This window comes from Biomphalaria glabrata, chromosome 1, assembly GCF_947242115.1.
Source record: "Biomphalaria glabrata chromosome 1, xgBioGlab47.1, whole genome shotgun sequence".
Lineage (NCBI taxonomy): Eukaryota > Metazoa > Mollusca > Gastropoda > Planorbidae > Biomphalaria > Biomphalaria glabrata.
The window spans coordinates 26,739,894-26,811,982 of record NC_074711.1 but is presented as its reverse complement, the minus strand read 5'-3'; the positions used below and the strand labels follow the sequence as shown (position 1 = coordinate 26,811,982).

At 34.5% G+C, this 72,089-nt stretch overlaps 2 protein-coding genes across 2 annotated transcripts; both read left to right on the top strand.

Annotated features, from left to right (window-relative positions):
* Positions 1-45,520: 45,520 nt before the first annotated feature.
* LOC129928105 (uncharacterized) lies at positions 45,521-65,756 on the top strand. The gene is made up of 4 exons (XM_056041079.1): positions 45,521-46,044; positions 61,377-61,410; positions 62,094-62,328; positions 65,567-65,756. Exons 1-4 carry the CDS (start codon positions 45,601-45,603, stop codon positions 65,754-65,756), a joined length of 903 nt encoding a protein of 300 aa, XP_055897054.1. The 5' UTR covers positions 45,521-45,600.
* Positions 50,246-51,389, top strand: LOC129926761 (FMRFamide receptor-like). The gene has a single exon (XM_056032642.1). It carries the CDS (start codon positions 50,297-50,299, stop codon positions 51,317-51,319), a length of 1,023 nt encoding a protein of 340 aa, XP_055888617.1. The 5' UTR covers positions 50,246-50,296; the 3' UTR covers positions 51,320-51,389.
* Positions 65,757-72,089: the final 6,333 nt, after the last annotated feature.

The following is a 72,089-nucleotide window of genomic DNA, read 5'->3' as shown; positions in this document are numbered from 1 at the left end:
TATAAATGAATCAGATTTGTGAGCTAGAAATTTACTACGAATACTAGATCTACTATTAAATTTCTTATTTAATAAGTAGATCTATCGTCTACGAAACTTCAAATTCCAACTTTTTAACTTTTGACCTTGGGGGTGTGTCTCGCCGGCTGAGCCAGCCTCAAGCTCTCTCATCACTTTTTCCATGTCAACCAATGTTAGGTCAAAACAGCACAAAAAAAATCATAATTTTCTTACGGTCAAACATACAGTCATAATTTATACACCATTAGAAATTTCTTTTAAAGTATTTTAATGATGTAATAACGAAAATTTTTTTTTATCAAAGATAATTTCTTTTTCGCCTCCCTATCTATAGGATTTGAGTGCACACTCGTGACGTCACATAGAAATTCAGTGAAAATCTGACCGTTTTGGATGCGCAGAAAAATTATGTCACAAAAAACATCAATTACTAAGTTATTCTTGCAAATAAAAAAAAAAAGAATAATATATTCATTATCTATAAATCAAAACACATATTATATCAAAAATTGTCAAAACCATCGGAGTTACCCTTTAATGTGATACTACTGGTTACTTAATAAATAAATCTGCACCCCTAAATTGTAAGAAGATAAACTATTTCCTTAATAATTTATAGATGTAAATTTTGTTCAAATTGTTTAATACGTTTAAATCTAAATCTAGATCTACATATGGCCTCTATTGAGTCTAATTTAGACTGTTTTCAAGTGTATCATAAAGATATGACAAAACCACGCGCTATAAAAGTAGTTCGTTTTTTTTTTTTCTCAACTTTTAACTAAAACGAAGTTCGTATTAAAATTATTTTTAAAAACAACATTTAAATCAATATTCTATTCCATGAGTTTGTTAATAAATGGAAAATCTATTTTATAATGACCCATTGATATTTTTTCCATTGTGACATTAGACGCAAATTTTTTGTACCAATGCCCGAATGAAGCTTGATTTACTAATGAAGAAGTCTGTGACCTTTTTAAAAGACTTGCCTATCCTGACGTTTTTCATTTAAAAGTGGTGCATTTTTTTTGAAACGTCTGCTTGCATAGATATATTTAAAAATTAGATGTTTCACATTCGGAAAATAAAAAAGTAGCCGTTGCATCAGAACTTTGAATGATCTAAAATATCATGATGTCCGATTTTAATTTTCTCTTCTAGTTACTGAGATTTTTAGTTTGTGTCTCCAATCAAACTGTCTTTGTAACCTTGTTTAAATCTTATACTTATATTTCAATATCAATTAGAATACACTCCATAACAGACGTAAATGGAACAACGTCTACTTTATAAATAGTAGTTCAAATGTAGGTACAAGATGTACATTTGACTAATCGGTCAACTATCATATTTAGCAGGATCCGAATATGGCCGGATAGTGAAAATTACCGAATATACGGCAGTAGCCAGAGGTACGATGCGGTGCCTCCCTATTATATATAAACCTTATATAGGATAACCTAGTGGGGTTGTTGTAGAGTCTGTGTAATAGTTTTTAATAATATTTACTCTTTTATCGGTAGTTACAATTTAGAGTTATGTTATAGAAGGTGACTATGATGTGTTGAAGCCGTTGTGCTACCAAATACAGTTTCGACTCTACTTTTATAATATAGAAACTACATCTACTCATTTTATATGAGGGCTAAGTTTGTGGTGTATTTTACTCTAGTGCACTCACTTTAAGTAGTATTTTGTTCGAGGTATTGATGATAAGTTGTATTTACTCTTTTCTTGGTTTCAGTGGTTGATGTTTGTAATTGTCTTGGGTTGATGTTTGTAATTGTCTTGGGTTGATGTTTGTAATTGTCTTGGGTTGAAATAACTAGAGCATGTAAAAGTCAATTATCATTCACTCTATAAACTTGTATTGTCATTAACATTTCTCTGCAAAGTTTAGTCGTTCAATAATTATAAAGATAAAATATTAGTCTTTAACAATCTCCGCAAGACACACACAATAATAAGTATCACAGTTTAAAAACAAAAATAAGACCTCATTTCCACTATTTATTCTTCACATATTTATTCAGGAAACAATTTTTAAAAATCAAATAAGTCATGGAAAGTTTATAAAGTGTTACCAATGTAAAGTCATGGAAAGTTTATAAAGTGTTACCAATGTACATAATGCAATCTATACGATTGGTATACAAGTAAAAAAAATAATATTACCAAGTACGTTTTAATCCTAAATCCATGTACTATTTTGTTTATAGTCGAGTGTATCAGCAAACGATATAACGCTTTGCACGTTAGAATGAACAGAAGGTAATTACGTTCTACGCCGCGTGGCTTATCTGTAACTTTAGTCAGTCATGTTAAAAAGAGATTAAAGTTCTGCTTATTGTTTTCTTGTCTGATTCAAGCAACATTCATTTATGATGATGGAAGAAAAGGTTTTTTTTTTTAAACAACTAGACTGATGTGTGTTTATAGTCTCTTATCTTATCTTACATGATTCAGACGTTACTTCAAAAAAGATAATTTCGCATCATTTGTCTCGACAGTTATACTTAGGACTTCTCATTCCGTGTAAATCATTCTCACAAAATAATTAGGTGTGAAGGAAGTTTCACATTTCTGATCATTGAATAGATATGCAAAGGCGGTGCGTAATGAGGCAACTACAAGGAGGGCGGCACATTCAAGAAGGTGAAGTAAAAAACAAAACAAAAGAAGAAAAAAGATACGAAACGATCAATCTATTGAAAAAAAAAAAAGAAATAAATAAAAGAAATTAAAAAAAATGTCACTTAAGATTGAACATTATTTTAAATAATTTAGTCTACTTTTTTTTCTACTTCCGAGACTTCAAAGAAAGAACACAATCACAATTTTAATAAGAAGAACTTCCTGGTTTTATACAAAACATACCAATGAAAGTCTTTTTAAACTTGGGACTGCTGGTGACATAAATGATAAAATTGAATGAAGAGTTGATTTGAAATAGAACATTGACAATGCAATACATCAGAATGTGCAAACGAGCAGGTATTTCATAGTTAAATGCTAAATAAACAAAGTTGTACACACACAATGGAATCAAATCAACCACTAAGACTAGAATACATATAATTAAAACAGTTCGGACTGATCCCAATTCTTTCTTTCTTTTAATGGCGGCATTTTTTGAGGACAGGGAGACTTTAGTTTTTGAAGTCATGGAAAGTTTATAAAGTGTTGCCAAAGTACTTAATGAAATCAATACGATTGGTATACATATAGGAAAGATTATATTACAGAGTACGTTATAGTCATAAATCCTTTTACCATTTTGCTTATAGTAGAGTGTATTAGCAAAATAAATAACGCTCTTGCCTTTATATTGAATAGTTACAAATGTGTAAACATTAAAAAGTGGAGACTGTAAAATCACATTAAACAAAACCAATCCAAAAATACATATTATGATTCGAGACTTTGTAATAATATTTGACGCTTGAAATGGAAAACAGACAGCTATCATTCTTTCTAGAGACACTAAAGTTAATAAATGTATACTAGTTGAAGCTGAGATGTTATTCACTTTATCAAGTACCACGTTATACAAGGCAACTATGAATGATTGCACTACGACATCGAACTCTTGGTTTGCCGGGTTGTAAATCAAATTAAAAAATACCTCTGTCACTGAATAAACTACATCACATATGGACAGAGCCAATAGAACTATATTTGTCGTTTCTCTCAGTTCATGCCTTGAGAGAATAATAAGATTTAGAGTATTTCCGATGACACCAAATATACACAAAATATTCCCAATACCAGCGTTTAAAACTAGGAGTCCTTTAAAATATCCTTCAACGCTGATATCAAAAGGCGTTATAGGCGTGCCTTGGGTCTTAGGGATATTGGAATTATTCATTATAACTGCAGAAAAACAAAAGAAGGCTGAATCCGTTAGTTTATTAATGCATTAATATATGATAGTACGAACAAACTTGTACACAACGTTTCTAATATTCTTTATAAACAATCGGGAATTTAACTGTTATACAGTGTTGGCAATTAATAATTTTTTCGAAAAAAAAATGTCCTTATAAAATCTGTATAAAAAGCTCTAATCAACATTAACATTTGCGAGGTTTTCTATTTAATTTCAAATGTGTAAATGCAACAGTTGTGCTTGAAATTATCTGTTAGCTCTAGTGTATTTTATCCTAACAATGTCAATGTCTTGGCTTCCAAAGATTAAGGTTGAGTGCAGTGTTTCACATGGCTACTCAAACCTAATTGCGACTTGCTTATTTTTCCACACCCTCGTAAATGACGAATTTGTGAAAAATAGAGTTATATTTATCATTTGTGTGGAAATGACTTTCTTATCTGTTGCCGCTTTGACTTATATGTAACAGTGTGCTGTTAAAGGACCATCTATGACAGAGTAATAATTTTTTCAATAGTATTTCTTTGGTTACTTTATACTGTGTCTATTCTTTAAAAGTATAGTGTTATCATTGTGTAGAGAAGATTTTGTCTTATACACATTTTGAACTCGTTATTTTTCACACTTGTCATTTTCGGATCAAGTTTAAATTGTGCACAGTTATTCATTGAACCTTGAAAACCATGAATAATGAATCTATTCAAAAGCTAACCAATTAATTAATGGATTATTAGTCATTAATTAATTTTGTTTGATACAGAAAACAATGAAAAATCTTAATGTGTTGAGAGATGTTGATGACAATGTCAAGATGTTTCTTTTATATATAAGCTTTGGGTTTTTTTTTAAGTATTTTTGATTTCTCTTTTGAGTCGATTCGTATTTATTAGCTGAGGTCTAGAGGTTTGGTATTGTTGTCTTTTAATATGTGTTAGTACAGAGACTGATGAGCTAACTCTGAGACTACTATTGTAATACAGAACCTGATGTTCTAGTGTTCAGGCGAGTGTTATAGAAGGTGACTATGATGTGTTGAAGCCGTTGTGCTACCAAATACAGTTTTGACTCTACTTTTATAATATAGAAACTACATCTACTCATTTTAAGGTAAAGTGAACAAAGCATTGAGACAATCTAAAAAATATAACAGAAACATTATATATATGACACAATCACAAACTATAAAAACGTCTTATAATATATTAGATCTAAGATATTTATAATAAAAGAAAACTTTGAAACAAAATTGTGTATAAAGCACATACCTTTTAAAAAAAAAAAGCTGTGAGACCTACTTAAGCTTATCAGACACCAGTACACTGTCTTTATATAAAGTACTGAAAATCAAAACAACTTGAAATTTTATAACTGACAAACAAAAATTTTAATGTGAAATGTAAGTAAACAAGTTAAATAGAAAAGATTAATCTAGATGCGAAAGGAATAGAGGAATTAAACAGAAATACCGACAAACTAAGCTTAGGACTATATGAAGTGTAATGATATAAATTAGCTTCAGTCACGTAATAAATTTTTGTAATAGATCTAGACTTACAATGAATCTTGGCCATTAGAAATATTTTTACAAATTGTTTTTGTTTACTAAAATGTCATGCTTTTATATTTCTTAGTAACTGTATTCAATGGGCGCAGCCAGGATTTTTTTCGGGGGATGAATTTTGTTTTACTTCCTTCCATGTGCGTGTATATGCGCCCATGAGTGTGTGTGTACGTCATTAATCATTACATTCAGTCCCCCTTTTTTTCGGACGTCTTTTGTGCCCTTGAATAATATCTTTCAGGAACAACAGTAGACAACCTCCCTTGCTAGGAGTTTTTTGGGGAGTGCTGTGAACTCCTCCAGTGAGGTTCGGGGTAGAGCCCAGGGGCCAAGCATAAGTTGTATTTTCTTTTAGTTGTAAAAAAAAGTCATGTTGTGAGGTGTCTAAATTGCATTATGCTGCTACTCTTCTGTTAAAAAATCTTACGTCAGATATCAAATCTGATATTCATAGCACTTTATTAATGGAAGTCAGCAGCTGGTAGAAATTGGTGACTATAGTTTTGCTTTAGTTTTTTATTGCAGAAGGGCGTTTAACCACAAATCCCTTTTCGCTACGCTCATAGAATTAACTTATAATATATTTGCTTTTTTATTTAATTGGAAGGGGGCTTCAACCACAAATGCCCCCCCCCCCTACCTCTTGACTATACTCATGAAATTTGAAGTTTTCCTTTATTTGTTTTTTATTTAGACCCCCCTTTGGCTATATTATAGAATTAAGTGACTAGTTATCTTTCAATGTTTATTTGAAAAAAAAGAGTGCGGGGTTAAACTGAAAACACTTTTGTAGCTAATCTTATGCAATTTAGTTGCTTCAGATTTGTTTTTTTATTGAAAAGGCTTATTCTCAAAACCCCCTTGGCTACATTTATGGAAATTAGAGACTATAGTTTTCTTCAGGTTTATCTTAGCATTTTTTAAAACTAACCTCCTCACCATATGCATACGCTAAGGAAATTTTGTGACTGAAGTTTGTTAATGATTTGTTTTGAAGAGAGTGGTTTTAAGATCTAAACCCCCTCTTTAAGGGTTTTAAACTCAAAATCCCCCATTCACTACGCTCTTGGTCGATTTTTTTTTCTTATTGAAGAAGGGAGATATAGAACCAAAACCCTTTGGAGGAGAGTTTTAAGCTTAAAAGCCTCTGGAGGGTAGTTTTAAACTCAAATCATATAAGAATTTGCGATTTGTTGACTGTAGTTTGCTTGATGGAATGAATTGTAATGTCAAAACAACCTATATGGTAGTTTTAAACTCAAAACGCTCTGGAAAGGATTCTAAGCTAACCCCATCCCCGCTTATTGAATTCGGTTACTGTAAGTTACATTAGTTTTTTATTTATCGATAAGGTGATTTTTTAAATCTTCAACCCCTTTTGGCAACGCTGAGGTATGTGATGGTTTAACATTATTATCTCCCCTCCAATAAAAAAAAAATAAAACAAAAGAAATGTCACAAAATTTCCTCCGGCTACGCCTATGGTGAATTCTAAATGATCACTTTTCATTCTGTTCCTCCATACAAGCTAAATTAAATTCTTCTGTCTCAATAATTTACTCGTCACAAAAATAAAACGGTACACCAGAAAAACCATACACATAATTAAAAAACAAAACAACTTAAGACTTTTACAGCATGGAATGGGTTGCCTGAGCTAGCCAGGAAAACCAGTGACACGGCAGAATATATGTCATTGCTTAACATGCATGACTAAATGCATGACGCGTAGGATGTAATCATCTTCGTTTTTGAAGTAACGTCTGTATTATATAAGATATCTAAAATAATACATTCACATAGATTTTTATAAGTAATCATTTAGTATATATTCTTATCTTTTGTCGTAATACAGAGTATTTAGCACCTAGACATTCTCACTCATAATAGTATATCAATAATAACCTTACACATTCCATTATATAGAAAACTTCTATGTCATTCTTGGGGAGATGACAAAGTGTACACGGTTATTATCAGGCGAACTAGCAAAAGGCACTAACTTATTTAGCTGAAAGTGTGAGAAAAAAATGCCCCTGGTATGTTTGAATTGCTTAGATAACAATAATAAGTACGTTAAAACAATGACTTTTGACTTCTTGATACATCTATAGATATTTTTCTTATGTGGCCCCGCTAAATACTGTAGCTTGTTTTATTTCTTACGCTTTTACAGCTAAACATTTAAACAATCTTTCTTCTGATATATCAGATGCTGTCGATCTTATCTGTATTGTATTTACGAATATATTTGTGATAAATGTCAGTGCTTATCAATTTGTGAAACAATCATCATCTTATCTAATTATTGGTGACCTTCTGTGTGAGGTTGTCGGTATTGATCGCAGAGTAAGCAAGATTGTTTGTTTGCTAGCTTCAAAGTTTAACCCAAACTACTCGCAATCATTTATTTAAGTGTCTAGAAACAATCACAATCATCTTGCTATCTGTTACTGAGAGAAACGACTATACCCCTGATAAGATGATTGTCTATAAATGTCTAAAAACGTTTTCTTTCAGAGACTATACAGACAAGGTCAAGAATTGCATTTTAATTAAATGTATTTTACAGTAAAAAAAAATTGGGGGGGGGGGGAGAATGATTCATCGTCATGTGATTATGTTTAATTTTACTAAAAACAAAAGAAAAAAAAAACAAAACAAACAAAAAAAAAAAAAAAAACGAAAAGCAAAATAAAAAAACCCATCCTCCTAAAAGTGCATTACATTTTTATCCAGTGATTTTGTTTCTTTATCTCATTTTAATTTAGAAGTTAGGGCGATCGAAATGTTAATAAATTTAGTTCTTAATATTCTAGTTTGACAATTTTAATATAGAGATAACTTTTAAAACATATTTTTAATGTTAAAATAGCAATGCTAGAGCTACGATACTGTAACAAAGTGAGTGACCAGTCAAGCACAAGAATTATGTATCTAAAAGTTAGCTAACTGAACAAGTCGTTCTCAGTCTGGAGTTTTATTTCCCAAATTCTTTAGAGCATAGTGAAATATATATCACTTTACACAATAACATTTTGTTCTAAAGCTTTTCTATTGATTGTGGTATATAAATATAAATAAGCTGTCATGTTCTTGAACTATCTCGTCTTTTGATTACCAATGTTTCCAATGTTTCATAAATATATATATATATATAAGGAAATATAGAATTATTACGTACTTTATCCGAAAACGCCTGGCATTCTATAGAATGCAAGCATTTCGCACTTTGCAGTTGAGCTACGGATGGACGGCAAGATTCTGGCATGGGACAAAAAGTACCTCTGGGTCATCCTTGATCAGAAATTGACCTTGTGCGACCATATCCAGCATTTACGCGAAACAGCCTCCGAGAGGTTGAACATAGTAAAAAAGCTAGCTGGAACGAATTGGGGAGCGAAGGCGGGTGTGCTGAGAGCACTGTACATGGGTGCAGTTCGGTTTCATATGGATTACAGTCTAGCGAGCTAGACGCTGTTCAGAATCAAGCCATCTCATCTGTGGTACGTTTCGCACGACACCAATTGCCGCCGGCGAAATTATGTCCAACGTGACGCCGTTGAAGTCGCGCAGAGAGCGAGCAGTCCAGCTAGCTCACGAGAGATACAGACGGCTGGAGGAGGGATGTCCGCTCAGAAGTCTGGTCGACAACTTGGAGGGCAAGAGACTTCTCAAAAACCGGCCCTGCTTCATGCATGTGGCGCGTGGACTGGTTAGAGAGATGAATCTACCGGTGGAGCGCGCTGCTCTTTCCCCGTCCAGTTCCTCCCGCCCCCCCCCCCTAAAGCTTTCGGCGTGTCGACGGTACAGAAGAGCATACTTGACCCGTAGGTGACAAAGCGGTGCGATCCTACATGGCCACTACATGCAGCCAGAGAGAATATCGCTTCGTATCGGGCTGGAGTGTCTACGATCTACACGGACGGATCTGTGCAGACGATCGAGGGCGCTGTGAGAGTTGGATATGGGGCGGTGGTTCGACTCTCTGGCACCGAAAGTGTGGAGCTGAGTGGACCCTGCCATGGGAAAAGCAGCACGGAAGCTGAGCTGGAAGCAATGCTCGTAGCATTGGAGTGGGTAGCGGAAAGAGTCGGAAATGGATCCGCGGACCCAGCGGACGTGGTCATTTTCACCGATTCAATCTCTGCCCTCGATGCTCTTGCAGGGCAACATGCAGGCGTCGGGAAGGTAGAAGCGTTCCTCGCGGTGATGGAGCGCCTTCTCAAGCTCAATGTAAATAGTTTTATACAGTGGTTTCCATCCCATTGTGGTATGGTCAGTCATCAGAAGGCCGACTTTTTAGCGAAGTCCGAGGCGGCAGTGAGCATCATAGATGATGAACCGTGCACTCTCGCGAGTATACGATCCCTAGCTGATAAGGGCCGAGAGCTACATAAGCAGTTGAATAGACCAGATCTAAAAGAAGCATTGTTGGAGCTTTGCTGTGCGGAACAGGCCGTCCTAGCCCAGTTCCGAGTCGGGAAATGTCCAACAGGTGCGTACTTTGGACGGTGGAAGGAGAACTATGACACACGGTGCCGCCATTGCGTCGAGGACGACGAAACAGCAAACTACATTCTTTATGAATGTCGCGTTCTGCATAAGGGACGATTGGGACAAGGAAATGAGAAAGAGAATACTGGTCCATGTGCGGCCTTAGGTCTCTCCTTTAACGGGGACAAGGCGACCCTACAACTCACTGCCCGCTTCCTCTTCCGTGTTCTAAGTGAGAAATTCTCAGCATGGCTCGTTACTAATGGGGCTTATAATTGGGTAGTTAGGTAGACTAGATAGATAGATGAGATAGACAGACAGACATATAGATAGATAGATAGATAGATAGATAGATAGATAGATAGATAGATAGACAGACAGACATATAGATAGATAGATAGATAGATAGATAGATAGATAGATAGATAGATAGATAGATAGATAGATAGATAGGTAGGTAGGTAGGTAGGTAGGTAGGTAGGTAGATAGATAGGTAGATAGATAGATAGATAGATAGATAGATAGATAGATAGATAGATAGATAGATAGATAGATAGATAGATAGACAGACAGACATATAGATAGATAGATAGATAGATAGATAGATAGATAGGTAGGTAGGTAGATAGATAGGTAGATAGATAGATAGATAGATAGATAGATAGATAGATAGATAGATAGATAGATAGATAGATAGATAGATAGATAGATAGATAGGTAGGTAGGTAGGTAGATAGATAGATAGGTAGATAGATAGATAGATAGATAGATAGATAGATAGATAGATAGATAGATAGATAGATAGATAGATAGATAGATAGATAGATAGATAGATAGATAGGTAGGTAGGTAGATAGATAGATAGATAGGTTCTTAATTTCAAACTATTTGCTGTTGTTGTGACAGTTCCAAATATTTTTCAGCCAATTTATGAACAGTCAGTCTTGAAACTGGGAAGTTTAAAAAGAACTAATGTTGAAATACTATTTAAACATTTTATTTACAATACTAATTGTCCAAGGATGATTATCTTTTTGAAACAGCAATACTTCGACGTTTTCGTCATTATTATAGTTGTTTGGGGTCGTCTCCGTGTCTGGATAGTGTTCTCTGTGCGAAATGTGATAAATCTTCAAATATTTCGTTGGATTTGATGAACTAAGTTAAAAATGATTTGAATAAGTGTTTAAGTATTTTGGCTGAACTCTATCATCCACGCGTCTCTGTCATTCAAAGATATATATATATATATATATAATGGTTTTGAGACACTTTCATTAAAGATGATAAGTTGAGCCACTTTGGTAACATTTACTTCGCTAACAGTATAGTTTGTTTTTTCTTAAACCGAAATTTTTATTGCTTTTACGGTGATGAGCCTGTGTGCCTTTGAACGATCTGCTTTTCAGGCTGCAAAGGACAACAAAGGCTGAGGTCAAACTTGCTAAGATAGCAAATATGTTTATTTGTCATTTTTATTTTATTCAAATACGTGAATTTTTTAATAAGCTGATTCAATGTCATGAGGTTGACAAAATGTTTAAATAAAGAGCATGCAATAGGTTGCCTGAGTCAGCCAGGAAAACCAGTGACTTGGCAGAATTTAAGTCATTGGTTAATATGTATGACTAAATGCATGACGTGTAGGACGTTATGATCTTCTTCTTTGAAGTAATATCTGTATTATATAAGATAAGATAAGTTAGACTGTAAACTTACACTAAGGTTAGAAAAAAACAACAACTGCAAAATGAAATTATTGTAGGGTGTAAATGTGACATTTTATAGAAACTCGTAAATTATTGTATATCTCTTCCCATACATTTCTCATGTTCTTGAATGATCTTGTCTTTTGATTAGTAATGTTTCCAATGTTTGCAAATTATCTTTCTCGGTTTCATTTCGCTTTTGTTAAGTAGATGCATTAACAATAATTTCCAGCTTTGTGTTTGTAAAATTGTTATCCTGAAATATCTGTATACAAAACAAAATCATATTTTCTAAATGGTCAATAAATGTCTCAGAGATAGTGTTTTATGTGTTTCTCAAAATCTGATACGGCAATATTTTTGTTTCGCTGACAAAGACATTTGAGTATTGAGTGTACTGCGATTAGCCTGTAACGACTAACGACCACTAGAAAATGTACAGTAAGGTAATGGGCATCAAATATTTCTTGAGTTTATGTTTGAAATGAAATACCACCTAATAATAAAATTCAATAAGATTCGGGTTGTCGTTCTTATTTCTTATAACGTTCCCCTTCAAAAATAGTCAATAAGATAATTGAGTTGTCTGCCTTGTCACGAGAGGTGCTACAGCAAAAGTCGTTCCTTGCCGACTTAATCACGCTCAAACAAAAAAAAAATGCAGCTTTTTCTTGAACAGTTCAATTCAATTGCGAAATCATGTCTTTCAACATACGCGAAAAGTCTTCGTGTGACCGAGAGACAAAAACTGCTTGGAAACTGAAAGGTTTCGAATGCGACAAATTATTTTAAAGTTCGAGAATGCACCCATGACTTTTGTTGATAGACTCAATGGAACACTGAAATATCCTTTTAGAGTTATTTCCCTCACATGTCTACAAAAGACATTGAACAAGGCAGTAAAACAGAATGAGGACACTTTAGACACAAGTAATGATAATTAATATCTAAATGAACACAGTATAAAGCACTTGCTTATGCACATTATAAGAGAAACGCGTTATTTAAAATTGAAAACTCTCTCACAAAAGTCGTAACAGTAAGTAGCTATGTGGCCATCGGTTTGCCGTCACTTTTTGAGGGCATAAATAAAAAGTGATAAAAAGAAAACAGCACACAGACCAAAAAAAAAGTACTTTAAAAAAATGACGAAATAAGCGTATTTGTATCAGTTTAGAAGTCATGTAATTAAATTTGTAATAGATCTTGACTAAAAATAATATATCTGTGCGATTGCAAATAATTTTACCGATCGTTTATGTTTAGTGCAATTTCATGTTATTAGCTTTTTTTCAATTCGCTAAAATCCTATCACTCGCCTAGGTTAGTTAGAGAGTGATGGGGAGAGAAAGAATGGAGTGTGTGATCGCTTTTCAAAGTGCATTTATACAAAAAAACAACAACTACTGGCCTTAGTTTAGATCTATTTCAAACATGGCGAATGTTTCCTTATAAAGTTTTTTTTTTTTTATTTTGCCATGAAAATGAAAGTATTGTGTGAAAATGGGTTTACTAATTGGCCGATATATTGGTATTAAACATAAAACACAGTGAAAACGGGTTTACCTTCAATAAAGTTCAGTAGGGAATCGGCGCCAATGGTGCAGTTATCCCATTGATCGTTAGAATGGCTTTTATCTAACAAACAGGACTGGGCATGGGGTTCTTCACCCCTGTCCTGTCTGAGGGCTCCCAGCAGTAGCGGTCACAATGACTGGGCCAGAAAAAAGACCGTACCACTTACACGACCAACCGCCCCTGGTCCTAAGTCCCCTCGCTATAAGGGGCCTAGAGCAGCACTTACCATGGGGAGCCTGTCTCATATTCCTATACTGTAACCGCCACAATTCCGTGCAAGGGCCGCCACTTCAATGCTCTCTTATGACGGCTCCCTTTGTGGAACAGCATGGCGGTTTTTTGGACTGGAACGCTGGCAATTTGTTCCATCCCCACCCCGATCGAGATTTTAAAAAAAAGTTCACCCAGCGAATCCTGCTGAAAGCTACTCGTACTTAGTCTATCTAGTTCCACAACTAGACATTCATTTACACTTTAACTGCTGTCTAGGCATATTTAGGCATATATTTAGAGATTTTATTATTATCTTTTCCGATGTGTCTGTTTTTACCAATATATAGTTTTCCCAACTTAGTTGTCGTCCCCAAAATGGTGTCAACCGGTGCGGACCGCACCCATCGCACCCCCCCCCATAGTGACGCCACTGCTCCAAGATATATCTTGAGATTTTTAAATGATCTTTTCTAATGTGTCTGTTTTTTGCCAAGATAAATTTTTTTCAAATTGGTTGTCACCCCCAAAAATGGTGTCAACCGGTGCAGACCGCACATCTAGCACCCTCCCTACCCCCAGTGACGCCACTGCTCCAAGATACCTACCTCTTCCCAACAACTTTGATTAATACATTGGAGTAGACTAGCTAGGAAATTTAAAAAAAAATGAGCCCTCACAACTAAACAGGTTTCCCATGCGAACAGCACTTTTAGGCCTATCCACTAGGCCTACTAATCCTAATCATAATCGCTGTATCTATATCTACTTTTAAGGTCTAGACTATATCCAGAATATAGATGTAGAATATATCTAAAATCTAGAACTAGACAGGATCTAGATTTCTAGACTAGTTCTTAATCTAGATCTAGACTAGATCTAGAACCTAGAACTAGAATCTAGACTTGATTTAGAATTGGAATCTAGACTAGAACTAGATTTCTAGACTAGTTCAAAATCTAGATTTCGAGACTAGTTCTAGATCTAGATCTAGTCTATCTAAATCTGGATCTAGATCTAAAATAGATGTCAATCTAGAATCTAGACTAGGTCGAGATCTACACTTGATAGTCTTTAGATCAAATTCTAGAGCTAAATTTAGAATTCAGACTAGAGCTAGATCTATAATCTAAATATAGAATCTAGATCTAGATTAGAATTCTTATGACTTTAGGCCTAGACGTTTAATCTTAAAATTACTAGGTCTAGTCCTATGCCAATATTATGATTAGGATTAGCATCCACTACAAATATGGAATAAATCGCTCCCCCTGCCTATTGTGACAGGTGGGGAAATGTGATGTGTGTTTGGCGCGTTTAATGTCTAGGGGATGATTATTTTTAAGGCTATCACACACCAACCTATCAGCATATGAATCGGGAGCAGACACGCAACGAGACAAGCAATGAAAGATAGATACAAAAGTTAAAAATGAAGAATATTTATTTACATAAATATACATATAAGAATAAAAGGGGGAGGGTTTGCAACTATCTCTGAATAATATTAGATTTAATCATCACTCTTGCACCTAATAAGAGCGTATGTCACTTTGTCCTCTGACTTAGCTGGTATTCCTGTTGATGTCGCAGCTGACTGTCCTGGCTTGAGGTTCTGCAGCTGGAGGTGGCGCTCTAGCGGATAGAGGGACGCCTGTGATATAGTTCTTGTGGAGTCTTAATCCCCAAAATCTAATATCTGTAGTGGGCACAGTAGGGCGGGTGGCCGGCTACCGTGGGCACAAGGTTACTGCGGGCAGAGCGGATCTGCCGTGGGCAGCGTAGTTGACAGGATATGTCCAGTGAGTTGCAGAGGGTTGGCGTAGCTATGACGTCTCGCACAGATCTGAATCTATAGGGACGTCGCACCTAATAGCTCGGCGGGTGGGCTGTCGAATAGGCGGGCAATGCCGATAGCGCCAAGTAATAGAGTTGAGTAGATCTCAGTAGGCAAAGGCAGTGCTGAATAGCACTAAGCACATACATAGGGAGGTCAGTGAGCTAGTGCAGTGCTGAATAGCACTAAGCACAAAGATAGTAGTTGATTCTTGATATCAAACAAATAGGCAGGTAAATAGGCAGACACCTGAGGGAGGCTGCGGATAAATAAAGACAAGTTAGGACATGTCTCTCATGCATCTTATCGATGCCCTCGACTGAGGTGCATTCGTCAGATTGGTAAAGTTGCTTTAGAGCACAAAGGGGAGATGATGACAAATGGGATTTGGAAAATAGATGGCAGATAGTAGCATTATATAAATGTACATAAAAGGGGAAATACTAATATAAATGTACATAGAAGGGGAAATAATAATCTGAAATAAACAACACAGGTGGATAGAGAAAGAAAAAGGGGGGGGGGGGTGAATTGGGCGGTGGTCGGCGACCAAGACGGTTTGTTTACTTATGACCGTAGGTCGAGAACAATGGAGCGCTTGAATGGAGAGGGTGTCCGTTCAAGAGGCGCAACTCTCGTTAGATTGAAATGGCTACAGGGGAGATAATTCAATACAGGGGAGATAACTCATATCTCCTTTCTAAGCGCAGTATTAGTGCGATAGTAGAATTATCAAGGCTGTCAACCGAGATAAAGGAAATAAAATAAGGTGTACAAATATATACATGGTTGCATCAATGATCAATTGATGCAACGTAGCATTAATAGATTAATGCAATACGTAAAATATACATTAGCCATGTTCATGTTTTCTACTTACGACAGTGAGAAATACACAATGCACTAATTAAATATAAATGAAATAATAAACTACACATGATAATATCCAATGGAAATATACACAGAGTAATTAAGATGGAACTTGTGATTAAGTTCGGCTTACCACCAGGTATTCCTCTAGGAGGGAGAATAAATGATATAGTCTAGACTCGATAGCTCAGCTCGAATGAGAAAGAGAGAGTCTGACTTGATTTAATTTACTTTATATATGCCTGGGAAATGTGAGCGGAAACAGGAAAAGTCCTAGGCTTAAGGATTATCTTACACGTGGGTGAAGTTCGACAAGAGTCTCACCTTGGAGTATCACGCGGTGTGTGGACCAGCGTGATCTCCTAGATCAAAGAGAGACGTGGGATAAAGGGGGGGGAGTGACTTGCATTCCACACAAGGTGGTGTCCACTGCGGCTGTCAGACATCCTGCCGATAAGATCAAAGTCTGTGCGTATCTTTGCCCCGGTCAAGGGAAGATAAATTGAAAGACGTGGCCTAGCTATCTCCAATGTGGTCAACTAAGTCTAGCCTGGAGCGGAAAAAGGTGGTGCGGGTAAAGAATTTGGGGGTAGGATGGGGAAATAATTAAAATAAAATAAATAAATAAGGAAAAAAAATAATTAATGCTGTGATAAATTTGAGTGACTCTGACAGCGAGTTTTTGACTTGTCACACCTATAAAAATCAATGTCTTTTAAGCTATAGTTTATTAGGGCATGGAATGGGTTGCCTAAGCTAGCCAGGAAAACCAGTGACTTGGCAGAATTTAAGTCATTGGTCAATATCATGGGCGTAGCCAGGGGGGGGGGGGTTCAAACCCCCACCCCCGAAATGAATTCGGACTTTAGTGACTGATTTTTTGCTTTCATTTTCTTTATTTTAGGTGAGATTGTAATACTAAACCATCACTTGCCCCAGCGTAACCAAGGGGGTTTTGAGTTTAAAACCCCTACAATGGGGTTTTGAGTTTGAGACCCCCTGCCACGGGGGATGGGGGGCGAGGGGGAAACGGACTTTAGTGACTGATTTTTTGCTTTGATTTTCTTTATTTTAGGTGAGATTTTAATACTAAACCATCACTTGCCCCAGCACAGCTAAAGGGGTTTTGAGTTTAAAACCCCCTACCAGAGGTTTTGAGTTTGAAACCCCCCTACCAGGGATTTTTGCAGTTAAATCCCCCTCTTCTATAAAACAAAACACACACAAAAATGCAAACGATAATCCCCAAATTCCAAGTGCACAGTTAAGGAAGATTTTGATTTTAAAACTCCCTCCAAAATTTACGATAGACCCCCTCTTCAATTTGAAAAAAAAAAAAGCAAATCATGCACTCAAAATGTTATGAGCGTAGCTAAATGGGTTTTGACTCAGTTTTTAGAGGCTAAAAAATACATATTCAATTGAAAAAAAACAAAAAAAAAACAAATTACACACTCTAAAATCTAAGAGCATAGCCATATGGGTTTTGAGTTTAAACCCTCCGCCAGCGGGGTTTGAAGCTAAAAAATACATCTTTAAAGTACAAAAAAATAGCAAATTACGCACTCAAAATGCTATGAGCGTTGCCAAAAGGGGTTTTGAGTTTATATCCCCTTTCAAAGGGGTTTGATGCTAAAAAATACCTCTTCACTATAAAAAAAGCAAATTACACACCTTTCCTCCAGTTGGTTTTGAGTTTAAAATTCCCCTACAGAGCGTTTTGAGGTGGAAAACCTCTATCTTCAATATTACTCTAAAGCAAACTACAGTTACCAAATTCTATCGTAGCTAAATGGGGTTTTGAATTAAAAAAACAACAACAAAGTCCTGAGATTTTTAGTTTAAAACCACTAACAGATGATTTTGACGATAAAACCTCACTTTTCGATATAAAATCTAAAGCAAACTACAGTCACCTAATTCCAAGAGCGTATCCAAGTGAGGTTACACATTTCTACCAGTGGCTGGACTCCATTAATAAAGTGCAGTGAATAGTCATCTGCCGAAATTGAAAAACACTAAATGTGGCTCAACAAAGATGGCTAAGACAGATCTTAGGAGTCAGTTATTGAAATCGGGTCTAAATCAAGGAAATCCTATGCCGAACTGGGAGTCGACTCCTTAGTAAAATTTTGACAGAGCGTCGCGTGAGGTTTGAGGGACATGTTCTCCGACAAAATAAATTACGCATAATAGGAGTTGCGATGACATCCTAGCACAACTTGGCGGCACACATTCATGGAGGTCCTCGGAGCAGGTGAAAGAGGCTTTAGAAATTACCAATGACAGATTTTTGTGGCAACAGCTTGACGGCACATGCACCGAACGGCGCGGCAGGGGCTTAGTCAGTAAAAAATAGCACATAAATTTTTTAAATGACTTTTTAATAGCAGGAAAATGCACTGTAGATATCTCAGAATATGCATTTTGTTGGCTTTCTATGCCAGAAAGGGGAGACAATTAGCTCTTTAACAAAACTTAATAGAAGTTAACTTAAACACATACACACAGCCGCGAAATTGCAAACCACCCAACTTATTCATAGCTCAATATAGGTATAACCGTATAAAGTTCTAGTTTCTGCGATTTGAAAAGAAAAAAGTAAGTTTCTTGTTGTTTATTTGTAATAACATAGATCTAAAAATACTACATTTAAGGCTTACAAAAAAAAATGTATTTAATTAAAACATAAATCTAGATCGAAACTAATACCAATGCCGCTATGATTAATGGCAAACTTATGCATAGTATGAGTCATTAATAATGAAAATTATTACAATAATTACAATAATTTATATAGCGCTGTCACATCCGATATTTAATGAAAGGAGATTTTGAATCATTTATATTTTAAATAATATATTCATATACAAATCGCGTTTTTTGAGAATGTACTAGGACGAAGCAAAAGCTTTTCACATTTAGAAGTACCTCTCTAACCGTTCTGCTTTCTATATATATATATAGTTCGTCCATCGTAGTTCGATTATAACCACTTTGTCATCCAGGGGGCTGAGGGCTTTGCACTGAATTTTTATGTCTCCTCGTGTGGCTGGTGACACCTATGTGAGCCCGGAATGTTCGGCCGCACACTAGACAGGTTATTCCAGCTGGAGCTAGTGTCATTGGCCTTGCTTTTCTTCTCTGGTGTTTTTCTTCTGCCAGCAACCTGTGCGCCAGTTTTCACAGCGCGACGCCATGATGCTCAGTCATGTGCCTGTGTCTCCCAGGTGGCTGGATCTATGCTGAACGTCTTCAGAGAAGCTTTGAGGGTGTCCCTGAAGCGCTTTCTTTGACCACCTTGTGAACGCTTTCCTTCGCTTAATTGGCCATACAAGAGTCGTTTAGGGATGCGGTGGTCTTCCATTCTGCATATGTGTCCTGCCCATCGCAGCTGGGACTGCATCAGGATTGTGTGGATGCTTTGCAGACCCGCTCTTTAAAAAACTTCATTATATGGTATTTTGTCTTGCCATTTGACATTCAGTATTTTTCACAGGCATGTCGTGGTAGTGATTCAGTTTCTTTGCATGTTAACTGTACACTATCCATGTTTCTGAGTCATAGAGCAATGTAGGGAAGATGACGGCTCGATAGACCCCTAGTTTTGTATTTGTGGTGATACCACTTTAAAGGAATGGTTTGCCTGAGTCAGCCAGGAAAACCAATTACTTAGCATATTTTAAGTCACAGATCGACATGCATGACTAGATTGACACGTGAAATGCGTAGGACCTAATTAATTTTATTCTTTTGAAGAATCGTCTGTAATCTATAAGTAATACCAAAAAGTTTGAAAATCATTAAGGCTGCTATTGTAGTGTTAATAGTTTTCAGATTACATACATGTATAAATAGAATACATTATGGAAGCCTACGAAAGCATACATCCAGTTTTCGATGCATTATCAAACTTTATATATTTTGAATAGAATTAGGCTTACACATATGATAAAACACATGGGCGTAGCCGAGAGGGGAGGAGTTCAAACCATCACCGGCGTCAGATCTCATTGTCTGAAAGGGAAACTTTACTTACTTCCCCAGTGCAACCAAATTAAGCAAACTACAGTCATCAAATTTCATTAGCGTAGCCAAAAGGGGTTTTGTGGTATCCCTTACACCCCCCACCCCCACCTCCAATACAAAAACTAAAGCATTTTACCTTTTTCTACCAGTCGCTGGACTCCACTGAATTGAAAATTTAGTTTTTGATTTTTTTAGCGGAAGAGTAGCAGACTAATTGCACTGTAGATACCTCAAAATATGCATTTTTTAAAGCTTAAAATAACGAAAATAATGCTTGGGTCCGGGGCGAAACTGGGGGAGCTTACAGCGCTCCCCCAGACTTCCTAGCTGTCCCTTGGGGGTGTATACTGCCTTTCACTAATTATAAGAAGAGAGTATTCTATGGTAGAAAAAACTTTAAAAGAATGAAAGATAAGAATGTAGTGAAGATTAATTACATATAGACAAACACTAATACATATATATATAAATTGCGGAGGGGTTTAAAATCCCCCCCACACACACACCGAAAATATATGACATGACATTTGTGGGCCGGTTTATATGGTAATGCCCGGGCCGATTTTGATACCCAGTCCGGCCCTGATCTGGGACATGGGTACAATACAGAAAGTAACTAAGACTATTTAATTGCTTTCACCCAAGTTGCTTTCGCTCCATCATTGACATACGGTGGCAAGACCGCACTTCAAACAGTTACGCTGGGCAGGGCACGTAACCCGTATCGGAGACGAACATAAGCCAAAGGAAGTCTTTTTTGGTGAACTAAAAGGTGGTCGATGTAACCGAGTTGCCCCACGAAAACTCTTCAAAGACCAGGTTAGACGCCATCTTGCCTGGCTGATATAGAAGAGATGGCTTGGTTGCATGTGGCCTCAGAACGAGACAGCTGGATGTCACTCAAAAAGGCCGCGGGGTACACAATTGAGATTTTTAAAAAATCCGCTGCCGAGGACAGACGCTGACGGCGAAAAGAAAATCTAAATCGACCACGAGCGGACAATGGTTATGCTTGCCATGGGTATGGCAAAATATGTAGGTCACAGCTGGGGATGCTCAGCCACGGAAAATACTGCATTCCTAACTAATCTTTGGACTCTAAGACAAATGTTATTATTCTATTGATGTAAATTTTGCTCAATTTTTTAAATACATTTAAATCTAGATATAGCTTCTATTTAGTTTAATTGAGATTATTGACAAGAGTTTAATTATAATATGTCACAGTTGCATATTACTCAGTCCGTTGAATTTTTAGACGCTTTAAACTAAAACGAAGTTCCTATCGAAATTCTTTTTGAAAAACAACTTTTAAATCAATATTCAATTCATTCACAAATTAATTAATAAATGGAAAATATATTTTATAATGATCCATTGACACTTTTTGTATTGTGACCTTAGATACATTTTTTTTTACCATTGCGCAAATCTATGAATGAAGCTTGAGTTATTAATTATGAAGTCTGTGACCTTTTTAAAAAAAATAAATCCCCTGAAGTTTTTCATTTAAAAGTGTTTGTTTTTTTATTTGCTTGCTTATATATTTTTAAAAATTAAATGGTTCACTTACGGAAAAGAAAAAAGTATCGGTTGCATCAAAACTTTAAATGATCTAAAATATCATGATGTCCGATTTTCATTTTCTCTTCTAGTTTCTGAGATCTAAACGGGACGGAAGGACGAACGGACGGACAGACGGACAAACAGATAGACCACACAAACCTAATAGCGTCAATTCTTGTTTCGGGGGTCGCTAAAAACGCTTTTCGTTGATAGCATTTGACCTATATCTCAATTCTTAACTAGCACTTGGCCCTAAGTCTAAGTCCAATCCTGCACATGTCCAGTTATGAATTTAAGCCAAATTAAGCAATATTGTATGCTTATTAATGTTCGATATCATATAGATTTAAGATTTGCAAATGACATTCCCTCACCTTTATGTATCACTTAGTCTGTTGGAACGTTGCGTCGCCACACAAGATTTGTCGAACCTCTTTCTCCAGTCCTTTCTGTCTTTTGCCTTGGACAGAACCTCTTTCAACGACGGCCCGTCCATTCTTTGATGTTGTCTATCCATCGCTTTGTCTGACTCTTCTTTTTTCGTGGTACTGTTCCCTGAAGGAAGGTCTTTGCGTGTCATAGAATTTTAGTTTGACATCACAACTTAACAAATAAAATAAACTCAAAAAAATCAGATTAACATTCAACATTACATATATTAACTATTTGTGAAAAGATTTGTTACAAAAACTGCCATTTTATTTAATGCGAAATTGACAGATATTTGTTTTATAAATTTCACTTTAAAGAAAAGAGTCTTTATGTACCTACACTAGATATTCAAAACTACCTACAGAGGACACAAGGGTGAGATATTTACGTTAGTGAGTGACGTGTCAATGTTTCAAATTTCGTACATATTTTAATTTTAGAACCGCCCGCCACCGGGAGTTAACTAACACTAAAATTGCCCGAGTTTAAAAGGTTGCTGACCCATGCTGACGGTCACCACCTTTGCAAATTTTTTCCCCGCGTGAGTCCAGTCTGATTATCTCCACTCTTCTACATTTCTGAACACATGGGCAGCGCAGAAAGGCGGCGAATACTCTAAGCTAAATGTGTTTCGATTCTTGTCTATAAACACTACAGGTACGAAGTAAGGGAGGCATAAGGCGCAGTCTGTTAACTCCGCTAGAAGGGTGAGTACTTGAGTTAAAAGTAATCTCTGATGGTTTTGGTTCTTGTATAACATGTGTTTTAAATTACAGATAAGGAATTTATTTTTCTTTTCATTTTATTCTGAATACTAACTTAGTCATTGATGTATTTTCTGGTGTTATTTTTCTTTTCATTTTATTCTGAATACTAACTTAGTCAATGATGTATTTTCTGATGCTATTTTTCTGCGCATTCAAAACGATCAGATGTTTACTGGGTTTCTATGTGACGTCAGAATAGCCCAAATGCTTAACCTACATATATGTGACAAGGTTTCTTAAGACTAGTCGGACTCCCAGCCAATTTACTTTATCGCCAGGGAGAAGTGTGGATGAAATTAGAATTTGTTATTATTACCCTTTGAGAAAATCTCAATGAATTTAGATGTAGCCCGAAATCTCAGTAGTACTGACTGGTATGATAGTATCAATCATACGTTTCGGAACCACATATCTATGAAAGATGTTTGTTACTGACATTGTGGCACAATAAAAAAAAATCTATTTATTTATATATGCTTATTTTTCCCCTTTCGATTTAGCTCTTCAGAAAAGTGTCTACCTTCATTTTTATCGGACCCCGAAAGGGGAAAAGACGCTATTAGTTTTGTGTGGCCTGTCTGTCCGTCTGTTCGTCCGTCCGTCCTTCCCGTTTAGGTCTCAGAAACTAGAAAAGAAAATGAAAATCGGACATCAGGATATTTAAGATCATTCAAAGTTCTGATGCAAACGGCTACTTTTTTCTTTTCCGAAAGTGAACCATCTAATTTTTTAAATTATATATGCAAGCAGATTTTTCAAAAAATTACACCACTTTTCAATGAAAAACTTCAGGGGAGGTAACGTTTTTGAAAGGTAATGGACTATTTCATTAATAACTGAAGTTTCATTCATAAATTCGCGCATTGGTAAAAACGAAAATGCATGTAAAGTCACAATGGTAAAAGTGTCAATGGTTCATTATAAAATATATTGTTATAACCCTATTGGCGGCGCGATAGGGTTAACTGTAAGTTCAGTTGACACACGTGAACTCAGGCAAATCACTCAGGTCAGCGGCTTTCGATGGACAAGGGACAGTACTGCGATTACATGCAAATATGCGTGTACGAGAGACACAGTGTGTGTAAGGCAGGGCAGTTCAAGACAGGACAGCAAGTAGATCGTAACTGTTAGTCTGCCATGAAGTCGGTCCTGGTGGAGTCCTGAAGTGAATGTACGAGTCCAGGAAGAGATAGAGACAGTAGAGTTTATTAGTTTAGTACGGTGATGTACTGTATAGCATTTTTGGTGTTGATGTATTGCCAATTGTGTCATATTGGCTGTTTTAATTGACCATTATTAAAGCACCAGATTATTTGGAGCCTTGTCGTCAAGTTCTTGATGTGTTAGATGTGCTGTGTTGTGTTAAGCAGGTTTTACAAGAAGGCCTGATTAGGAAGAGATCGTAACAATATTTTCCATTTATTAACTAACTCATTGAATAGAATACTGATTCAAATGTTGTTTTTAAAAAGAATTTTGATACGAACTTGTACCGTTTTAGTTTAAAAAATAAACTACTTTAATAGCGCGCAGTTTTGACATATCCACACTGTAAGGGCCTACACTTGACAATCTAAATAAGACTAAAAAAGTAATGTATTGATAATTAGAAAAAAAATTTAATTATTAAGGCAATAACTTATCTTCTGACAGCTTAGGGGTGCAGATTTATTTATGATGTAAACAAAGATAACGAACTACTTTTATAGCCCGCACTTTTGACATATCCTCACTATAGTGGCCTACATTTGACAATCTAAAGTAGACTAAATAGAGCCCCGTAAAAGAAATAGATCTTAGTCTATGCAGTTAGATCTGGATCTTATAGGCAAAGAGAAATAAATACATGTTAAGAATAGATCTACATGCTTAACTATGTTCGTGTGTATTCTGTTACCTGACAACTCAACATACAACAAACACTGTCGTGTGGTTGTCATGTCATGACCAATTACACGTAGCCCATTTAAGGTCTAGGCTATTCTTACACTGACCAGTCTGTTAGAATCAGTCGGAGACGATCTATTTACTTTTGGGATTGTATTTTCTCGAATTGGTTGTCCTAATAATAAGTTCTACACAACTTTACCAGTGATTATCATCGCTATGGACTAGGACATCACTAGGCAGCCGATACGATTGGTTAGATTTAAATTTGCTTTCAGTATTTTTGACGGAAGTGACTAATGCCGGGCTAAGTGGCATTCGAGAGAGACCCATTATTTCATATGTCAAAAATTTACTGACTAATGTATTAGATATACATGTTTCTAACTATTTAAATATGTAGGAATATATATGCAGTTTAAAATAAAGAAATTATTTATACTCTTTCTTCAGTGATTTATATATGCACCTATAACGTTACAAATTGAAAAATTATATATATTCTCTCTGTAGTGTGTGTATATATCGTTATATTATGTGAAATGGTATGTCAGTATTTTTTTTACTCAAGGGAAACAAAGAAATTTATATAATTTTTATTAAATATAAAATTACTTCCCTTGTACAAAATTATATAAAAACTCCACTACACATACTATACGACATGCTGCTGTGCGAAAGTGAAAAGTGCAGAAAGTTTTTTTTTATTCTCTATGTTTATTTTATTTTCTAAAGTAGTAAATCTTTTGATCTCAAAAAAAAATATTAATTGTGGTGTGTACAGATATAAATATCATATGAACATCAACGGTCGTGTGATGTAGCTTGCGTCTCGAATACCAGTTCAGTTTATACTTGAACGTACAGTTTCTATAACTAAACGAGAAGAAGATAACAATGAGTCAATAAATAAGTGGAGTAAATGCAAGGTAAAATTGGACTGTATCACTGAACGAAATAGAGAATGTGTCGTCTGTCTTCGATTTCATTACAAACATTCACTAAGTACCAAATTTTTATAACAATTTTTTTTTTGATGAACAGAATTACTTGAAAACAAGAGTTCGTCCTCAATCACTTCAGAGTGCAGCTGGAGAGAATGACTTATTCTAGTGGCATTGATTTTCAGTTCAATGTGCTTCACATGATAGCTCTGATGTTAGTGATGAGATTTATTTAGTACTTCTGTTTGTCACAAATGTTGTAATAGCCAATTTACTTTCTTTAGTAGGAATCTTGGGAAGTATACTTAATATACTAATTTTATCCCATCATACAATGCAGGATACAACTAATGTGGTTTTGTTGGCCATTTCTGTTTGTGATTTAATTTATTCTATTACACAAATATTCTTTAATTTTTCCTTCTCTGCATCTTTAATTAACTTGTACATTCTTCGATGGGCTGTTATTTTGTATTCACTATGTTTTGAACATGTTAATACTATTGCAGTTTTTATCAGCATCCATTTAGTGACTTTAGTTTCCATTGAGAGAATGATCGCTGTATGTTTTCCTTTTCGAGTCTCAAGATTGTTAACATTATTTCGTGTCAAAGTTGTTATTATTTCCATAGTATTTTGTAACATTGTTTTTAGAATCCCTGCAATGTTACTTTTTGATTTAGCTTTTGCTGAGTACGATAACGTAACGATGCCGTATATCACGCTTACTGAAGTTTTTATCAGTAATATTCATAGTATTCTAACCTATGACGTCATCACGGTTCTCCTGATATTTTCTATTGGCCCATTTGTTGTTATGTGCCTGTGTAATGGCCTCACAATGTTCCAGGTCTCTGTGACATCTAGAACGAAAGTGATGCTATCAACTAGAGAAGCCATCGCTAAACGTAAGAAAAGAATGCGATCCATTAAGATTGTTTTGTTCTTATGTATTTTCCTTGTGTTTCTTGTTTTGATTCCTGCCTTCATTCACCACTTTATACACACTTATGTCAAAATATCGGAAAGAATGTCCAAAATCATTTACTGGGCTAATAATATACTTGTTCAAATAAACTCTTCATTTAATTTTGTCATTTACATCATAGGAAGTCCCAAATTTAAAGTAACATTAATCAAACTTTTTTCAAAGAAAAAAAGAAACGAAACCTAAACAGTTAATTATATTGTTTTTTTGTATCATGCTTATAATGAGTGAAATTACATCAATTATTTTGAATCAATTATATAATTAATTTTAATTGAGATTAGACTAGCAACTATATATTTGTGAGATTGGAAATCTTTTTATTACTACTGTTTAGCTTATAGTTCATGCTTATAGCATATGCATTTTTCAATGTTCATATATGTCTACAACTCTGTGTATCTAGGTTCAAAGATATTTTTAAAGCGCGTCTACAAAAGATACAGTTTCAGTTTGTTACAAACAAGAAACTTTAGTTTGCACTTGTCATACACAAACACACAAAAAAACAAAAAAAAAAAAACACAAATAGCAACTAAACCGATGTAGGTGCATTGCATTTTTAATTTTCTAATTGTAAATAACAAATTACGTCTTGAAACAAAACAGTAAAATTTTAATTACATGAGATGATATATAGATCTAGTAGTAGCCAAATTAAATAGTTTTATACAAAATCTAACTCACCACAAAGACACTTCTTTCTCGTACGTATTTGATTAGGATATGAAAAGACAACGACAGGTGACCACTATATGTAGATGAAGTGCATAAGTATCGAAAGTATTGTATGAGGAGTTTGGAACAAGGGTCACTAGAAAATTGGCAACTGGTAAAATGGCTACCGAAAGAAAAGGTTAACAAATCGGGAACATAGGCCTAGAGGCCTTCTTAATGTGGACCATGATTTTGAATATAATTTGAATTGTTTTTTACTTATTCTATTTCCTTAAACTAAAGCTAACTTTTGATAGGTCGATGGGTACTAGACCAGGTGGTGTACTTCAAAGAATATAGCTGGGTTCAAATTCTGGCGAAGACTGGAATTTAAATTTCGGGATATTAAGAGCGTTTCCACCCATCAGTAATGGATACCTGACAAGTAAAGGCGGTTGGTCGTAGTGCTAGCCACAATTCACGCTCGTTGACCATGGTCCACAGAAACAGATGAACTTTACATCATCAAGGTAAAAAAAAAAAGAAAAGGGGTAAAAATAACTTTAAACGTCTTACACCCTCTCTCCACAATAAAACCTTTGTTGTCATTTTCTCATTCGGCGTACAATGGCTTCCATTCAGCAGTCAAGGCAATTCTCTACAAGAAAATGCAATTCTATCTAGTACGTATTACCTGTGATGCCAACTCTAAACATTGTTAGGGGATCAGTGATTATAAAAAAAGAAAAAAAAACATGTAAAAATTTTAGTTCTAAATTAAAATAGTGAATACGATGTTAATTTACATTGTATAATTCATTGAAGGCATTGTATTTTATATACACTGAAATAAAACTCCCCGGTATTGTACGTCATTGATGTTGTTATTGAGTAGAGAATAAAACAACAAAATACCAAGTACGTCTTGTGTTTGTCATTGTTCTTTGATGTACCACAGAAAGTCATCTGAAATTAGGAGTGACTAATCCAAGCCATCGATATATTAAGACAAAACATTTTTGTCCTTGTAGTAAATTATTTAATTAGCAGTAACATCGGATACACAGCTTGTAGAATGAACAATATTTTAGTTGTTCATGAACTAGTGTTGCTATTAGATGCATAATAGAGCTCTGGGAGAAGCATTTAATGACATGACTCATTCGGAAAAAAATGTATTTGATATTTTTATGAATGGAACATTCTTATAATTGTGTGTGTGTGTCTATGTGTGCTTTTAAACAATGCTATAGTTGTCTTTACAAGCGCCCACGGGAATTTTTGCAACTGAATTAGTTTTTTTAGTTATATCGAACCATCTCAACTGAGTTTATATATAGAAAGTTAAAGAAGTTCAATTCGTTTTTTTGTAGACAATATGTATACAATTCTGTATAGTAATATACATAGATATAAATATAACTCGTGAGTGAAAGTACTTGAAAGACGACACTTACAAGAGTTGTCGACTCTTACATCAGCCTATTAGATTTGATCCTATTCTTGTCTGAGTCTAGTTCGGACACAAATCTGAAAAGAAAAAAATGTAAATTAGGTTCTGATGTGGAGACATAATGTTTTTGCGGAAACTAAGATATAATTAAAAAAAAAGAATAAAGTTAGTTGCTAGTCACCTGATGGTCATACTGTGAGACTAGATGGAAACGAGAGAAGAAATGTATGCAATAAGAACAGGTCTAAATCAAACATGATAAGTGTAGATCATAAGCAGGTAAATTACAACACCTGTCTCTCTATCTCTCTAAAGATAGCAAATTTTTGTCATCAGAATACTGGACCGTCTGCAGTTAAGTAAATCAACATTGTAAACTATCTGACAGAAGGATGTATGTAGTGACAGCATATTCTGCCCAGTGTTTGATATAGAAATACTGTTAGTAATGCAAACAGATCATTATATTTATACCAAGATAGTTAATAAAAAAAGGGGATAATAGTACTTCTTGTTTTCTTTTAACGATGGTATATTCATAATATTCAAGTGAACTTAATGACAAAAATTTAATTATGTAAGCGCATGAAATACTTTGGACAGTAAAGAACAATGATCACGGGTTTCCCATTTCTCTTTGCTAAAACAGACAAAGATTGAGGGTTAATTTGCAGAATAGAAAAATTCAAGTGAAATGTTTTGGTTGCCAAGCATGAAAACAGTTTCCAAGAATGAACGAAGAGTAAGAGGCTTCTATTTAATGTCGAAGTAGAGTTGTACAATACAGAAACCAATTCACCAGTCAAAGACCTACAATTAAATTTGCTTACTACAAAAATTGCAATTACATATTTTTTTTAAAGCAAAAATGTATATTGTATAAGTGATTACCAACTGTGGCATATATCTATCAATAGCAAGCTCTCTAGTTAACATAATATAATTGTTATTAGCTATTTACAGAGGTCATTTTTAAGGCATTTTCGGCAGTGTAAATTTTTTTTTCACTAAACCCCCCCCCCTTTTTAATCAAAAAAAAAAAAAAAAAAAAAAAAAAAAGAAAAAAAAAATAAATAAATAAAAACTTACATTGAATACGAGAATAATAAAATAAAAAAGAATATTGCAGATGATTCTTATTCTTAAATTCATAAAGCATTCTTCTATTCAATGTATATTATTATATTTGTATTCCAGGTATGATAATGATCTATTTAAAAAGAAACACCTTTTGATTACCTTAGACAAGATTCAATGAACATGACTAATCTCTCTAATGTCGATATTTCTAATGAAACTCAGCTCGTCCCAGTTGACACTTCCGGTATCAGCGAGGATGTTTATTTTATATTACTTTTTGTCACCAATGTTATCATAGCCAATATTCTTTCTCTAGTAGGAATCTTGGGAAGTATACTTAATATAATAATCTTATCTCGACATAAAATGCAGGATACAACGAATGTGGTTTTGTTGGCCATCTCTGTGTGTGACTTGGTTTTCTCATTAACACAAATATCGTTTAATTTGACCTCGTCTGCATTTTTAATTGACACTTTGGTTTATCAATGGGTTGTAATCATACACTTAATCTGTATCAACCATGTAAATTATCTAGCAGTTCTAATTAGTATCCATTTAGTGACTTTAGTTTCTATTGAAAGAATGGTGGCTGTCTGTTTTCCGTTGCATGTTTCTAGAATTTTAACTTTATCTCGCATGAAGATTACTATCATTGCAATATTGAGTTGTAATATTTTAATTATGTCACCAAATTTTGTGACATATGATTTGTATTATATTGAGTACCATAATGTAACATTGCCAGTTTTAAAGTTTGGAGACGCATTTCTACGTAACGGATATATCTTGTATCAATATTCCACAATAACAACTGTTCTGCTCTTCGCTTTCTGCCCTTTTCTTCTTATTTCTCTCTGTACCTGTCTCACTCTGGTCCGTATTTCTTCCACTAACTATACATTGTCTTCAAAAGAAGCTATTGCTAAACGTCAGAGAGAAATGAAATCTGTTAAAATAGTTTTAATTATATGTGTTTTAGTTGTTTTTCTTGTTTTAATTCCTTTCGCTATTCACCAAATGCTTCTTATACTTATACAAGTACAAATATCCATAATATCGTTAAATATAATGTACTGGACTGTCAACATACTGGTTCAAATAAACTCTTCGTTTAATTTTGTCATTTACGTCACAGGGAGTCCCAAATTTAAAAACACATTGATCACTATGTTTTGGACGAAAAAAAGAAAAAAAAAAAAAAGAGGCGAAACAAAGATGAAGTTTGTTGTCAACAAGAACCATTAAATATAACTCAAGTTGGTTGTTTTCTGAGTTGAAAATAACGATGGTTATAATTTTGTTGTTTTAAAACTATATAAAACAAAAGGTCTTAATCGATGAGATTTGTTTACTTACAAAAATGTATTGACTTTATCGCAATGTTATTGATATACTTACAAAGCTTATATTAACTTAATCTGTCTTGGTAAAAGGTTTGCTCATAGTATTTCTCTTATCGCCTTTCTTAGATCAAGTTAAAATTTTACACAAATGTTTATTGTACCTGACAAATCATGAATTAAAAAAGGTTAATTTATTATTTTGTTTGATTTCAAATAATGGGAATAAATGTTACCGTTTGAGATGTATCTGTATATAAAATTATTTCCATTATTACATTTTGTACACGTTTTTTCTTCCACTTCCAAATCTCGAACCAAGTTAAAATTCTGCAAAATTATTTACTTTCGATAACAATGTATGAATCAATTAAAAAAGTTCAATTGATTAATCAATTAGTAATAATTGTGAGATAACACAAACTCTCTATGTAATTATGTTTATATGTTTCTTGTTTTTTTTTAATCATTGTTTACTTTTGTTTTGTACAATATTAAAACCCTAACAAAAATACGATGTTGATGACATATTAATAATGGAATGACATTTTTAAATCCCAAAACTAAATAACAGAAGCAACTGTTGTTCTTTAAATAAAAACGTTTAGAAACGATTTAATTTTTCAAAGACATGCATGTGTAATGTGTCTGGAACATAAAGCGCCAAAAAGTCATTCTCGAAAACAACCACTGCATCAATAATGTTGACTTTTCGAGAAGCCGAGGAATAATACCTACAGTGAAACCGCTGTCAGAATAAGAAATCACATAGGTGACACACAAAGATAACTAAGGCGACACACAGAGGTGATAGAAGCGACACACCACAAAGAAGGGATAGAAGCGACACACAGATGTGATAGAGGCGACACACAAAGGTGATAGAGGTGACACACAAAGGTAACTAAGACGACACACAGGTGATAGAGGCGACACAGACACAGAAGTGTCAGAGGCGACACACCTGTGATGTTGCTTGTTCAGGCTGTCTTGAAGTCAACTATGGATGACTGTTGGATTTCAACCAATTACTCTGCAAGCGTTTGGGTGTAATTGTTCGGGTGTATTCCGTGTAGTTGACCAACAAGTCAGATAAACAAACAAACATCGGTTTTAACTAGTGAAGAGATGTAGTCAACACTGATGAACAACTTCACATATATTTATTCTAATAAAAGGCCACAGTAGAAGTCTCTGCCACTAAACACGTCGTTACCCTGGAGTATTCTATCGCTAACTGATTTTCTGGTCTCTAACCCAACATATCCCAAACGTCACTAGTCCCGTTCAATATACGTCTCCTATGGTGCGTCGCTAAATACCTAAACTATAAATAAGGTGTCTAACAGATTCCTCCCCCCCCCTCTTGAAAAAAAAATATGTCAATATTTTTCCACTACTGTCAAGTCTTACAAGGGCATTTGCAATTTAAGGGGAAGACAACAAACATAAAATCTTGACATCTTCATCTTTGCTTGACAGTTCCTCATATTCATGTCAATGTTCATAACATTCCAGAATCATCTTCATTAGTAAACAGTTCATCATGAAAGAAAATGTGGCATCTTATGGGCACGTCATACACTCACAAATGTTCTTCACTGGCAGTAATGATTAATCTGATAAAATACAATATTTCAAAAACAATTATAGACTTTATTTCCACATTCAATAAGTTTTTCCTTACTACCCTTTTATACGCTTTTGTCCATTTTTCTTTTATACTCACCCTTTTCCATAGAACTAACTTTCGTCAATGATATATGAAATGATTCACACAAAAAAAATATCCATACTTACTTTCAAATGCTTAACATCAAATTTACTTATCTCCCTTTTCCATAATATATAAATTGTGCCAATATATTAATATATATTACATAATCAATATAATCATAGTTTATTTACAAACTTATTTCATTTCAATGTCATTCTAGACAATAGATCAGCTACAATATTCACAGATCCACTAATAGCTTTCACTTCAAATTTATATTCCTGTAGTGCTAAGAATCATCTATAAACACGACTGTTTTTCATGTTCTTTTGCTGTATATACTGAATAGGTTTATGATCAGTTAATAATATGAATTTCCTTCCTATTAGATAACTCTCTAGCTTTGTAATTACCCATATTACAGCTAAGGCTACTCGTTCAATGACACTATATTTTTTCTCTGCCTCTGATAATTTTCTACTTACATATAATATAGGATGTAAGTTATCATAGTTCTGCATTAGACAACCACCAATAGAACTACTAGATGCATCAGTTGTGACATAAAATATTTTGTCTTTATCGGGTAGTCTTAATATTAATTCATGACTAAAAACACCTTTAATTCTGTCAATAGCTTTCACACATTCCTCATTACAGACTACTTTTTGAGGTTTTCCTTTTTTAAGTAAGTCATTTAATGGATTCACTATTTCTGCTAAGTTCTTTATAAACTTTCTGTAATAATTTACTATTCCTAATATGCTTTTAATTTGTCTTTTTGTTGTAGGTATTTCAATATTAAGTACTTTCTTTATGTTATCTTCAATAGGGCTAATCATGTTATTTACTTTATGTCCTAAGAAAATTATTTCCTCCAATCCTATTTCTACTTTTTCTGCCTGAATTGTAAGTCCACTTTCTTTTATTATTTTGAACACTTCTTTTACATCTACCAAATGTTCCTCCCAACTATTATTAAAAATACATATGTCATCCAAATAACAAATAACATTTTCTTTGTTTCCAATTATCATGTTCATCATTCTATTAAATGTGGCAGGTGCATTTACTAATCCAAAACTCATATAATTCCATTGAAAAATACCATATGGTGTTACAAATGCTGTGTAAGGTTTTGCATTTTCTGTTAAAGGTATTTGCCAATAACCTTTAGTTAAATCCAATTTAGTAAAAAATTTTGCTCCATTTAATTTATGTAAAATATCCTCTATATTTGGCATTGGATATGGGTCAAATTCTGTGATGTTGTTAAGTTTCCTATAATCAATACATAACCGTATATCTCCATTCTTCTTTTTGGCTATCACAATTGGTGAAGCATAAGGAGATGTTGATGGTTCAATTATACCTGATTCTAGTAAATTGTCTATTTCTTTCTTTACTTTGTCTTGTAAATGTAGCGGTATTCTATATGGCTTAAGCTTGATAGGTTTTGGGTCTGTTACTTTAATGTCATGTTTAATAATATTAGTTTTTCCTGGTATACTGGAAAAAATTTCTTTGTATTCCTGTATTATTTTAGTTATATCTTTTGACTTTTCCTTAGTTAAATTATGAAGATTAATCTTTTGCCAAGTTTGATTCTCTTTTGTTTCTATTACAGATTTCCTTAATATCATTTTCATTGTGATTTTCATTTGTTATTATCATCAAGCATTCTTCTCTTTCTGAAAATTTATTTTCTATTTCCTCCTGAATGTTTTGTATTAACTCATCTTCTCTATCATGATACAGTTTCAAATTATTTATGTGATATGTTTTAATTTTCCCATTTATTTCAATTTGATAATTCACATCATTAATTTGTTTTATCACCTTAAATGGACCTTTCCATTGTTTACCAATTTTATTTTCCAGGTCATTTATTAATATTAATACATTGTTTCCTACTTCTAGTGTTTTCAATTGTCTTTTCTTATTTAGATTCTCATGAGCACTTTGTTTGTACTTCTTATTGTTGTTATATGCTTGAGTCCATATTTCTTTCAATTCTGTTGTGATTGTTGTTTCACTGTCATTATTTAATTTATTCTCATTGTCTATTAGATTTTCTTTAAAAACATCTAATTCATCTCTAGGTTTTCTTCCATGTATTATTTCATATGGTGAAAATTGTGTTGCTTCATGGATGTTGTTTCTATGAGCAAATAGTACATAGTTAATGATATGATCCCATTTGTTCTGATTATTCTGAATTATTTTTGTTAATGATCTTTTTAATGAACCACCATACCGTTCACATAAACCGTTACTCTCTGGGTGGTAAACCGAAGAGTATATGTGTTGTATATTATATTGTTTAGTCCATTTCTTAAATTGTTCTGATTTAAACTGAGATCCCTGATCACTCAATATAATTTTAGGTATACCATGTCTTGTAATTACTTTTTGAGTTATAGCATTAATGATATTTTCTGCACTTGTATTTGATAATGGGATTGCTTCTGGGTATCTACTAAACATGTCTATTACTGTTAGAATGTATTTGTTATTATTTTCAGTTTGAATTAAAGGTCCTATTAAATCAATAGATACTTTCTGAAATGATTCTGTAGGTTCATCCATTTCTTGAATGGGTGCTTTATTCACTAGGCTTTTGTTAGATCTCTTTTGACATATGTCACATGAGTTTATGTATTTATTGATTGTTGCTTTCATTTTGGGCCAAAATACTTGTTTTGACAAATTCCTATAACATTTCTTTACTCCCCTATGTGCTGCTAAATTATTATCATGTGTCATGATTAAAACATCTTTCCAATATTTCTGTGGTAAGACAAGTTGTTTTATTTTTTTGTTATCATTACTTGTTTGTCTAAATAATATTTTATTCTCTATACAAAATTTCTCCATTGGATTATTATTGTTTTTATCTGATATTCTTGAATACATTTTCCCAATAATATTGTCATTCATTTGTTCTAATGCAAATGTGGGTGTTGTTTCTTTTTCACTTTGAGATATTTGTGTTTCAAGACTATTTTGTGTTTCATTTTCTATCTCTCTTTCCTTAACATCTGTATTTTCTATTTGTATTACTTTACTGGTTTCTTTTTCTTCATCATTACTTATTACATTTATTGTATTTTCTTGTTTCTCATCTTGTTTATCCATTGATCTTGTTATTACCATACTTGTTATATTTTGTGTTTCTATGTTTTCATGATTTTGTCTTATGTTTTTGTATTTGTTTTGCCAGTCTTCTAATTCTTTTCTTGAACATCTTTTAACTCCTTTTATGTTTCCTACTAACATATCATATCTCATTTCTGGTATTGCAATGCCATCACAATAACCAGTGAAAAATGGAGTTTCAATGTATACCCTTATAGCTTTAAATTCCCTTACGGTGCCATCTGCTAATTCTACTTTCCTAGTAAACCCTTTATACCAATGAGGTTTGACAAATTTAGTTTTTACTGCCAAAGTGTTACAACCTGAATCTCTGATTAATTCCACCGGAATTCTATTTACAAACCCTGGGTACACTGCAAATTTGTTCCTATTTCCTTCCATGAAATATACCCTATCTGTACCTTTATTTTTGTATTCCCTACTGTAACTCCTATTTCTATAATTTCCCCTGTCATTCCTATCTCTACTCCTATATCTACTGTTATTTTGTTCATTGTATCTATTTCTACTTCCAGACCTACTATTCCCTCTTCTACAGTTAGCTGCTATATGACCTTTTCCTTGACATTTAAAACAGGTTATTTCACTATATTTTCTATTTCCACTATTTGATCTGTTTCTATTTCTACTTCTATCAACATTTTCTTTGGTGTATCCTATTAAATCTACTTTGCTCTTATCCCTATCAGAAAATGGTTTATTTGGATAGGCATTTTTGTATACTCTCATTATCTCTGTTATTTCATCTATAGTTTTTGGGTTTCTTTCTCTAATAAAAGATTGTAATTGAGGATCACATTTATTTACAAAGTTGTCCACTAGAATAAAATTTTTTAATCCCTCATAAGAGTTTATTACTTTTTCTAATTTTACCCACTTATTGAAAAAATCCTTTTCCATATTAATGGTAGTTTGGGGTTCTATTCCTAATGATGGTATATTGTCAAAGTATTTCTTTCTGAAAGTTGTAGCATTATGACCATAGGCATTCAACAACTCTCTTTTCAAGACTTGATAGCTATCATCAATATGATGGTCATGATTTTGGCATATTGTTAGAGCTTGACCATGAACAAAGTCTATCAGTATTTCAGACCATTCTTCTTCAGGCATATTAAATGTAGACATTTTTGCCTCATATCTTTTCAGAAAATCACCAATGTCATCCTTCTGTTCATCAAAACTTTGTATCTTTCTCTTTAGCCATGTCTGCGAATTAAGGTTGTCTCTTTGTGTGGTATAATTATTTGAGTTATTTGTGTTATTTCCTTGTTCAGTTTGGGCTCTGGCTTGTGCTGCGTCCAATCTCATCTTCTCCATTTTAGCTTCATGCTCTCTCTGCCTTTCTTGGTCCTCTTTTTGCTTCTCATATTCTTCCTTTCTGATCCTATCTTGTCTCTCTATCTCTTGTCTTTGACGTTCTTCTTGTCTTTCTATCTCTTGTCTTTGACGTTCCGTTTCTTCCCTCACAACTTGCTGTACATAAGCTGCTAAGTCCTTTCCTTTTAACTCCATGGCCTTTCCATCCTGCATAGCTGTTTCCTTAACCTCCTTGAGGTCCACATATGATGATGTAGCCATTGTGTTTTATATTTTATATATATTTTTACTTAGCCTATATTGGTTATGGCTATACTTTAAACTTATTTTATATTTAGGTTTTTACACACTTTTATACAAGTTTTAAGTGTTATGTCTCTATAGATTTAGTATATGTGTAAATCTAGTCTGAGTTATATTCAAATCTGTATATTAGATCTAGTATCACACAAATTTAAATCTAGTATATTATAGTATAACGTAATATAGATCTAGTTATAATGGAATCATCTTCTTTTTTGAAGTAACGTCTGTATTATATAAGATAAGATACCATTTAGATCTATAGTTATCAAGAGCACTATGACAATTAGTATGAATAACTATGATCAATTCTAAAATTTGATGTGACTGAGGTGTCTATAGAGTAGACTCTAAAACTGTCTAGAGTCTAGATCAGTGGTTCCCAAACTTTTTTGTCTCGTAGACCCCTTGCCATGTTTTCTGGTTTTCGGTAGACCCCCTGCTGAACTTGCTCAACTTGTACATTTTTACAAATTCATTAACATTTTTTTAACAAATTAATAATTGTAGTGAGTTGAAGAGTGAAAAAGTGATTTAAAACTACACAACTACGGATATTATGTTTCATATACAAATTTGTTGTTCTATGAAGTAGTCTTTCCAACATTAAATATTAATTAATCAATTTATTAATATGCCTGAAGTATCATTGTAAAAGGTTTCGCAAAGTGCAGTTTCTTGTGTATTTCTTGATCTTTCACGTGTGGCTCAAATATTGAATCTGCGGAACGGTTTTCACTAAACCAGTAAGCTTCGAGCATGAAAGACTCATTAACCTTGTCTTGCTACCACCTAGCAGAAGGAAAACTGAATTCAAACCTCTGCTGCTTTGCTACTATACCCAAACACGGGAAAGGTCTCGTGGGTCAACCCTATGGAAATATAAGGAGACGGTGCCATTAGCGCCATGTATTCCTGGGCCGTCCCCTCTTTCTATTTCCTTCGGGGTTCCAGGTTAGGGCTTGCTTTGTTATGTTAGATGCAGGCTTGCAAAGGGTGTGACCTAGCAGATGGGCAAGACGTGGGGACAGTTGGAGAGATTCGCACAGAATCGAGATGCCTGGAGGAAGCTGGTTGGTGGCCTATGTGCAGAAGATGAGATGAGATGGTGACTTTTGACAGTTTGTAGCACACAGCGCTACACCTTGTCAGACCAAACTGTATTTATGTCGTTTGCAAAGATTTACACAAGAAGCTTTTAATTTTATAACTCATGCCACCGAATAAACTTTGAACTTTTGCTTAAAGAAATTCTTTTAATAATATCAGATGTAGGTTTGTGTAAAACGGCTGGTAAATTCAATGTTTGACCTTTGCTGTTTTCCGTATTTTGCTATAAGTAAAGAAATCTTGTAAGACGCTCACAAATCATCATCTTCTCTATATGATGTCGAACAGAGATTTTGTGGGTCTATTTTGAACTTTTGAGTGTTCGAAAGTTGTTCAAATCTTAATTTTTGTCAGAGTGGCATTGTCTCAGATGATCCTCCAGCGTAACTGGTGTCATATCGTCATAAAAGAGTCACTTAGGCAACTGCTTGTTTGACAAGGAAGGAATGAATCCCAATTTTAAATAATTAATGCTGTACTATCAACATTTTTTTTTCTAAATATTAGTTACAAGCAGACATAATTAAGCTATTTAAATAAGTATTGAAATTGATTACAACAATTTTTCGTTTGAATAGCAGATAAATATTTAAAGGATTAACGAAGGTACAAATCATATATTAGTGTATGAAATAATTACATTAATGGAATGTGAAAATTAAGTAACTCAACCTGCTTAAATGAAATCTATTATCGTAGACCCCCGTGGAGATCTCATAGACCCCCAATTTATTTTTTCACTTTCGTAGACCCCTTGGAGGTCTTCGTAGACCCCTGGGGGTCTATATAGACCACTTTGGGAATCACTGGTCTAGATCTTAGTAGAGTAGATAAGATAGATTCAATCCAGAAATTATGGTTCTATTTAACCATACGAAATAAATATGTTTATACAATGTCAAATATATCTTTAACAAGATATATATATCTAGAATGTACTACCTTCATTCATCTTTCAATTAATAATATTCCAAATTAGAGTCTAGATTATTTAATGTACCAACGAGATGTACAAAAATTTGTGGATCTAAATTTAGCCAGACGACAGTGTTTGACTACATAGCCAGTTTCGGCATTATTCTCATGGCAAAATCATATTTGATTTTAACCGCTCAAACTAAAATTATTTTAGTCTGATTCACAATAAAAGAATCCTACCTGTACTTTCTATCATTAAGTGAAAAAAAATACAGATCTAATTAAATTAATAAAAATAAATAATTTAAAATAATATACACAAATGAAATAATTAAATGAGACTATCGCTATGGGTTGGGATATGACAATATGGCACACATTGATAACGTCACGAAGTAACCAAGCAACAACGGATATGACGTTTACACAAACAAAACAATCACAACCCTAAACGTATAATATAGCTTTTCATCTAAATTATGTCTACCATGTCTTCTACCCCGAACGGGTTTTAAGGCTTCACCACCACCTGAATTTTACTCAGGCTAACATACCAAATTTAGACAAAATCTATTTCTAAGGGCAATCTAAACATATACTAATAAGAAAAATGGCACTTAGCTTTTGATAAGAAAGATCCCTTTGTTCGGATTCCCGAATATGCTACATCACAACAAATTCCACTGCCTCTCTTCCAGTTCTGACTCTGTTCTCCGGTGCTACCAGTGGATACAATCCGTGTCGAGTATCCCACGTAATGCCACAGATGTCTTGATATGCCACAGCAAAATGTTTCAGTTTCTTCGACGACTGTTGATGACCGTATGTGTAGTTCCGACGACTTTGTGTACACAGTTACTGACGAATATGTTAACGGTTCTCCTGGCGACGACTTGATTTGCGTAGACGACTACTGACAAATAACAGTCTCTTGACGGCAACTTGATCTGGACGACTGACGAATAACGAATTTCTTGACGATGACTTGATCTGGGCTGACGAATAACGACTTTCTTGACGATGACTTGATCTGGACTGACGAATAACGATTCTCTAAAATAGTTCACTGCTTCTGCTGCTACTCTGGTAGTATGACGAAGTTTGCTGTTGTACGTTGCTTCCCTAGATCAAAATGTCCAATGTAGACTAGGTGAGACCAAGGTCACCTCCGACGACGTTCCGTTATTCGATTAACGGTTTTCAACGAAATTAAGTGGATGTAGCTGTTTCCACGACTTCAATATCAACAAGTCTAGATATGGTCTAGACCAACGAATACTAAATATATCAATGTTCAGCAACGATACATATAACTTCACTAACCTTCCAAAGGTTAAACACAGTGACCGTTATAAAAGTGGCAAGCAACCGGTTCAATGAGCAAACTGCTCTACAAGAATCTCTCAAAGGGTAAGACGACAGAGCGATTTCGATTTAGTTAGCTACCAAACTTGTAGTACTCACAATACTTCTGACAGCGGGCAAACTGTCCTTCTCGAAACTGACGAGGTAAAACTTGATACTCGATGTGGCTCCTACGACTGTTTTCTCAAGCGAAGAAAAAATATGTCCAGCAGGTTCACTAACGATCTCTCACCCGTTATGAATGAACGGTTTCTCTGGTTGTAGGTCGATTCAGCATATGAAGATCAGGTGTTTGAGTAGACCAGACGTTGCGATGATTACGGTCCTGACGAAGGTCACCCTGAGTTAACGGCTCGTTGAACGTACGATCAAACAGGCGACGACTGCATGTAGATCTAGAACAAAGTCACTCTGCGATGATGCTGTGTTCAGCCGTACTCCGATGAAACTTTATATCTTCGAGTGCACGACCCTCACCTGAGTAAACGTTCAGCTTCGATGTCCGGTTCGATGTTCGGCTTCGAGGTTCGGCTTCATCAGGGGTCCGGCTTCGAGGTTCGGGGTCGCCACTGTGATGTTGCTTGTTCAGGCTGTCTTGAAGTCAACTATGGATGACTGTTGGATTTCAACCAATTACTCTGCAAGCGTTTGGGTGTAATTGTTCGGGTGTATTCCGTGTAGTTGACCAACAAGTCAGATAAACAAACAAACATCGGTTTTAACTAGTGAAGAGATGTAGTCAACACTGATGAACAACTTCACATATATTTATTCTAATAAAAGGCCACAGTAGAAGTCTCTGTCACTAAACACGTCGTTACCCTGGAGTATTCTATCGCTAACTGATTTTCCGGTCTCTAACCCAACATATCCCAAACGTCACTAGTCCCGTTCAATATGCGTCTCATATGGTGCGTCGCTAAATACCTAAACTATAAATAAGGTGTCTAACACACCACACAGAAGTGTCAGAGGCGACACACCACACAGAGGTGACAGAAGCAGAACAAGCGTTATAAAGCGGTGCTAAAATTCAAATGTTTTTAAAAAACACGTCTGAAAATAAAATGAATGCGGAGTTGGCAAGAAGGGAGGGGGGCTTGTGGAGGGCTATTTAAAGCTGGCTGTCCCAATTAAACTTAACATATACTAGAATACACTGGCCAAAAAGGAGTTATTGAAATGCTGGCATTTGATTGAAAGTGCAAAAAAAATAAACAAATAAGGGTTGTGGTACAGCTAAAGTATTATGTGAGCATTTAAAGAATGTAATAAGAAAAGGGTCCTAGGCCAAGAAATATTCAATTCAACGTAATATATAATAGAATTCGTTGGACTTTATATTGTCATAACTGAAAAAAAAAATAAGGAGGGAGGGGGGGTCCATGTCAAAATAAACGATATATATAGCTTGGGAACAAACCAACAGGCGAAGCTGGTGGGTATGTATATAAGTAGATCGATCGTTCGATGGATAGATAGATAGATAGATAGATAGATAGATAGATAGATAGATATAGATATAGATAGATACTTCACCTGACACCTTTACATATTCACCTATACTTTAGTACGATGCAAAGTTGGGCACCACTTATGATCTGTCTACCGTCTATCTTTTTTATTTTTTTTTTGCCTTATATACACACATGTTCATAAAAAAATCACAAAGACAGTATCGAAGTTGTTACCAGAGCAGAGAAATCATTTCAAAATACATCTGACCATTCTCTCTTACATAGTACAAGTAAGATACATCCTCCTTACCGGTAGTATTATACCATCGCGATGCAATACTATTGACTATCTTATTGGGGGGGGGGGGTGCTTTAAGTTGGGAGACACTAAAAGAAGTAAAATCTACCAATTTGGGTATAAACAGGGGAATTATATTTTTGAGCAAAGGCCGAATAGGCCAGCGATTAAGACGGGTGATGGCCTGAAAGTTAGACGTGCTACGTCGCCTTACTCTACATCAAACCAAAGAAAAATCTCGCATGAAATTTTCTGAAGGTTGATTGTTTTGTGCTGTGGAAGTAAAGCTCTTATCACCTAGTTACTAATATCGCATTTCATACTTTTTTGTTCTTTTATATATTACATAATAGAACTGACCGGAGGCGACAACTATTGTTCGTTACATTACTAGACTGCCATTAATCATCGGAAATAAGGGATTTTTTAAAAATGCAATAAAGCACTTAAAGAAATAAGATGATTTAGAGAACTTAGAGGATGTTAGGATCTAGAAAATGTTGAGAACTAAAGTTTACTTCTAACGAATAAAGGTAAATATCTACTCTCTTCTACCTCAACAATTTTTTTATCGTCAAAGATAATTTAGCAGTGAGTCATGTCTAACATGACATGTAGCAGGTCTAACAATATGACCAGCTTTTGTCTCTTTACAGTACTGAGGAGTTCCTCCTTTTTTGTTAAACAAACAACATGGTACATCACTGTCAATTAAATACTTTTAAAAAATTAGTTTGTCTTTCAAATGTCGTGTTTATGTATACATGTTATCATAGCGCCTTGAGCCTTCATTACGTTTGTAGACAACTCTATGTAAAAAAATAATATTATTATTATTTTTTATCTCCAATGATGATGTATAGCAATCAAATAGTTATTTCTAGGATTTCTCTTCTGACAAATATGCATTTAAGTAAAACTGTAAGTCATGAGTGTTATGTACTAGTTGTAGAGAGTAGGTTAGTTTTGTTAGACAAATACACTATGTTTTGTTTTTAGCGACGGTAAAGTAGTGACGTAGTCAGACAAGACGAATGACGTAGGAGACTAGGCGAACAAGAAGAGCAACATGGCGAGAGTATAGAAGGAGGTTATTTCGGATGATAGTCAGATAATTAGCGACCTTTATGAAGACTATACGTACTTCCCAGTTATAAATAAATGTATAATTTGTAACAGTAAAAGTCGTTATCAAGTATATTATTAACCTGTAATTTTCTGTGGCTAATTTGGAGTTATTAATGAGATAGAAGTGAAGTCAGATAAAAGATTAGCCCACAACATGAGATATAATGAAGCATTAATAAGAACTGGAAAGTACGGCATTTAGACATTACAGTAATCGCAGTAGTCACCTCCGCAGTGGCGGCGCAAGACTTAAATTTGGTGTGGACGAGTTTTGGGAAGCCATTTTGTGAAACAAACAGATGAATATTTTTAATAATAAAAACTTGCAAAGGTCATAATTTATTTATGAAAATGCAATTAAAAAGAAATTAAAATAAAAAGTTGCTAATTTGATCAAACAGAGGAGGTAGACAAGAGGCAATGTCTTATTCAAGGCCATTGAAACAAGAACTTTCCTTTAGTCAAGAGTGTCATAGGTTTTTGTTGTGTGCTCTAGTAGAACAAAATAAAACAAACATCTCCCATTTAAATCTTGTTTTTAAATATGTGCATTACAATTATACTAGTAATGACCACCACAAGATATCAATGAGTTGATTAGAAGTAGATAATAGACCGGCTCGCGGGGGCGGGAGAAAGCGGGGAATAAAGAGTGAGGAGGAGGGAGAGGAGGGAGGATAGGTTATTTTTATCTTCATTGGCTATAACTAACAAGAAAAATTAGTTTGAGTGTAAAAGATGGTTGAGTGGCAAAAATCGCTTGGTGACCTTTCAAGAAGATTAGAGCTCGAATCCAGACATGAGAAGAATTTTGTTTGCTGAGAGCTTATAGGCAGCACGGAAAACCTTCTCCCAGATACCGTTTCTCCTGGTACATAATGTAGATTAGACTCTAACGTTATGAGCATGACAGTTGCGTTCTATAAAATCTATTCACAAAAATACGAAATCAATGAGACATGTGTTCCATGCCACTACAACTGCAAGCCTTACAACGCTAATATGAGTTCAAAATGTTCATGATATAACACTATACAATTAATATTAAAACTATGAACGTTTTTTTTTTCTTAGAAACTTTTCCTCGACTATAAGCATGAAAGTAGCATGCACTTGTCAGGCCCTTATTAAAGAAATCCAGTCTGGAGCGCATTGTGTTAGCGCTAATTCTTTCTCATCTTGATCAGTACTGTCCCTTGGAAGAATTTCAATAGTATAGGAAGTGCCGTAGCAAACAGACAGCAGTGGTCAGTGTACTAAACGACTTACTTCACAATTCCGACATAGGCCACATATCAATACCGTGCTTGAATAGTCTGCAGCCTTTGATACGCTAGATTCTCTACCACTTTTGGTTTAGCAGGAATCGTCCTAAAGTGGCTTGGATCCTACCTGACTGAACGCACCCAAAGTGTTGTTGGTAACGGAACAGAATCAACAAGCTTACTCTTGATGTACTGGAGTACCCCAGGAATCAGTTCTATGCCCAGTACTGTTCACTATGTATACACACCCGCTCAGCGGTGTCATACAGCCAACCGGCATCCTATACCATTTCTTTGCAGATGACTCACACTTTAACGATTCCTCAGTACCCTCAGAGGTGTCGCATCTGGCAGAGAAAATCAGTGGTACCGTTGCAAGGGTGAGTGATTGGATGGTTGAAAATAAGCTCAAGATGAACGAAGACAAGACAGAAATAATTCAGATTGGCACTCGGAACAACGTCTCAAAAGTCGAGAGCACAGATTCTCTTTTTATCACGAACTGCCAGGTTCTTTATGTCCATGTAGTGCGGAATCTTGAAGTTTTCTTCGACTCAACACTATTTTTCGACCCACACATAAGTCAGCTCTGCAAGGGTCTTGATTTGCAGCTGCATAGATTAGACCAGATCCGCGCATATTTAACAACGGAGTCAACAAAAAAACTAGCTGTGGCATTCGTACTCTCCCACTTGACTACTGCAACACCGTGCTAGCATAGCAGGTATACCCGATGACAAAATAGCCAAGCTGCAATGGTATCAGAACAACATCGCACGAATAGGCTTAAGAAAAACAAGACGAGATTCTGCTATTACGCTCTTGCGCACGCTCCATTGGCTTCCAGTGTAAGCGAGAATTGACTTCAAGGTGGCTACACTTTGTCATGAGTGTATCTATAACAAAAAAATGCCCTTGTACCTTAGCGAACTGATCCCTCCATGTGTCCCTCAGAGAGCCCTTTGCTCAATGGTGCCACGTTTCTCCCTCAAAAGCTACGGTCTGCAGGCTTTTTCAGTGCAAGGACCAAAGGTTTGGAACTCACTCCCCATTGATCTCAGATAGACAACATGCGACACTACTTTCAAGAATATAAACCTACCTTTTTCAAACTTTTTAAATTAGTTTTTTCATTTTAGCTCTCGTGTTTGTGTTTGTAATGTTATCACAGGGCATGAGCCTACACTTTGTTTGTTAACAGCGCTTTCTAAATAAAATTATTATTATTATTATTATATAGAAAAGCTATAATTTATTTATTTTAGTCCACAGAAGAGATTAGATTATAGCACACTTCCAAGAAGTAATCTAAAAAGATTTCCAACTTCACTCTATTTATCACAATAGATGAATTGTGATTAGATGAAGTAGACGCGAAGGTCAAAGTAGGAGTTTCAAAATGTAGAACACAGTGGTTTGTGCAGTGGCGTGCCTTCCTAGAAGTCTCAAATAATCTCTTTTATTGGCCTTTGTAATATGAAATGCCGTTATTAGTCTTGTGTCGTATGTCTGTTCGTAAGATAGGTCTAGATAAAAAAACAACAACTAGAAAAAGCTATTTAAAATAGCTATTTGGTTAAAAATAAAGAAATAAAAATTATCATTATCGATAACAAGCTTCTTTGCTTGATTTTAACTTATGAGCAATACCAAACAATTATTTAAAATTACTCTTCTGATTTATATTACATTTAATATTCTCGCCCAAATGTCCAGGATTTTTATAAAAATAATAGTTTGTTTAGTTGTTTTTAATTGAAAAATAACGTTAAATGATTATCTAATACTGATCTTCTTACTTATAATGCAATACATTTTCTGACAAAATGAGTCTCAATATCGATAATAGGTTGTTCAATTTGCTTTATTTAGATTATAGAACCAAGACCATGGATAGAACTTTCTTTGACTATGGGTGAAGGGAGCCATCTCTGAGTTTGTGTGATAACATGTTTGATTTGGAAAACTATTTAAACGGATAGACCGAACAGGTGTCAAGACTTAGATAATAATTTTCAATGCACGAGAATAGCAAAGGTCTCAAAAAGATACTTTTGAACGCCCCACCCCATTTTTCATTTCCATGTTTTTCATTCATTTCATTCATATAACGGCTTAGGCTTACGTAGGTCTAAACAAGATCTTACTAAGCTAGACAATAGTTCTTTCATCAAACTATTTCAAGATGTGCGCGAACATATCTAGCATGTGATATGTGTGATGCCATTTAAATCAAATGCTAGGCATTAAATCGAAAACAAAAGAACACAAAAGTATTAGTTAAATTTAAATTAAGATTTAACAGAAACAAAATCTCTACTATTTGTCATTGATGAACAGTATTTCATAACAAGCACTTATGGCATGGACATGTAGTCTATGTGCCTGTCATCTTTCTCATCGATTTTCTTAATGGGTAGCTTTGGAAGGCGTTCTTGAGGGATACAGAGTTATTTTAAAAGATCTCATAATGATATGCAGAATCGACACCCGTGACATGCACAGCATTGCCCTTCCTAGCGTATTGCAGTGCTTGTTGATGTAACAGGCTGAGGCAAAAGAAAAGCGACAGACAAACAAAACAACAAACAATTAGGTCTGCACTAGCCCTGTGCTTCACTAAAGAAGATCTGACTTCGTTATGTTTGACTAGTAGTAGGACGTAGTGCTCATCACATCACTAAAGAGAAGTGTCCATTTCTAGAATAGACTTTTATAGTACAGACGTTATATGTGATATATGTAGACTAGACAGCAAGCGTTGTATGGTGTCCTATTTATGTAACGAGAAGTTTACACAAAAGGATCTTTCATAACGAGTGACTTATTCAAAGTATGGATCTATGGATACAATATGTCATGATGTTTATTGCAAATTATTCAATTAGCAGAAACATAATCACACACAGCTACCTTCGTTGTATTCAAACTCAGAACCATTCATGAACTTGAGAGTTGAGCTCTGGGAGAAAGCAATAAATGAGATTATTGTTAGCGAAGTCATTTTATTGTTTATTTTCTATCAAAGAAACACTTTGATCATTATGTTTAATTATATGTTTGTGTGTATGTATGGGTGTATGAGGGAGAGAGAGAGAGGGGGGGGGGAGAGGGAGTACAATAACTTTTTTGTTAAGATTATCATGCTGAGATTGTGTCAAATAGAAGTAAGACTAAGTGAAAATCTCTTATCAGAGTCTCTATTTAAAAGAGATATAGCAATTAAGCTGTTTACACAACCCCCATTTAGACGATGTATTTAGTAGCTAATGTTAATTTTTCTAAAACAATCTAGAAACGCGGATTGTAAGAAACTTTAAGAAAGTCCTTCTTGATTAGAGATTTATTCAATACATTTATGAATATGCATTTTAGACATAAGTCGACTGTGAGAGTGTTATATTTTTTAAGCTATTTTTAGAGCTTTGGTTTCATCCTTCAATACATTGATACGACACGGAAGTAACAGACAATTAAGAGAAACTAGATTTATTCGGACTCTTCTTTTTAAATATATTTAAATTAATAAAAGTTACAGAACGTGTCAAGACTGAAAAGACAAGTTATTTAGTATTTCATTTGCATATCGTTTTTTGATATTTTATTTTATCTTTCTTGTTGGGAAAAGGTAACATTTTAAAATAAAGATTTTTTGTGTTCAAGATAATATAAAAAGCAGTAGGATGGTTATTTGTAAAGAAACTTGCCTTGAATGAAGTTAACATTGACATATTTTTAGGATTATTTTATTCTGACGACTCTAAACCAAAACAAGAACATAACACAAAGACATACAAAGACGCATCTAGAACAGTTTTAGTGGAGGGCATAATGAAACATAAAACTACATCCCTTTAGGGTCATGGTGTCTGCCAAGTTGTGTTAGGTCGCCTGCAGTTTAGTTAAGTTGCAATATTTTGTCCATGTTTTTATTAGATTTTTTATGTTAGATTACATTTCGATCTTAATTTCGTTGACATCTAACTTTCCATTCAGTTGGTCATTGTGCTGGCCACATGACACCATCGTTAACATCTACATCGAGGTACTTTTTCCCAACAAAAATCTTACATACCAACATTTTGTGACTATGAAGATCTTGTATATGATCATTTTGTCGACTACGAGCCACTTTCTGAAAGAAACAATATACGAGGACAATGTGCAACTCAAATGATGTTCTACGAATCGCTCCGGTGATGAGATTCTACAATTGAAGACCAGTATCTAGAAGTATAAACTGTTGCTGCTTACTTACTACTTCTGATGTGAATACATTTAAATTCCCACGTCCTCATGTTTATTATTTAATGTGAAAATAAACTTTTGTTGGACTAATTATAACTTTAAACGTTGTGTTTTTAAATCTGAGACTGTATAGTCGGTAATGTGAAATATGTTTCTGAGTCTAATAGTGTTTAAATGAAACATAAAAAGGATATACCATCATTGTTTTTTTTTAATGAATATTATATACGTGTAAATTGTAAATGTAAACATAGATCTGCATAATTTATAGCTTGACCCTAAAGTCAATGACATTTATAAAGTAAAAAAGACAACTTTTTGTTTCCTTTCCTCAATCAGAAGAAAATTTTAATTTTTGACGTTTTAAATTTGAAGCTTGATTTCTAAAAGAGGGAAAAAAAAGTTTATCAGTTTGAAATTATCTTTGACTTATCAGTACTATAAATAATTCAGCGAAACGTATTCGTCAGAGAAAAGATTTAGTGTACAGTAAAAAAAAAATGTTATTTATGCGATAATATTAGTTGTCCAAAAAAAAAAAACAACAACTAAAATGCAATTTAATTGAATATTTCTATTTTATAGTCAGCATGAATTATATTTTAATGAAGAAAATTATCATCTCTTTTATAGACGTCAATTTCTTTTAATCTCTTCTTGAATGCTCATGACGTATGTATTATCATGACTAACTTCAGTAATGCTGACAACATTTTAAATCAGACTGAAACATTAGAGAGTTCCGGTATTAGTGATTATGTTTATTTTATGGTACTTTTGGTCACCAATGGTATTATAGCCAACATTCTTTCTTTATTAGGAATCACGGGAAGTATACTTAACATAATAATTTTGTCTCATCATAAAATGCAGGATACAACCAATGTGGTGTTGTTGGCCATTTCTGTTTGTGATCTAATGTATTCACTGACACAGATATCTTTTAATTTGACTTATACGTCGTTTTTACTAAGCCTATACATTTATCAGTGGGTAATAACTCTACACGCCATCTGTTTGGACTATGTCAATTATCTTTCATTTATTCTCAGTATCCATTTAGTGACTTTAGTTTCTATTGAACGAATGGTGGCCATTTGTTTTCCATTTCATGTTTCAAGAATTTTTACAGTCCATCGTATCCAACGTGTTATTATTTCTCTCTTGCTGTTCAACATTATATTTATGTCCCCTTGGTTTGTAACTTACAATATAGATTACATAAACTACAATGACATAACACTGCCAGCTCTGGAGTTCAGTGCAGTGTATTTACATAACTATGTTATCCTCTATAACTATACAGCTGTCATCTTATTTTTGCTAATAGCGGTTTTCCCTTTTTGTATTATACTTCTATGTACGTGTCTAACTCTGTTCAATATTTCATTGTCATCGAAAAGGAAATCAATGATGTCTACATTAGAAGCGATTGCCAAACGTCAAAAAGAAATGAAATCTGTTAAAATGGTTTTAGTTATTTGTGTATTTGTTTTGTTTCTTGTTGTGATTCCTTGGGGCCTTCAACAAATTTTTCTCATACTAATATCGATACCCATAAAACTGTCTAATATAATTGTCTGGATAGTCAACATTCTGGTTCAAATAAACTCTTCATTTAATTTTGTCATCTATGTTACAGGAAGTCCGAAGTTTAAAAAAACATTTATACAACTTTTGTTTAAACAAAAAGGGACAAAACATTGACAGTTGAACGCTAAGGCAAAACCATTATTACATTGAAGAATTTTTAAAATTCTTTTTAAATAACTTTTTATGTTGACACTTTTATGTAATTTTTTTAAAAATTTCTTATGTTTTTTGTTTCATCTGATATTTATAATATTATCGATAAATAACAGTTTACTTAAATAAAAAATAACCAATTTCTGAATATGTGTTTTTATTAATCACAACCTCCCACTTATGTTAATTAGAGCTTAAATGTAGTTGGATGTGTCAAACTCAGCTTTCAACCCATTAAAATGAATGCGTGTATCCTAATTAAGACCAAAATTAGGTTGAATTTTTTCAAAATTAATGTATATTATGTATTAAGAAGATTGAAAAAGAGCAATAACAAATTCAGATGGTAAACAGGTTGGATGTCATGTCTACTCCTAAGAACTGTTTCCCAAACCATTAGGAATGTCTTCTACTCCTAAGAACTGTTTCCCAAACCATAAGGAATGTCTTCCACTCCTAAGAACTGTTTCTCAAACCATTAGGAATGTCTTCCACTCCTAAGAACTGTTTCTCAAACCATTAGGAATGTCTTCTACTCCTAAGAACTGTTTCTCAAACCACTAGGAATGTCTTTCACTCGCAAGAATGACCAACCCAGTTTCTTAGACTAATTCCTGACCAGACAACCGAACAGAGCACCTACACTGCTCCATTTTCAATTGTATTGATTAGTCTATGTACTATTATGTTGTAGAGTCGTGTGCTAACCGACTAGTTTTTTCTCTATTTTGGTCCCCACCGACAATTTCCTTTACTTGTAAATCTAAAAAACATTGAAAAAAATGTTCGAAATGGAAGAAAATCCAAATAATATTTTTTTTAAATGGCATGTGATATGAACCTAAACTCAGGCTCCATTTTCCCTCACTGGCATAGAGCAATGTAGCTGACAGCAAGATGGCTTCTTATAGAGACTGTTGTTGAAATCTCAAGATGACGGAGGGACGCTTATTCGATGCTAAAAGTAAAGCCTTTGACGAAGGCTGATGCAAAGACGAAAAAAAAAAATTAAAAAACCCTTGGCCGACAACGGCTCTGTCTGCATTAGGTGTGGAAAAATATGCAGGTCACAACTGGTTTTGCTTAGTCATGTGAAACATTGCTTTCATCCCATATCATCAGAATTACATACATTACAAGTTGCAGTAGCAATAGAATAGTAAATGGAAAAAAAAAGGAGATAAAAAAGTGTTGAGGACAAGTAGTGATAAAGCATAATTTACATATCTACAAAGTTTGAATCTGTAGCTAGAAGAAAGCATAAGTCAAACGTTAATAATTATAAAATTACGACTTTACAAATTGCTTAATTATTATAAAGCTTATCTTTGAGGTCCGAGGCCTGAGCTTTGAGATACATAATATACTACATCCAGAGCAGACATTACAGTTGTCTGCCTTAGTGGGCTTTCGTTCTCCCTACAGCCGTCTAAGTCTGTCCTCTCCAGTTTTGGCGGTTAGTTATTTTGTAAGCTAGTTATATAAAATATTATATTGCTTAATCAAACACAAATGTTTAACATACACATTAGAATAAGTTTCTACTTGACACGGACAATGGAACTGTAAGTTAAGTCCATGTTGTATTTATAGTGTTTTTGAAATCGTAAACAATTGAGCGTTGAGCGTTGAAGCTGAAATACAAATTCAAGAAAGAGAGCTGTTGGGTATCAGATTTCAAGGAAAGAATATAGGCGATTGTGCACCTTTACAAGAAGACGCTCTGGCTTGCAAATAGGGCAAACTTTAAATGCACAAAAGCTGAACACGTCTGGTCAAATTATAGTACACAACTCAAAAGTAATCCCTCAAGGTACAGTGAATACAAAAGTGAAGCTAAGTGCAGAAGCCATGAATAATGAACACCTATTACATACATAAAGGCATCACTATGCATCAAATTTTCATTGCAAGTAAATCTGGAATTAAATGTAGCAAAACAATGGACATCACTAATAAGGGCACAAACCATGGACATCTGATTGGACTAACTCTATTAGCAGTGACTAAGTGATACAAGAAATAAACAACTGGAACATTCAGAATCCCAAAATAAAGAGTCTTTCTGATATGTAGCATTCACCAGCATAAATAGGCTACCCAGAGGTCGACAATCTTATGATCCACCCATCCCGGCTCTAATTATAAGACTTTAAACAGAGCCGACACACGAATAGCTATTATGGTTATATTACACAAACAAAGGCAATAACAAATCGAACACGTAAATAAACTAGACTTAGAAGCTTCAGTGAGTAGCTAGCAATCAAGTTGAAACGTAGATAATGAATAACTATTCGAACCAAGGCGTAACATGCGCCGCTATTTCGCAGAGCCGGCCTTAGGGCACAGCAACCTATGCGATCGCAGTGGGCCCCGCATTTTCATAGGCCCCACGCTAATCCTAGGTGTAAATTTTAAATTAAACCATTTTATAACTTATAACAGATTTTCCGCGCAGCCTCCTGATTTACCAGGAACTCCTGGAAATCTTTTGAAATTGCAAAATATACGAAAAAGTCATAGAAATTTCCGAATATGATTAAAATCTTTTGAAAACTCATAAAAATCTCCTAAAATATAGTTAAAATTGTCATTTTGAAGTGTCATTCAATATGGAAAACGCCAAACCTACGCGCAACTAAAAAAAAAGGGCATTAGACAAAACCCGTAATTGTGGAATCTAATGAAGAATTACTAGAGGTCAACAATTCTCGAAGATAAATTGAAACATGGTAATTCTTGCTATTGAGCGTGATCTATGTAGGAAATAGTATTTTTATGATATGCTGTATGACTTCGCTACACGCAAGGCTCGTAAAATAATTCTGTACGTAGTAAAGAATGAATAAAATGCAAAGAAGAATTTATTTTCTAATACAAACTCTTAATTTTGACTTATTATCCGTATCCCTACCCAAACTGGGCCCCGCGAAATCCGTATCGTATAGGGCCCCACAATGATTAAGTCCGGCCCTGCTATTTAGTGACGGGCGAATAATACTTGTTCTCCCCTCCTCCTCTTTTTTTCGCCGCTTAAGTTACGTGGGGTAACTCTAGTCCAACTTGCAGAAATAAAAGAGTGATATTTCCATTACTTCTTAGTGCTGTCAGGAATGGTTGAGCCATGAAGAAAATTATATATATATATAAGATGTAGCCATTTACATGAATAAAGGCAGCTAAGAAGGTAGCTTGAAGAATGAGTCGTCCAAAGAAACACTGGTTGGACAACGTGCCGGACCAGCCTCTCCATGTTTTAAGGACAGCTACTTACCGGAAAGAGTGGAGGGAAACGGTTAATAATAAAGCACAATTAAAAACGTTATTCGAGAGACAAATAATGATGCTGATGATAACAAATAAAAGCAATAAACAGTAAAATTGTTCTTTAAAACCTTTTTAATAAGCTAGCAAATTTATTCACCCACTAAAACTGTTTTTTTCATACACTTTTTATTTTGCAAAACCCTTTCCATTTTGTCTTCAGTCTCACATAGCGTAACTTTTTATTGACGCTACACATTTGACAGGCCTTGTCTGGAAACATAAGCGATTGATCAATGTTCTTGACCTCACGTTTCCGACATTAATCGAGAAAAAAAAAGATGCATCAGAGAACCTACAGGATTCAGTAAATCTAGATGACTTAAAAGCTAAATGACTTGGAGGTCATTGATGAATTACATAACCTAGATGACGTAGAAGACCTAGATGACTCAGAAAATCTAAATAAATTAGAGGACCTAGTTTACTCTTAAAGGGCCTAGATGACGCAGTGAACATAGATGACCTAGAGGAACTATATGACTTAGAGATCTGGATGACGGAGGACTAGATGACATAATTATTTGTTGAACTTTAACTATCTAGAAATCTAGATAATATTGAGGTTCAAAAGCAATGAATATCAACCTTTTACTTTGGGATACCTCCCCATCTACACAAAGTCTGATCGAATCATGTAGATTGTAGACTCATCAGCTTGCTACATGATCTCCTAATGTCTCAGTGGCAAACTTTGCTACTCAAGGCACCAATACCACGTATTCTTACACAGTAAACAAAAAAAAAAACAAACTTGATGCACCTATCATAAAACTTTCTCGACCTTGTTCTGTAAGTGGGTGGGTATTAAGAGAGATGTAAATGAGTATGAGAAAATCACTAAATGCTAGAGATACCTTTGGACAGAAGACTAAGTAGTAATAATAGGGTCAGCATAAAACAGTGAATTAGATCTACAGCTTTTACATCTAAAAACACAATGTAATGCAATAATAAGCAAGACAAAAATAAAAGCGCATTTCTTATTCCAAATGAAAGGACGATTTCGAAAAAAAATACCCTTGAGAATGAAACAAGTTGCTTAAATAAAAAATAAAACAAGGTTACAAAAGACAGTTTGTGTGGAAACACAAACTCAAAATCGGCCCCCGAAGAGGTCCACCCAGGCAGGCTTCAATATTTTGAGAAAGAACATCCAAATGAAATTATATCATAAGACAAATGAGAGATAAGAATGGAGAAAGAAGGTTAACAGATTGTGTAGTGCCCCAAAGGTCCCGCAGATCAAAGGATAGGTGTAAGTGAATGTAAAGTTAGATGTGAACCTGGCCTAACTAGTTCCCCTTTTAGACCTTGTGGTCTGTAATGCAGATGATTTAAAGTTCATCTGTTTTTGTGGCCTACGGTTAGCGAGGATGTCATGTAGCCAGCACAACGACCAACCGCCTATACTTTTCCCCAACTAATGTCAGGTACCCAATAAAGCTGAGTGGACTCAGTGAAAATCCCAGTCTTCACCAGGATTCGAACCCGGGACCCCCGGTTCGAAAGCCAAGCGCTTTACCGCTCAGCCACCGCGCCTCCCCTGGCATTACTGATGTCTTCTAGTTGATCTAATTGTTTTAAAAAGGCTCTATCTCTTATTCGAATCCTCAAAAAAAAAAAAAAAAAAAAAAATTCCGCTATAAAAAACAAGTTTAGAAAAATAAAATGTATAAGATTACTATTCATTTTAAATTAGGTCTAGCTTATAATGCATACTAATTAGCTTCTTCTCTTTAAAAAAAACTGCTTGCATAACTGATTTTAAAAATTAGATTTTTCACTTTCAGAAAAAAAAAAAAAGTAGCCGTTGCATCAGAACTTTGAATGGTCTAAAATATTGTGATGTCGGATTTTCAATATCTTTTCTAGTTTACGAGATCTAAACGGGACGGACGGACAGACGGACAGACATTTCGCACAAAACTAATAGCGTCTTTTCCCCTTTCGGGGGCCGCTAAAAACACACATAATTTCGTAGAGATTTATTTACTTTCAGGACTAGATTAAAACATGAATATGCGTAGGGCCAAATGACCTTCTATTTCTAATAAACGTCAGTGAAAAAAAAAGACGATACTTTAAGTTATCGTTCTTGTTGAATATAACATCGAACTAGCTAAATGACAGACATTTAGTTCAAATCAAATGACCGTCCTTTGCATTAACTAGACTACTAGAGGGTTAGTCGAGAATAAGTGTAGTAATTGATGGTAATTTAATATCCTTACGTTCAGTAAAACTAATGCTGACTTTAAAGTGTAAACGATTTTTTAAAATCACGTAGTCTGTAATATAGCATTTAAAGAGAATATAAAATCTTAAAGCATTTAACTGGCATTCATGCGGTCCTTTCGGTAGCCTTACCAGCCCAAAAGGGTACCGGCTCATCGGGCATTCGCATGAATGCCCTTATAGTCAGTCCCCCCCTCTCCTGGTTGACCAACGTTTGTATTACTCATCAATGAACACCTTCTACCAATGCTGTATAGACAACCTTTTCTAATTTACAATATTTTACATTTTAGGAAGCATAAAAAAACAGCTTGCAGAGATTCAGATCAACAAGCAAACCGTAGACCAAGTGTAAGAATATATATACTTTGGTACAACCATCAACAGCAAGCTACATTGGAGTGAACACTGAGAAAATCTGTACACATAAATACATCAAGGACTACTCTATTTCAAAAGGCTGGGAAAATTTCAATTGATAAAACAATATTTTTTATACAGCAACCATCAATAGTCTGACTACTTTTGCCATCACCTGCTGGTATGGTAATGCTTCTCTGGCACAAAGACATAATTAAATGTTCTAAGCGTCTTTTATCACTGGGACACAGCTACCATCTCTCCGAAAACTATTTCACGAAAGAAGCCTTTCCACAAAACAAAAGATCTGAAAAACAATCTGCACCCATCAGCCTACAGTTATATTAGATTTGGACGAGGTGCTTGGCTCCGCTTCATTATTTTTAGAACAGAAATATTTTAAAGCTCAATTATTTCATTTTCAGAAATGGTGTTTCAATGTCACTTGTCCTCATAGAGAAGAACACAGAAGTCTTATACATAAAGCACTGTTTGTGTGTGAGTGAATGCTGTTTTTGTTATAGTAATAATGCTGAGGTGAAAAGTTTTAATCAAATGATTTTTCTTGTGTTTAGACAAATTCAATTACTTTACCTTACCTTACCTTACTTTATTTTACTTTACCTTACTTTATTTTACCTTACTTTACCGTACTGTGCCTTACCTTAATTATCGTATCTAATCAGACCTCACAGATACATTCACAGACCTGCCACATCACCGTAAATTCCTCATTGGACACTTCTAAAGGGACTTTTGTTTCTCTTTAGTGAAACTCGACCCTGGCAGTGCCAGAAATGAGTACTCGTTCGTTTCTAACATAATAATAAAGAGTTTTAATATTGTTAGAGCCAGAATATTGCTTACGGTATTTTGTATAATAATAATTGTAATTAATATTATAATAATTATAATAATATATTTATTTTTCTTGATGAAAACATGTTTTACAATTATAAATTACACATTACTATATTATTATTATTATAGCTTTTATATAGCGCTACTTTCATGCTTATAGCATCTCATTTGTGGACCAGTTGGGGGGGGGGTATCTAGGAGTTGGTTTTCCTTGCTGCCTTTAGGCTCTTAGTAAACACAACTCTGCCCGAGTCGGAACCTCGAGCCCCCTTCTAGGTAGCCAAGCCAAGTTCAAGCGCACTTGGCCTCACGACCACGCTTCCCACCATAGTGCTGTTTAAGATTATCAATGGATAACCTTAAACGAGGGTGTCATGTTGCCAGCACAACGACCACAACGACCATCCGCCTTTAGGTTCTGCAACTGATGTCATGTACTCCTTAGAGTACTTATTTACTTACGTACTTATTACACATAACAAAACATTACAAGAATGACAAACAAACTAGACGTGTACACTTAACACTAATCATTGATTGAGAATACCAAAAGTAGCAAACTTTTGATACCCCTTCCCTTTTTCGTCCTTTAAGTAAACACCACCCCTCAGACATCTATTTGATTTTGGGTACTTATAGACCTATAATATTTCATTACAAAAAATTCAATAAAAAAAAACATTCTTAATTTATAAAATTCGATCTCCAAAGGAGAAAAGGTGTGAATCAAATGACTTGTTTGTCTGCAATTATAAAAGAATTCACTTTCAGTTTGTGTGTACACAATATGAACATCTGGGTAATGATAACCAAGACAGGTGATTAATATACACAGAAACAATCTCTTCATCTGTTTAGATAATTATACAATTTTCATTAAAGTTGTTAAGCAATAATGATTCGTGTATCTCAATGATTCATCTAACTGCTGCTATCTAGTCATAGAGGTTTCAAGGAAAGAAAATAAAACAAGACATTCTTTTCAAAGAGTAATTTGTTGACATTCTTATTCACTGAACATGTGCGTGTCAGAGTACAGTCAGAGCACAATGGTGTTATTGTTTTGAAGCCTATAATGATTCTATTCTAAACACTAATATAATTACATGGAATAATATATTATTTTAGAAGTCAAGATAATTCAGCTGATGAATGTACCATAGTTTTGTTTTGTTGATTTCGTCACGTTGACTTTGATATAGAAAGTAAAATCACAGAGCTCTATGTACCACATAACTTTTAAACAAAACTAAGTAAATAAAACGTAGCTGTCAACAGTTACTCTTGGTAAAGTGAAAGTACAGAGATTAGAATGTCATCAAATTAAAATGTCCTTGGCTTGGTAAGAGGAATCTTCAAGATTACAATCTTTTGATAGATTTTATATAAACGTGACTAAATAAATGATTTAATAATTCGTTATATACTAACTATAACAGTATACGTGTTAGTATCTCTTAAACACACTGTAAATTGTAATGTATATATATATTTAATTATCAAATGCATATTTACAATGGAGCCCTTGAACAATAACTTCCGAGCGATACTACGCTCGTTTATTAAAAATTAATTTAGAGGCTATCCCTGTATTGAGACGAGCCAAGTACCATTGGGGTCCACCTCTAAGTTTGTGTGAAAAACCTACTCTCTTTGTAATTTTATTTATGACTTGTGATTTGAAAACGTAAATGTTAACACAAGTACCACGGCCTTCTTCAGTCATAAAGCACCTATGGATCATAGTATAGAAATAAGATGAATGCTTGGGTATCATTAGCAATGTCGCACATTCAGCTGTTTCCGCATCTCTTTACGCAGCTGTTTCCGCATCTCTTTACGCATCTGATGTAGCCTGATGAATGGAAAGTGCCAATACAGTTTGGGGTCAGCGGCATCGGAAGCTCTTCCAAGGTGTAGCACCGTGTCCTGCAAGCTACCTAAGCGTCGTCGGGGTCTGTTTTCTGCTCAGGGATAACCCTTGAAGCCTCTCCAATGTTTGAGTTTAACTGCTAACAGCAGTGGTTTTAATTACGATTCAGGGCCAGCCTTAGGCATAGTCAAACTAGGCAGCCGCCTAGAGACTCGCAAAGGACTAAACAATTTTTTTTTTAAATTGCGTAACGTATAAAATTTCAAATATGCAGAACTCTAAGACTCGTCTACTAGCCTAGCTCTAAGTCTCTACTGTGATTCAAGATGTCATACTAAACGCTACGGATATTACGCTATATGAGTTTATTTTATTTGTTAATTTAGATCTAGATGAAGACGGTTTAAATTCATGCTATAATCATGAAGTTGAGGCTACACAAAAGTGTTTGTAAAAAAAAAAAGCACAAAATTTATTGTTGTTGGACTAGATGTAATAGAATAGGAGAGATTCATTATTAAAAGTTTATTGCACAGTGCATCGAGTAGTGGCGTGTCTTCCGTGTACACATAGGGCAATGGGAGTTCCGCCAAAAAAAAATAATAATAATCTGTATTTTTTTTAGCTGCTTTATGCCTTAGTAGGACTAAAAGCCGCTTTCAGTTTTGTGTCGTCTACCTGTCGGTCTGTCAGTCATTAGATCGAAAAACTGGATAGGCATATGAAAAGCTGATAGGCATATGAAAAGCTGATAGGCATATGAAAAGCTGATAGGCATATGAAAAGCTGATAGCCATATGAAAAGCTGATAGCCATATGAAAAGCTGATAGGCATATGAAAAGCTGATAGGCATATGAAAAGCTGATAGGCATATGAAAAGCTGATAGCCATATGAAAAGCTGATAGGCATATGAAATGAAAAGCTGATAGGCATATGAAAAGCTGATAGGCATATGAAAAGCTGATAGCCATATGAAAAGCTGATAGCCATATGAAAAGCTGATAGCCATATGAAAAGCTGATAGGCATATGAAAAGCTGATAGCCATATGAAAAGCTGATAGCCATATGAAAAGCTGATAGGCATATGAAAAGCTGATAGCCATATGAAAAGCTGATAGGCATATGAAAAGCTGATAGGCATATGAAAAGCTGATAGCCATATGAAAAGCTGATAGCCATATGAAAAGCTGATAGGCATATGAAAAGCTGATAGGAATACGAAAAACTGATTACATCTTTTGGTCAAAATTAAACGTAATGAAAGTCAGATATTTTGGATGATAGGTCTCAAGTAAAAAAAAAAAAGTCAATTTTTTTTTTATTCGTTCTTCTAACTTGTATTGATATAATTTCTAGCTCAGTTCAAGAAGACTAATATTTATATTAGGTTGTTACAAACTACGAAAAATGATGTTTTGAAATGTGCTTACTTTAGACCTAAAATAACGTGGCTTGAAAATGCATTGTTAATGTCGACTAGCAAAATATAATTAATATATCAACATGTATTAGATCACCTTATACATTACACATTGTAAACATTAATTAGTATAATTATCTGTCTATCAACAGTTTACAACATATCATGAAACAAACTGTGAGCTGTACAAAATAATTTTTGTTTACGGATACAGGAGTACCACAACGTCTTCAACCACTACAATTTCTAGATGGATCAAATGTCTAATTTCAGTGGCACAGATTTGATATTAAATGTGACTCAATGTGTTTCACAAGAATCTTTGGATGTCAGCGACGAAGTGTTTCTTGTTGTACTTTTTGTCACAAATGTTGTTATAGCCAATAGTCTTTCTTTATTAGGAATCATGGGAAGTATACTAAATATACTAATATTATCTCATCATAAAATGCAGGATACAACGAATGTGGTTTTGTTGGCACTTTCTATTTGTGATCTAATTTATTCAATGACCCAAATATCATTTAATTTATCAATATCTTCTCAGTTGCTTGACTTCTCTGTATTTCGATGGGCTCTGGTACTTTATATCGTAGGCTTTGACCAAATAAATGTCATTGCTCAACTTATCAGTATCCATTTGTTGACTTTAGTTTCTATAGAAAGAATGATTGCTGTCTGTTTACCTTTTCATGTCTCTAGAATTGTGACCTTATCTCGTATGAAATGTATCATCATCTCTATAGTCCTGTACAACGTTTTGTTTAAAGTCCCTGCGGTGATGAGATATGATATTGAATTGATTGAGTTTGACGAGTACAACAATGTCACATTGCCGTATATCACATTTACTGACTTTTATAATCTCAATTCTTACGTCATTCTAAGGTTTGATCTTGTCACAAACCTTTTGTTCTTTTCTATTTGTCCATTTGTTGTTATAAGTCTATGTACGTCTATCACTATTTTTCATATCACAATAACATCTAAGACTAAAGCAGCGTTGTCTTCAAAAGAAGCTGTTGCTAAACGCCAGAAAGAAATGAAATCTGTGAAAATTGTTTTAATTTTATGTGTCTTAGTTATGTTTCTAGTTCTAATTCCTATTTTCATCCACGAAGTGGTTTATTTACTTCTTAATCTTCCAATACCTCCAAATATTTCCAATATAATTTTCTGGGTTGTCAATATACTGGCTCAAATCAATTCATCGTTTAATTTTCTCATTTACGTCGCCGGCAGTCCCAAATTTAAGTCAACAGTTATGAAACTTTTTTCAATAAAGAAAACCAAAAAAAAAAAAAATCTAAAACATAAACATTTGATAAAATTAAATTAGAATAGATATATCGTATGCATTTTTTTTATTAGAAATATTGACATCATCTTGTTTTACATTTGTAATTAATTAACACAATCTAATCAATAGCTCCATGTCAGGGTGAAAATTATTACTTTCGACTTAAATTACATGTGTTGTATATATTTATATATCTGTGGCATTTTACGTCTCGAGAGATGCTCTTTTCCCTTTGCAACGTCTTGTGTGACTAAAAAAGCCAATCCATGATACACAGCTCCGGTCACAGGTTGGGCATATGAAATCACCAGGCGCCGTAGCATTTTCACCCTTCTTTCTGCTGCTGCTGCTGTGTGCAATCCGAGACCCTTCTTTTATGCTCGCTCTCCATTTGGTGCTATCAGGTGCCACTTTTTCCCAGCTGCTAGTGTCGATTTTGAAGAGCTTCATGTCTCGTTTGCATACATCCGTATACAGTAAAAGTGGTCGACCAGCGTCTCTCCTGCCTTCTTTTAGATCGTCATACAGAATGTCTCGTGGAAGTCGACCTACTAGCATTCTACGAACGTGGCCAAGCCAGCCAAGGCGCCTGCTGATGATAACACAGCAGATGTCCCGGCTTCCTGCTTTTCGTAGCATTTCCTCGTTGTTTTATCTTGCCACCTAATTTTAAAGACCCACCTTAGGTATGGGAGGTGGAAGACTTTCAGCTTTTTTTTCCTGCCATTAGTAGGTTGACCATGTTTTACTTCCGTATAGCAAAGTGCTCATCACACAGGCCCGGTAGACTAAGGCTTTAGTATTGTTAGTCAGCAATATGTTGTCCCACACTCTTTTCTGCAACCGTGACATGGTGCCCATTGCTTTGGCTATCCTGTTTTTTGATGTCTTTAACCAGTAGAGCATCGTTGGATATGATGGAGCCAAGATAGCAAAAATGGTCAACCATTTCTAGTGGTTGGCCATTAATGTTTACTTGAGGTGTAGTATTTGTGTTCTGAACACGTATCTTAGTTTTGCTTTGACTAATATTTAAGCCGAACTTCTGGTCACTTCTGGCAAGCAGCAGATAGTTTGTCAACCAGACACTGAAGCTAAATATCAGAATCAGCAACAATAGCTGCATCATCAGCATAATGGAGTTGTATGTATTAGACATATTATTTTCTAAACACGATATATTTGAATTAAACGTGTATATATTGTAATGGGTCATCTGTGTTGCGAGACGTGCAACTCAAACATCAGGCTTCAATGTTTCAGAACGAATATCAGAGGGTACAAAACAAAGACTATTATCCATCTATCCATATCTACCTCCCTCCATTTATAGAGGCGGCTCTGGCAGTACACGGGGCCCTTGAGGTCGCGTGTTATAAGTGGACCATGAATATTTGACGTCTCTCTTTACTACAATGAAAATCTTATAAATTGTTAGACTTTGCAAGTACAAAGATGTGTGTCAAGAGCAGGGATGTGTCATTTTAATTTTCGTCCTTAAAAGCTACGTTCTGCGGGCTTTTTCAGTGCACGGACCAAAGGTTTGGAACTCACTTCACATTGATCTCAAACAGACAACTTGCTACACTACTTCAAGAAAAACATTTAAACCTACCTGTTTAAAACTTTTTTTAGATTAGTTTGACATTTTAGCTGTCGTGTTTGTGTTTGTAATGTTATTACAGCGCCTTGAGCCTACATTTTGGTTGTTAACAGCACTTTATAAATAAAATTATTATTATTATTATTATTTTATTATTATGTTAAAATGAACGACTAGTCATTCTCTGGCGCTGCCAGGGTCGAGTTTCGCTAAAGAGAAATTTATTATTATTATTATTATTTTATTATTATTATTATTATTATTATTATTATTATTAAATATAAAAAAGAATTGTACTATCGACACAAACCCATAATAGCACAACGTAACACTGCCCATGCGTCGATGTCCATAGCGCAACCTAGGTGGTGTGATGCAAAGATATTCTCAGCAATATGTCCCTTGAGTCCACCCAACTCTAATGGGCTCCTGAAACAGATTACCGTAATATAATCTGTCCTATCGATCTTAAGGTCTGAAAGGGGGAACTCTATTTATGAAGTTCAAATTATAAACAACCACTATCCCACATCTATTCATACAAACCACAATCCCACATCTATTCATACAAACCACAATCCCACATCTATTCATACAAACCACAATCCCACATCTATTCATACAAACCACTATCTCACATCTATTCATACAAACCACATTCCCACATCTATTCATACAAACCACAATCCCACATCTATTCATACAAACCACAATCCCACATCTATTCATACAAACCACAATCCCACATCTATTCATACAAACCACAATCCCACATCTATTCATACAAACCACTATCCCACATCTATTCATACAAACCACTATCCCACATCTATTCATACAAACCACAATCCCACATCTATTCATACAAACCACAATCCCACATCTATTCATACAAACCACTATCACACATCTATTCATACAAACCAAACGTGTGCAGGTCGAAGTGACCCATCTGTTTGGCAGCCTCATGCCATTATATTATTATTATTTTTATTATAGTATGTACGTGTTTGTAATGAAGATATGGGTGAGAGTAAGCCAGGATCTAACGTGTAAGATAATAGTTGAACTACAGACAAATGGATTGGAAAATTGCCAATTTCTCATTTATAACTCCTGGAAGAAGTCACTTAGTATGTATTTTTTACCAAGGCCTAAACAAGCTATTATAGCACGTGCACGATGGGCCACTGTCCCGTTTGCTCCTATTGTGCATGTCTCAGACCAAACTTTGACTCACGCTGCCCTCGCTTCGGAGAGGAAGAGAAACCGTATCTGATCAACTTTTTGATTGTGACAGACTTGATGACTTCTTTCTTTGAGAACTCACAACTTCTTGAACAGTATGGTGACCTACATGCACTACGAATAACAGCAGCTTTTCTGACCAGAGCTTCTACAAGAGATTATTAGAACCTCGCAAGCCCTCACTCAAATGGATTTCGATGTTGATAATCTAAGGGCAGGGTTCTGGGACAAAAATCGATTTTTTAGTTTTTACATGTTTCAAATAGTTCAACATGTTTTGCACGAATTTTACTTAATGATACTATTAAAAATATTATTTATTATGTAAACAAGATTACAAAGAGAGTTTGTATTACACAAACTCAGAGGCGGCCCCCGTCGAAGTCGGATCCTTGTCGGATCTGCATATTCGCAAATAATATTCAAGAGGTGATTTAATTTTGATGGTCAAAAGTAATAATGTTTCAAAGATTCATTTGCCGTAAATTTAAATTTAAATTAAATAAAAAATAGTAGATTAGTTTTAGTATATTAAAACATTACAATATTGATCAAAACGTTTGGAAATAAAAATCTACACTTTTTTTTTTACACTTTAAGTTTAGAAATTGAAATTCTACATCTTAATCTAGTCTATTTTAATCTAAACTAGATCTAGAAATTCTAGATCTAGAATCTAGAATAATTTTAATTAGAATATAAATCCAGATCTAGATATACTGTAATAAAAATCTAGATCTAGTTTAAAAAATCTAGATTAGATCTAAATCAAGATATCATTCCTTTTTTAAACGCGTGTCACATAACGAGGCTTAATAAACATTACTATACCGAGTTCTTTTTTCATTTCATTTGAAGAATTAATTCCATATAACGTCAGAGGGAAAAAAAAAACAATACGTCACACGGCCTAGCTAGACTAAAAATCGCCTTTATCATTACGAGCCATTTATCGAGTGATCATAGACTTTGGTGCACCGAGTGCGTTCTTTAAGCATTTCATTTAAAGAATTCATTCCATATGACGTCAAAGGAAAAAAAAAACACTACGTCACACGGCCTAGCTAGAATAAAAATCGCCTTCATCATTACGAGCCATTTATCGAGTGTTCATAGACATTGGTGCACCGAGTGCGTTCTTTTAGCATTTCATTTAAAGAATTCATTCCATATGACGTCAAAGGAAAAAAAAACACTACGTCACACGGCCTAGCTAGACTAAAAATCACCTTTATCAACACGAGCCATTTCTCGAGTGTTCATAGACATTGGTGGACCGAGTGCGTTCTTTTAACATTACATTTAAAGAGTCCATTCATATGACGTCAAAGAAAAAAAATTCCATTACCTCACAATAGGCTAGTACCGGTACCATAAAAAAATGTCTTTATTTACACGAGATATTTAACGAGGGTTCATAGACATTGGTGCACTGAGTTCTAATAGAATTTATTTAAAAAGGATCAAAGCCGCATTGTTTTTGCGTTTTGTCTGTCAGTCTTGATATAAAAAAAAAAAACAACTAAAAGTTATTAAAAATTGATTAACCTTTATTTTAAAGGACAGACGGACAGACGGACATTTTGCACAAACCTAATAGCGGCTTTTTCCCCTTACGGGGGCCGCTAAAAATGCTTTTGATAATGGTCACCTTGTTATAATAAGAGCTGAAAAGGACCAAAATACTCATTTTTTAAACTTGAATTTGATAAAAAAAGGAACAATGTCCATAAATATAAAGGCCGAACTGGCCTTAAGTAAAGACAAACTAGACTGCCGCCTTGGTGCTTCGATTGGTGGGCCTCGTACAGAATTGAAATTTTTTATTTAGAGAAGAAATAGTGAGACTTGTGACCAATGTTTTTGCAGTCACAAGGTTTTTAATAAATTACGTAATTTTTTGTTCTCGCTGTTTATTTTATTTTTAGCGGCCCCCGTAAGGGGAAAAAGCCGCTATTAGGTTTGTGCAAAATGTCCGTCTGTCTGTCTGTCCGTCCGTCTGTCCGTCTGTCACACTCAGATCTCGAAAACTAGAAGAGATATGAAAAATATTATTTCACCATTAAATGCGGCTTGAAAAGTTTAGGTGCAACGGCTACTTTTGGTTTTCTAAAAGCAAACCATTTAATTTATAAAATTAATTATGCAAGCAATTTTTTCATAAAAATACACCAATTCTAAAACAATTATGTAAATGTAAGGGAGGCAATGTTACAATATGCTAACAAAGATAGTCAATTTAATGTGTATTTTCAGTATCACTAAATCAAATATTTTTATAAAATGTACAAGAAATGTTTACAACAAATATAAATAATAGTTAAAGGTGTTTTTTCTGGTCAACTAGCTGCTAAAATTAATAGAAAACATTTCTGTTTGTTTATAAATTCTAATAATGCACTTTGAATGTAAATGTCACGCAAATTTTTAAAAATAGAACTTTTATGTAGCGACTTTCGTGCAGTAGCGTAATGTCGCAACATGCAATGGTGCTAAACAAATTCCTTAAACTTTAACAAAAAATCAGATTTTATTTATTTTTTGTTTAGTGCCCCTCATCCGAATAAAAGAAGCTTATTTTTGTGCGTTTTGTCTGTTGGTCGGTCTGTCCGTCACGATTAGATTAACAAATAACACTAAAGGAAGTATCTATAATAGATTGTTCCGGATGTTTTGTAAAAAACAAATCAATGCCAACGAATATTTTTTTGCTCTTCTAAATTATATTAGATTTTATTTCCATGCTTAAACGTTGCAAGAAACACATGATCTTTAATATATTGTTCCGTTTTTTTAATGTAAATAGCATATAAATGCTAAAGAAAAATATTTATACCGATTTATATTTCAATAACTATAAAGTTGTTCCGGATATTGTTCTATAAAAAATAAATTATGTCAAATGATTGTTTGAAATCGCATAATTGACTAATATTACACTTATATTCTTTGACACTGTGTCACTGTAGTTTATTTATCCATATCAACTGTTCCGAATTTTTAACTTAAAACAAATTTGTGTCAAATGACTTTATTTTTTTTTCAAAAATATCGACAATAGGTTGTTCAGGATTTTAAAATAAGAACGTAATTTACTAGAAACGATTATTGAAAATCACTTTTTATTTTATTTTACAGTTAATTTTCTTGCCGAAACATAATAAAAGTTGTTTATTGGTAAAGAATTTTCGGATTTTGTTTCGAAATGTTTGAAATCCCTCTTCTAATAAATAAAGAAATAAATTTCTCTTTTACGAAAATTGGTTGTTCCGGATTTTTTTTTGAAAAATATTTAAACTCTATTTATGTAAAATCGCACTTCTCTCTTACACTACATTTAACTTTCTAGCTAAAACGTTAGAAAATCTTATTATTGTTAATATTATGTTCCGATTTTTAAGGAAAACAACTTCCTAACACCAAAGTATGGTTTGAAAATCCATAAGGCTATGGTACATCTAATTTTCATAACAGACCATCCCACAAATTTAATTAACGGTATCTCACTATAAATACATAAACATCCGGAACAATCTATTATAGAAACTTAAAACTAATGCAATGTTTCGGAAACGAAATTAAATTTTAATCAGATTTTTAATAACTTTTAGTCTTTTTTTTTTCTCGCTATTAACATGACGGACAGACAGACTGACAGACAAAACAAAAAAAGCGTCTTTAATTCCTTTATATATATGTTATATACATATTTAGTATAACTAACCATCAAATGAAATGCTAAAAGAACTCACTCGGTGCACCAATGTCTATGAACCCTCGACAAGCTGCTTGTATAGATGACATTTTTTAGTCTAACTAGGAAGTGTGACGTAATGGAATTTTTTTCCTTTGACGTCATATGGAGTTAATTATTTAAATGAAATGCTAAAAGAAATCACTCGGTGCACCAATGTCTATGAACCCTCAACAAGCTGCTCGTATAGATGATATTTTTTAGTCTAACTAGGCCGTGTGACGTATTGAATTTTTTTCCTCTGACGTCATATGGAATAAATTCTTTAAATGAAATGCTAAAACAACTCGGTATAGGAATGTTTATTAAACCTCGTAATGTGACTCGCATTTTAAAAATACAATAGCTAGATTTAGATCTAATCTAGATTTTTTATACTAGATCTAGATTTTTTTAAACACTAGAACTAGATTTTTTACACTAGATCTAGATTTTTTTTTTTACACTAGAGCTAGATTTTTAAAAACTAGATTTAGATTTAAGTTCTAATTAAAATCATTGTATAATCTAGATCTAGAATTTCTTGGTCTAGTTTAGAATGTTTGTTGTTTTACATGTTTCGGATGTTCCTTCAGAGTTGTAGTCCAAACCTCCCTTAGGACGACGGGGGATGGGAGCGGGTAGGGTTTGAACCTGGGACCATCAATAAATCCAAATAACAGTCCAGCGCGCAAAGCCGCCTCCGAGTTTGTGTCAACACAAACTCTCTTTGTAATCTTGTTTTTTTTTTCTATTTCACTTGAGGCCACAAAATTCATTTCGACTAGCGTATCCAATCATCTAAGATCGGCCTAATAGAGGACATTGATATGGAATTTCTAATTAACACTTTGTATGAAAGGTTGAAATTAGTTGTTTATATTTTTTTTAGTCATCTCTAGTAGGATTAAATCAAAAGTCAATTACGTATTATTAAAAAAAAACCATCCTAAAATTAACTTATATCTTGAAAGATTACATCTCTAGAGTGTTTTGAAATATATCCGCCGATCAGTCGGTTTTTAGTTTCTGATGAAGATGATTGGCCTGCGACTTTTTAGGGGAAAGTCGTAAGACCACAACGCGACAAAAATATTATATTATTAATTGTATTGGTACGTACAAAAGTATAAGCACGAATCGAGACTTTGTGATTTGATATTTTAAAAAAAATGTATTTAATTGAAGATAAAAATAGGATACACAAATAGTATGATAGGGAAGATGTACAGATAGGACAAATTAGAGGACAGAAGACATTGGGGTGTTGCTCGAGTATAGATTACTTATTTCTGCCTTTACTTAGCTTCTGGTCCGAAGTCCTCTCACAGGAATGGATGATTCAGGGCTGTCCTTGTATAGTGGTCGGCTGCTCAGTGTTAGTAGAGTTTTGTAGGCGAGCAGGTTGCAGTGTGATGAAGATACAATTCGGTGGGCTTACTCCTTGCGTAGGTGCAGACTGGTCCGAAGGCCTACAATTTGGTTGAAGGTGATGTGTGACTCTCGACGGGAATGTGTGCAGACATATTGGCGTCTCCTTTGATGCTTCAGACACGTCAGCCCTAACGCTAGAGGATGAGACGGTAAAGGAGCCAGAATGAATCAATTATACAGGCTGGTTGGCGAGGGGCGCATCCTTGTTAGGAGCGTCACCTTCAGATTAACTAAAATACATATCAACAATATTTTGCTTAACCAAATGATACCCACTATATGGAAACGTAAAATAAATACATATTAAGACAGGGGTGTATCCTTATGTTATGCTACCCTTTGCCACCAAGGCTATTTTAGCTAATGTTCTTTCCTTAGTTGGAATCATGAGAAGTATACTAAATATAGTAATCTTATCTCATCATAAAATGAAGGATACAACTAATGTTGTTTAGTTGGCCATCTCTGTTTGTGACTTCATTTATTCATTGACACAAATATCATTTAAATTTTTAAGTACGGCACTGTAATTCATTAATTGGTTGTAACAGTACACAAATTTTTTTTTCCAATAGATAAATTATCTGTCTATTCTTCTTAGCACTTATTTAGTGACTCTAGTTTCTATTGAAAGAATGTTGGCCTGTCTGCTTTCGAGTACCATGATTCAACCTTTCCAGTATTCAGATTTGAAGGTTTATTTTTGCGTTACGGGCTCATTTCCTAGCAATATAACTTAATATCGGGAAACTTGATTTTAATATCTTTCCCTTTTCTTATTAATAGTGTATATCAAAATTATAGCTTTTATATAGTGTTACTTTCATGTTTATAGCATGCTCAGAGCGCTGTGGTCCAATATCATTTGTGGACCAGGTGGGGGGGGGGGTATCTGGGAGGTTTTTCCGTTTCGTATTTAAGCGATCAGTAAACACAACTCTGCTCGAGTCGGATTTCGAACCTCGAGCCCGCTTCATAGGTTGCCAAGCCAAGCCAATTTTAAAAGTACTTAGCCTCTCGACCACGCTTCCCACTATGTACCACTATTCACTCTATTTTATATTTCTTCTACTAAATTCAAATTATCTTCAAGGGAAGCCATCGCTAAGCGTAAAAAAGAAATGAAATCTGTAAAAATTGTATTAATTGTGCTTTAATTTCGTTTCTTGTATTAACGCCACTGGCGGTGCACTAAACTCTTCTTATATTAACGCGAAAAATACAAACACAGCTAAAAATGTAATGTTCTGGTTTGTACATCTTCTTTGTTTTCAAATAAACTCATCATTTAGTTTTCGTATTTACACGTTACAGTGAGTCCCAAGTTTAAT

Excerpts from the sequence above, each read along its gene's own strand:
- LOC129928105 (XM_056041079.1), top strand. The coding sequence starts at position 45,601 with ATGTATACACACCCGCTCAGCGGTGTCATACAGCCAACCGGCATCCTA. Across the intron at positions 61,411-62,093 it reads ACTAATATTTATATTAGGTT|TTTCTATAGAAAGAATGATT; the intron begins GTTACAAACTAC and ends TGTTGACTTTAG. Across the intron at positions 62,329-65,566 it reads AATTCTTACGTCATTCTAAG|ACCAAACTTTGACTCACGCT; the intron begins GTTTGATCTTGT and ends TGCATGTCTCAG.
- LOC129926761 (XM_056032642.1), top strand. The coding sequence starts at position 50,297 with ATGACTAACTTCAGTAATGCTGACAACATTTTAAATCAGACTGAAACA.